The 60,948-nt window shown below is 44.7% G+C and overlaps 1 protein-coding gene across 1 annotated transcript; it reads right to left on the reverse strand.

Moving 5' to 3' along the window:
- Positions 1 to 6,559: 6,559 nt before the first annotated feature.
- Positions 6,560 to 58,469, reverse strand: MOXD1 (monooxygenase DBH like 1). Its single transcript, XM_066622742.1, has 12 exons — positions 58,200 to 58,469; positions 45,122 to 45,268; positions 43,622 to 43,789; positions 43,419 to 43,502; positions 21,348 to 21,527; positions 19,583 to 19,685; positions 14,351 to 14,517; positions 11,602 to 11,793; positions 11,123 to 11,182; positions 9,798 to 9,940; positions 7,831 to 7,999; positions 6,560 to 6,733 (listed from the first exon to the last, which is right to left on the reverse strand). Exons 1-12 carry the CDS (start codon positions 58,467 to 58,469, stop codon positions 6,560 to 6,562), a joined length of 1,857 nt encoding a protein of 618 aa, XP_066478839.1.
- Positions 58,470 to 60,948: the final 2,479 nt, after the last annotated feature.

Below are 60,948 nucleotides of genomic sequence, written 5' to 3' on the forward strand. Positions count from 1 at the left end.
AGGAGACTCATGGGGAAAGGGTGGTTTACCCAGAGGTAAGGGGAAAAGTTTCCCCTTGCCTCTGGCTGAGCCACCTTGGGCCCTTATCCTGCGCTGGATACAGCGCAAGCCTCTTGGCTTCTCCGTTCCAGCGCAGGGTAGGATTATGCCCATAGTGCTATCCCAGACATCAGTCAGGATGGGTGTGACATGACCATTCCATAGATGTATCCAATCCCTGCCTTGTCCTCTGTGGTGTGCATGTGTGATGAGAAGCAATTTCAGTGTAGGATGATGGGAAAGGGGAAAATGGATACCTATTTCCAATAGCAACTACGCACAACCAGATGTTCACCCTGGTCTTTTGCCACAAGCGGTCTTCTTGAACAGTATTTATCCCCTTTCTTATTGATAGCTACTATAAAGACCAGATCAATAATTTCAACATGAAGATACAGCAATAAGCAATGAGTAAACAAACTTTTAAATGAATGTATTACAGTCTCTTGTGTAAATATAGACATACAGAACTATTTTCCATGACTTCCTACCTTCTTGTCATTGTTACGTTCAGGTCTGACCTCTTCCGCTTCCAACTTCGTTTTGATTTTTGGTAATCTGCACCCAAAGTTCCATCTCTTTTTCTCCACAGCAAGCCTAGCTGCATATTTGGCATGTATACACTTGCCTCCATCTTGACTTGTTAGAAATGCCCTTGACTTGTAACTTTTGTATACGTTTGCATTTATGGTTGAATCAGACTGCATTCTGTCTGCTCTCTAAAATATGCAGCTACATAAGCGATCTGCTTCAGAATCTAGTACCTCTGGCTGGGATTCTATCTCACAAATACCTCTTCCTTGCATGGCCTTTTCTTTCTCTCGTAAGCAAAACAGATTGGTTGGTAACAACAAACTTGCACTCGTTCAGATTTCATGAGCTTGACTGCCAATGAAAAAGAAAAAGGACTTGGTGATTTTTATTCCGAACCAAGTCAACAGAGATACCAGAAACACGCACAGTATTCACGATCTGTTAGTTGTTACAAAAGACATAGTGTTTGGACAGACTTGCCCCATCCTTCAGTACACATTTTAAAATACGTATACATCATTCCAGTTGGGTGTCCAGAAAGGGCAGGGATGGGTCTCTGTGGGAAAAGCTCTGCCCATATCCTAACCCCTGTATTATATATTAACAGTATTTATATACTGCTTTTCAACTAAAGTTCACAAAGCGGTTTACAGTGAAAAATCAAATAACGAATGGCTCCCTGTCCCAAAAGGGCTCACAATCTAAAAAGATGCAAAAGAACACCAGCAGACAGCCAGTAGAAAAGACACTGCTGGGGTGAGGTGGGCTAGTTACTCTTCCCCTGCTAAAAAGAGGAGCACCCACTTGAAAAAGTGCCTCTTACCCAGTTAGCAGGGGTTTGTTTTGTCTCTGACATGCCCTTTTAGTTCTGCTCGAACTTGCATCAGCTAAATAGCTGGGTTTAGATTCAAGTAAACCCATTGCAAACCATTCAGGAGCAGAGGAGGGTTCTACATCCCTCTCCACCCTCACATGGCCTCTGGCTGCCCGCAGGATATAGTGGAGACTGTGCCAGTGCTGCTATGCCCTGTAGGATTGGGTTGCCTGTCTCTTTCTGAGGGAGTGCATTCATTCAAGTCAATGGGATTTGAATGTCTTGTAAGTAAATAAAGGACTGCATAAAATTTAGTTTATAATCAAATCTGCTATAAATAATGTGGCATAAACATAAATTGAAGGCATGCTGAGACTTCTTCTTGCATGAAGTCACAAACTATGACATTATACTAGAATTATAGACTAGAACATCAGTAAATCACTAATGTAATGAATAAAGATTTTACAGTGTGAACCAGGTGGCAGGGAGCCCAACCTCCCCGACATCATAGTAAGCACAGAAGAGCAATGCTCCGGCAAAATGTCTTTACATCATGGTCCTTTATAGAAGAAAGTAGCTACTTAGGCCTAGTTATCACCAACAGCTTATAAGATGGTAACTTATGTCTGGTCTGTACTAAACACTACAGATGAGAGTTCACATGATGAAATGTTCCCACATGAAAAAAGGTTCATGCTAGGCTAGATATGAACCACATCCAGCTTTCCAAAAGCTAGAATTTTTTTAAAAAAAATTATTCATATAAGCCTCCCACATTCAATTTTAAGTGGCACAGACTGGATGTGGGCTTAACACATCATTTGCTCTTTGTAAGCAGCCTGGTTGGAGTCTAAGGGTGCAATCCTGGGTTAGGCTGGCACAAGTCACTTGTGCTGACCTGGGGGTGTTGCAAATGTGCCATAAGGCACGTTTGCTCCGACTTAGGAGTCAGGGAGGCCAGGACAAGGAGTTGTGCTGGACCCCACCGTGCTGGATCCAGACCCAGCAGGGTAAGTTTACACTGGTCAAGCTTGGCCAATGCAGGAGTGGGGGGGGGGGTGTGGGGAGGGAAGGGAGGAGAAGTTGGGGGCAAGGGAGGGCAGGCAGTGGGTGTTCCTGGGGGGGTGGGCGGGCAGGGAGTGGGAAGCGAGGACAGGATCTGGTGGTTAGGTTGGATCCTGACCCCGTTCCTGGGCAATACGGAGTGGCCCCTGGCTGCTCTGTTCTGCTTGGATCTGCGCCACCTTGTCAGGCGCCGATCCAAGTAGACCCATTGGGGCCAGAGCAGCGCAACATGGGGCAAGGAGAAAGTTTTCCCCTTGTCTCAGATTGTGCCACTTCTGATCCCAAACTTGCGCTGGATGCAGTGCAGGCCTGCTGGCCTGCCTCCTCCAGCGCAAGTTAGGATTGCAATTTAAGTAAACCAATTTTGGAGAGTATAGTAATTGCTATGGGGGGGAAGGAGGGAGTGGAAAGAACAAAGAAATGTGGCTATCATAAACAAACTGATGAGGGAAAGGCTAGAGTTCCAGCATGTTCTCCCCCAGTTGTAGATGTAATTCCCATTTTCACCTATATATTCTTCTAGCAATAAGTCTTGGATAACACAACAAAAAGAAACAAAGGTAATTAAAATTGGAAACATTGAATAAAAGACACTGAAGATGAAATGCTAAGGGAGACACTGACCTGATTATTAACTGTGATATGTGGTAATAAACCGATCACGTGGTCTATTCAAATGCAGATATTTTCATGGAAGACACAACCACAGCTTCTACAAGCAGGTATTTCTGACATGGGCCCCCATAAACCCTGCTTGCAGACACTGCTCTGATTCAGAGAGACTCTTATCGGAAACTATCTGATTCTTAGCATTATGTGAATTACTTAGCATTACTGCCCATGTGAATAACTAATCCATTATCAGCAGTTATTATGGGGGAAATGCAATCAGAAGTCGTATGGGGAAATGCTATAGAAGATCAGCGATAGAGGCTGCTGTGATGGTGGGACCCTACTTGCATTGGCATACCAACTCTGTATGAATTCACCATCATAATGTGCAGATCTCAAAGGTAAAGCAGGGAACAGACTTCAAGACTGTTTTGATTATGTAGACAAAGTTTTGTTTATTACGATGGTATCCAATTACAAAGCAGCTTTTGGTGTTACAAAGTGATATGCCTGGATGAATCAACTGAAACCATTTGAAACAATTTAGATAATATATGGCAGTGAACTTTACAGTGAACTTTATGTACAGTAGATACTCCGATTTAAAAAAGTATCCTTTATTTCTTTCAAATGAGGTGAACATTATTTTGAAACAAATTTCAGTTTATTAAAATGTAAAAAAATAAATCTACAAGAGCAACAGTGCAAACATATCAGGACTTGAATGGCACAGAGAACATGTGTGAGTACAATCAGAATCCACCGTAGAATATCTGTGGGTTAAATTACCAGGCCTGTGGAGTGATGTAATACTGGGGGCATACTATCATCCTCCAGACCAGAAATCGGAAGGGGACCTTGAAATGAGGAAACAGATCAGGGAGGTGACAAGGAGAGTCAGGGTTGTAATCATGGGGGACTTCAATTATCCTCATATTGACTGGGTCAATTTGTGTTCTGGTCATGAAAAGGAGAATGGATTCCTTGACGTGCTAAATGACTGTACCTTAGAGCAGCTAGTCATGGAGCCCACCAGAGGACAGGTGACTCTGGATTTAATATTGTGCGGTACACAGGACCTGGTTAGAAATGTCAATGTTACGGAACCGTCGGGGAACAGTGATCATGCTGCGATCCGTTTCAACGTGCACTTCAGGGGAAGAATACCGGGCAAATCTCTCACAAAAACCCTTGACTTCCGACGGGCAGACTTCCCTCAAATGAGGAGGCTGGTTAGAAGGAGGTTGAAAGGGAGGTTAAAAAGAGTCCAATCTCTCCAGAGTGCATGGAGGCTGCTTAAAACAGTAATAGAGGTGTATTAGAGCCCAGCAGAGGTGTATACCACAAAGAAATAAGGGTTCCACTAAATCCAGGAGGGTGCCTGCATGGCTAACGAGCCAAGTTAGAGAGGCTGTAGGGCAAGGAAGCTTTCTTCCATAAATGGAAGTCTTGTCCTAATGAGGAGAATAAAAAGGAACATAAACTGTGGCAAAAGAAATGTAAGAAGATGATATGGGAGGCCAAGCAAGACTATGAGGAACACATGGCCAGCAACATTAAGGGGAATAATAAAAGCTTCTTCAAATATGTTAAAAGCAGGAAACCCGCCAGAGAAGCAGTTGGCCCTCTGAATGGTGAGGGAGGGAAAGGGGAGATAAAAGGAGACTTAGAGATGGCAGAGAAATTAAATGAGTTCTTTGCATCTGTCTTCACAGCAGAAGACTTCGGGCAGATACCGCTGCCTGAATGACCCCTCCTGACCGAGGAATTAAGTCAGATAGAGGTGAAAAGAGAAGATGTTTCAGACCTCATTGATAAATTAAAGATCAATAAGTCACCAGGCCCTGATGGCATCCACCCAAGAGTTATTAAGGAATTGAAGAATGAAGTTGCTGATCTCTTGACTAAGATATGCAACTTGTCCCTCAAAACGGCCACGGTGCCAGAGGACTGGAGGATAGCAAATGTCACACCGATCTTTAAAAAGGGGGGAACCCAGGAAACTATAGGCTGGTCAGCCTAACATCTATACCAGGTAAGATGGTGGAATGCCTCATCAAAGATAGAATCTCAAAACACATAGACGAACAGGCCTTGCTGAGGGAGCATCAGCATGGCTTCTGTAAGGGTAAGTCTTGCCTCACAAACCTTATAGAATTCTTTGAAAAGGTCAACAGGCATGTGGATGTGGGAGAACCTATAGACATTATATAACTGGACTTTCAGAAGGCATTCAACACGGTCCCTCACCAAAGCTACTAAAAAAACTCCACCGTCAGGGAATTAGAGGACAGGTCCTCTCATGGATTGAGAACTGGTTGAAGGCCAGGAAACAGAGAGTGGGTGTCAATGGGCAATTTTCACAATGGAGAGAGGTGAAAAGCGGTGTGCCCCAAGGATCTGTCCTGGGACTGGTGCTTTTCAACCTCTTCATAAATGACCTGGAGACAGGGTTGAGCAGTGAGGTGGCAAAGTTTGCAGATGACACTAAATGAGTGTCTTCCGAGTGGTGAAGACCAGAAGTGATTGTGAGGAGCTCCAGAAGGATCTCTCCAGACTGGCAGAATGGGCAGCAAAATGGCAGATGCGCTTCAATGTCAATAAGTGTAAAGTCATGCACATTGGGGCAAAAAATCAAAACTTCACATATAGGCTGATGGGTTCTGAGATTCTGTGACAGATCAGGAGAGAGATCTTGGGGTGGTGGTGGACAGGTCGATGAAAGTGTCGACTTATTGTGCGGCATCAGTAAAGAAGGCCAATTCTATGCTTGGGATCATTAGAAAAGGTATTGAGAACAAAACGGCTAATATTATAATGCCGTTGTACAAATCTATGGTTAGGCCACACCTGGAGTATTGTGTCCAGTTCTCCACATCTCAAAAAAGACAAAGTGGAAATGGAAAAGGTGCAAAAGAGAGCAACTAAGATGATTACGGGGCTGGGGCACCTTCCTTATGAGGAAAGGCTACAGCGTTTGGGTCTCTTCAGCCTAGAAAAGAGGCGCCTGAGGGGGGGACATGACTGAGACATACAAAATTATGCAGGGAATGGACAGAGTGGATAGGGAGATGCTCTTTACACTCTCACATAATACCAGAACCAGGGGACATCCACTAAAATTGAGTGTTGGGAGAGTTAGAACAAACAAAAGAAAATATTTCTTTACTCAGCGTGTGGTTGGTCTGTGGAACTCCTTGCCACAGGATGTGGTGATGGCGTCTGGCCTGGACACCTTTAAAAAGGGATTGGACAAGTTTCTGGAGGAAAAATCCATTATGAGTTACAAGCCATGATGTGCATATACATCCTCCTGATTATAGAAATGGGCTATGTCAGAAGCTCAGATGCAAGGGAGGGCACCAGGATGAGATCTCTTGTTGTCTGGTGTGCTCCTTGGGGCATTTGGTGGGCCGCTGTGAGATACAGGAAGCTGGACTAGATGGGCCTATGGCCTGATCCAGTGGGGCTGTTCTTATGTAATCAGAATTACTATAGAAAGGACGCAACATTCCTTGGAGCAGTGGTTGAGATGAACAGAGCAATCATGAGTGTTAAAAATAGATTACAGTTTAAGCAACAGGAAGATGAGCTACGGGTACATATAACTGGCTCTGCAACATATGGTCTTTCTATTTCAGGTGGCGGAGCCATCATTCCTTGTATCTGAAATGTAAAATGAGATAAAATCATGTGATGCATTTATTCAGTATAAAGCTCAAGGTTTGGGGGATACCTTTGGCATAATCTCTGCACATAAACCTCCCTCAGTAGTGTGCATATGCATTTACTAACATACACACTCCAGACGAGTTCTCTTTCACGCTACTGCTGCAGCACAGAAGAGAATTACACCCATTTGAGAGCCCAATCCTGGGCTCGGTGTCACAGCTTTGTGCTGCTGTGCACTGTCGCAAATGTGCCGTAAGGCTACTGCTGGGCTACCGCCCATGTTAGCCCAGTGCCGGCCAGTGCTGGGCTAGTGCGGGGTGGGTACCTAGCCTCCACCGCTCAGCGGTCTCATGGACCGCCAAGCTGCGGCATGGTAAGCGGGGGTGGGGAGGGGAGAGGCTGGTGGGGGGTGGAGAGAGGGAGAGAGTGAGGAATGACGGAGAGTGGGGAGCGGGGCAGGCGGGAGGCAGGAGGTAGGTCTGTGGAGCTGTGCTCCACTGGATCCAAGGCGTTCGTGTGCGGCTCGGTGCCCTACACGAACGCCTATACTTTACTTTTGACCTTTTGGTTGGTGGTAAAGTGAGTAGCCCCATTGCAGGGCTGTTTCCCTTACCTGGGAGAAAGGGACGAAATCCCCTTCTCCCGAGGTGCTGCCTGTGGTAGCCTGAGGTGCACAGGATCCAGCAGCAGCTGTTCTCGGTGCCACGGAGGCTGGGCGCCCCGGGTGGCTCAGGATTGGGCTGCCAGTTGCTGCTTTCCCCCTCCCATATCTGAAAAACATCCTTATAACTTAGCAGAGGATGGGACAAGGGAAAACAGCAATTCTGGATGCCTTGAAAGCTCTTCTATTTATAGGTAAATACCAACAATAAGCCATAATTATTTGACATTTCCATTGATTTACAAGATGCAATTGCACCTTGATGGCATTCAACAACATTGAGCTTCCGCATGCTTACTGCTGGAAACAGAACACTGGAATAGATGGGTCTTTTTCTGATCTAGAGATCAAGGATACACAAAACCATATGCAAGTTCTCCAGTCTATGTAACTGGTGGTTTAAGCACAGTTAAAACAGGATTACACTTACCATCCACTCTGCATTATCAGTTTTGGTACACCTTACATTCACTTGCAACTTAAGAACAAAGTCATTGTAGGAGAGACCCTGTTCTTTGGTCCATTTAAACTTGTTCATTGCATCCATGAAAGACAGGTTTTTGTATTGTTTTGGACTCTTGATAATGAATGGCCAGGTCCTGGATTTGAAAATACAAGACGTTCCTACAATTAAAGACATTCTTACATGAAATGTTTAGAATGGTTTTCTTACAAACATTTTTATCTTTTGATTAATGAACTGATAATTCACTGTTTAATAAAAACTGAGTAAGATATTAATTTTGTGAATGCTTTGAAAGAACAGATTCTATGAGCATGACCTAGCCTCTATGCATGGGGGCTAGCAAACACTAAGGACCCAATCTTGAGCTCCCACAGGACTGGTGCCAGGCCCTAGTGCACTGGGTGTCATAAACATGCAGTAAAGCACATTTACAGCACCCGGGGAGTAGGGAGTGCTGGCGCTGGCCTGCGCGTCAGGAGGAAGAGACTGCTGGGGGGAGGAGGTGGAAAGAAGGATGTTTTGCTGCCAGAGGTAAGTTAGACTGCCAGGTGGCGGGGGGTGGGAGGAGGAGGGCAGGGTAGGGTAGGGCAGGGAGAGGGGTGGGATCCGCCAGATCCTCAATTCGGTGTCAGGCCCAACACGAAATCTCTCAAGTCTGCATCAGCAAAATAGCCAGCACAGGTTTGAGAAGCCCCATTGTGGGGCTTGGGGCTTCCCCTGAGAAGACCTCCGGCAGCCTCAGCATGCTGCTGGATTCAGAGGTAGCCATTTTGGTGCCACTACACCTGACGTAGCCAACAGCTTTAGGATTGGGCTGTTAGTCCACCTAGTCCACACCTCTTGTCTAGCCTGGACACACTACAGTTAGGATAACACAGGGCTGGAAAAATATTCCTGCTTCCTAATTTAGCAGCACTATAGCCTTAAGGGCCAACCCTATGCCGAATTAAGAAAATATTTACATATTTTAGTGCCAGCATCATATTTTTGAGGACCACTGAATGAATTAAATCTTTTTAATTGCATGTTTTGGTATGAATACTTTTCATTTTAAAAATTCTTCAATCCTAGTAAATGCTTTGTAAAACATATTTTTCAGAGGTATGCATCGTTAACTCATATGCCTGCGGGCAGGTTTTGTCTTGTTTTATTTGTGCACAACACCTACTTCATTTTACGCATTTTGTAAATGAATTGGTAATAAAACAGATGCACAAGTGACTTCTGCTGGGGCAAATACTCTCAAAACCACATTGTCAGCACCTTCTCATGTATATTTGAGAATAGTTCTCAAAACAAGAACTCTAGAAGCTAGGACTATTATTATTCTCCTCAGTTAATGTCCATTTTGTTTGAGAAACACTATTTACATTTTTTTTTTATCTACCTAATTTGCTTTTCTTGGGGTTAAATATGCATTGTTGCTCCTAAAGTCATTATTATGAATTAACACTCAACAAAGCAATTCACTTGTTAACATGTTTTCTTTTAATTGAGCAGAACAATTAATTTGCAAGCACAAACTTGGAACACATTTGTAGGTTTTTTACTAGCTGCCCAGAGAGGTTAAGCCAGTAAAAGAGAGATTGCAAGTATCGTACTCCAAAAAAGTCTATCCCTTAAAAAGTTTTAGCACTATAAGTTTAGAACTTTTCTCCAGTGATCAGCTTTCACAGTGGGAAACGGAAAGAAGCAGGACATTAAAATTGGCATTGGATTCATGGATCAAGTCAACTTAGGCATATTTGTAGTTTGAAATATCACTGATCCAGAAAAACCTAACAAAACAACTTGTTGCAGAAAATGTAAGTACTTTTTAAATACAACCAGACAGTAGTGTTTCCTGCTTTGTGTTTCAAGCTGCTTGTTCCAATGAAATCCAATGCCATATTAGTCCTGCAGCACCACAGCCCACAATACATCTTACTTACCTTACTGGTTTGTATATTTCTTTGACACCAATAAACTGAAGTTGCTCCATTATGTCTGGAATACTTGCACACCGAGTGAGATTTATTCTTGGATAGTACAGAAGGTAGGATAGGCACATTTCATTTCTGGTGCTAAGACCACCCTGGAAATTTAAAAAACATTAATGATGTGGCCTTGGGTTTTCTCAGGTGAACAAGTGTGTTTTTTGAGGAATATCTGATGTCTCCTAAGATTATTTTGCTTTTTACCAGTAGTTACAAAAATTCATACAGTACTTAAGGAGCACATAAATTACAATACAGAAGCAGCAAAATCAGTCATTGCTCGTTTCCTTTTTTTCCTTTTTGCTATAGCTGAAGCTACAGCCATGTTATAAAATCAATGAATTGATTGTTCACAACAGCAGCAAAAGAGTTAATTTAAAATCCAAATGCATGGAAGGGTATTTCATATTTAATTTTTTCTGCTAGCAGTTTTCCTTTGTGTCATTTTCCTAACTTGGCCTATGCATTAACGTTTTTGGCAAGTCTTAATAATACCTGGATAATTCAGTCTTAACTAGGCCTACACAGCCTGTTATGACAGTGGAACACAGTTTTAAGTGGTCATACAGTAGCATGGTGCGTGTGCTGCTAGAAGCCAGTTTTGTGCCACAAACAGAGAAGCAGAAAAAAAGTTCTGATGGTGTAATCCCAGACTAGCATTGGACCCAATGTAGCTTTGGATAGGGCTTAATATGTCATCCACTTCATATTCTGGAATAAACTGGAAAGATGTGGCATAAAATTTAGCACACTCCAAAATAGCCAGTGCAGTCTGGAGGAGACCCATTGTGGCCCCTACGCCCTTACTCAGGGAAAAGGTACAGAAGTTTCCTTTCTCCAAGGAGGCCTTTGGCAGCCCCGGCAGGGCCAGTGGATACAACAGTTGCCTTTTTGGCACCGCTGCACCTGGCGCGACCACCACTGTACCCGGCAACGCTGTAGGATTGGACTGTGAACTGGCAGAATTGACTGAATAACTCTTAGTGCCACACTACATGAGATGTTCAGTCACATGTTGCTTGTCTCCAGCAAATTTCTTCCTCAAGATATATCCATGGGAGCTTCAATCTGGAGCAAAAAGATGTGGGAGGACGGGGAGTATCTGCAAGATTCTTTGGCTGCAAACTCTGGAGAAAAACTATGTGAGACTGAGTGTGGCCTTCATAGATTTTGTGAAAACCCAGTTAGTAGATCACTGGCAGGGATCTCTCCATAACGCCTACATAAACATAATTGTTGCTGTCTTTTTATTCTTCAAGCCATTTCATTGAGTTACTTACCCAAGTCATACGTGATCGGTCTAGGGTGCTATAGCGGCACTCAGTAACTAAATTATCTCCCTGAAACGCAACATTTCAGAAATTCACTGTTACAAGTCTGCTTTTCAACAAAAAAATTCACAAAGCCTAGCAAAACAAGGGATCACAATCTTAATATAAAAACAAGACACAAGAGAGAAGCGAGGAAAATAAACTTCAAAAACTGCTATGGTGGGATGAATAGTTGCTCTCTCCCTGCTAAATATGAAAGTAGAACCAAGTTTCATGTGCATATATTTAAACTAAACACGCCCTAACACACATCTCACTTCCTCAATTCAATGGCAATATTTTCAAATGTTGGAATGAGAGCTTATAGTCCATGCATGCACATACATGCAATATGGATATTCTTACCATCCATTTCTTACTATGAAATGCAATGAGCCAGCAATCTCACTCTAAACATTATCAAAATGGAAAATAATTTATATCCATACAGGCAAGATGGTCCTTTCTTCTTTTAGGTGCTGAAACTCCTGGAAGTTGAAGTCAAAATCATCATCATAGGCCAGCAACTGCTGTTCATGACCCTTGTGGAAATGGCGGATCCGTATAGCTCTTCCAGCAAGATGTGCATGGAGTAGAACAGCAAATACATGAATTCCACTTGGCTTTTCAGCTTCCAAAGCCTGGGAAATAACAGTGAAACAGTGTGCGTAAGATCACGTTTGATATCAGTATATAGACTACACATTTTATTTATACACATAGGCATGTTCATGCACACACACATGCATGCGTGCGCACCTCCCTCCTTCATATACATATACAGAGTGGAGACACTGGGCGCAATCTTAACTAAGTCTTGGGTTGGCCAAGTTCTATGGGCCATCCCGGGAGGGTTGCAAATGTGCCGTAAAGCACGTTTGCGCCTCCTGGCAAGGAAGCCATGTTGGCGCATCTAGATGTGCCGACGCACAGAGGCTGACATAAGCCTCCACGCCAGCTTCTGAGCAGCCGCTTGTGTTGGCACACCCGCGCCGACATAAGTGGCAAAGGTAGGCGTGAGGGGGCGAGGGTGAGAGGCGTTCCTGGGTGCAGGAGGGTGATGGGCGGCCCCAGGGACGGGCGCAAGGGGAGCCAGAGGCGGGGCTCGGATCCTGCAGTTATGCTGGACCCCAACCCCCATCCCCGCAGAGAACGGAGTGCCTTCAAGCCGCTCCACTCTCCTCGGATTTGCGCTACCTCCAGAGGTGGCACAGATCCAAGGAGACCCATTGGGGCCAGCAGCCCTTACCCAGGGGTAAGGGGAAGAGTTTCCCCTTGCCTCTGGCTGAGCCACTGCTGCCCATAAACCTGTGCTGGATGCAGCGTAAGCCTCCTGGCTTGCCTGCTCCAGCGCGGGTTTGGATTGCGACCACAATGTTAAAACAGTTACTTCAGGCACAGAGTTAACTCAACAAGTGATCACAGCTCAGATCATTACACCTCAGTTCTCACAGAACAACAATTTTAAGGCAGCCAATCCAAAAATGAAAAAGAAGCCTCCAAAAGTCACAGTGCTGCAAAGTTGGATAGGATTGGGCTCTGATATTGCAAAATATGCTAATTGCATTTTTAAAAAACTGAAATTAATCTGAATTTGTATGAAGTTTAAGAGAGTGGTTCTTGAACCTTTCCCTATGGACTTACCAATATTTTGCCTTAATAAATATGCAGCCCAATCCTAATTAAATTCTTACACAGTGTTGGAGCGGTGCTAGCAGGACTTCTGCTGCATCCCACAGGGATTTTCGGTTGCTGGAAATCTCCTCGAGTAAGAGGTCATTTGCGCCCTTGGTCCATGATAAACCTCAGCAGCTACAAGTCTGAGTTGATCTATGCAGATGCATCAGGCCCAGGAAGGGGGTTGAGGCTCAGCATGCACCACCTTTGCTGAACTTGACCTCCTTCTGGCCTCCTCCCCACCCCATCTCCACCCTGTTCAAACCCACACCGACCTCGTTCTGCCCACCCCCATTCTGCTCAACCTTCTAACTGCTTCCTGAAAACCCTCCACATCAGTGTCTGGTGGGCATCTATAGCATCCTTCAGCATGCAGAGCTGGCAGCTCATTGCATGTGGTGAACACGTGGGTGGCAGCCTACGTGTTTAGGCTGGTTTAGTTGTATTTTGTGAAGGCCGTAAAGGAAGTTACACTGGTGGAAGATATGTTCTTCCAGTGTACTCTTTGAATAGGATTGGGCCATAGGGAAAATTACACTGAAGAAAATGGAACCCAATTCTGAGTAACCCTGTATAGGATTCCACTGTAAGTCTCATGCATTAGTCACAAGGCATTTCCAGCTAGCTCCATTATCTCAATTTTTAAAAATTTAAATGGCTCGCAGAAACAGACAGAAGTCCAATCCAAGGCAATGTGGATTCCTTACTGATATGAGCTAGTCAGGATCCCCACATTACTAACTTTGTTGTAATGTAACTCATTGTCTTCACCCCAATGGTCTGAAGACTTTCTATCCAGACATTGCACAAGCAGAAGAAAGAATGAGCAAGTTCCAACCCACTTATCTCCCTAGCAGCCTTCAAACAGCCTCTTGAAAAATCATTCAGGAGGGCCAGGAAATTCTCAGGAACAAGATGGCATGTGTCATGGAAGCCGCAGAGGAGAGGAGGTATTGCTAGTAAAAACCAGGCAGAATGCTGTTTGCTGAAGATGCCTATGGACACCAGCCAACCATTTCTGCTGCAGCCCTCTCTCACAGCATTCCCTCATACCATTCAGTAAGTCCCATAATCCTCAGAAGTGGTTTTATAGGGGGCATAGTGGGCTCCAGTGGAAAGCCCTCGCACAAAGCTTTCTTCTGCCCACACAAAGACTGAATGTAACCCTTACATTTTCATTTGATGGAACTTATAATTTGCAATGCAGTTCACCGTTATCCATGGATGGGCTTATGAGAGAATGAGTCCTGGAGCTTTAACTTTTTACTGTCAATGAGACAAACCACTTTTAAAATATGACTATAAGAGGTGCTGCAGAGAAAAGTAAAATGAAGGCTCTAGCTACATGTGCAGTACTGCTCCATGCACTCACTTTTACCTTTTGATCCAGGATGAGGTAGGCTGCAAGTAAAAAGCACTGTACCAATATGAATTATTTCCCTCTGGGGTAAGCAACTGAAATATGCCCTTTTCAGTAAATGCAGGGAATTACTCATTAATTGCACTAGACAGGAGACATACTTCCTGGAGGCATTCCAAAGTGCAGTGACCCTCTGACATGAATTCAGGCATGCCTGGTGGGATGTTGTGGTAGAGGCTGACCCAAAGACCTGCTTCAATAACTCCAGCATCATATCTCCTTAAATCTGAGGTATAAAATAGCCTCAGTCCAGAGTTATCTCTCATTCCTGAGAACAAAAGAGCAATTGTCAAGAACAGCTACAACCCAGCATAAAATATCCTATCAGTTTGAAGTTGCTTTAGGGGGCCCCTTGTCAAGTTTATGCAAGAAATAATACAAGGGAGGAATTGTGCATGCCATGGGTCACACAGGTCACAGAAATGGGGAAAGCTGTAAAAAAAGCATTGTTACAAGAGGATGGTTTAATAGATCAGACTGACCTCTGCACTACTTTAACCCATACAGAAAACATATGTTCATTCTTATGCCCATCTCTAAGAATCCTTCCAGACAAAAATTTTCTAGCACAATAAATGTGCAGTTGTTACTCAGTTGTTGTGCAGTATCATCCAGATGCCTTTTCACAAAGAGACACATGTCTGCAAGGAAATCACAGTTGCCCAACTCACAAATGTAGCCTGTTATCCCTGGGGAAAAGGAGAAGTTTCCTTCTCCCAAGTATGACATCTATTGCTATCTGGACTGCTGTGAGGAAACACGGTTGCAGAAGGTGTCAAGGGCACGACACTACTGGCAATGGGCAAATTATTTCTGACCCATGTGGACCTTTAAAAAATTCCTGTTGTTTTTGAGGCCATGCAATTAAAGCAGGGGAACAATCAGATAGGCCTTAAAGACTTTTTTAAAAGGCATGAATGCCAACAGGGCTACCTGATTCTCCTGCAGCAACGGCCTGCCAGCTTTGGGATGCAACGGTGGAAGAAAATATGTTTTCTCTCCTGCCTATGTATTTTGATTCCCAGAAGGCAGCTAGTGGACCACTGTAGGAAACAGAATGCTGGGTTAGATGGGCATTGGTCTGATCCAGCAGGACCTGTCCTATGTTCTGATTATCTTTATGGCATGGGAAGGAAGGTGGTCTCACTGCAGTTTCTTATTCCATACAGAATACTGTACATGCAAAGGGAAGCCTATGACTAGTTGAAATGAATGAAACTAACAGTGCAATCATATGCACTGTTTATGTGCATGTACAGTATTTATGCAGACTCAATCCCACAGACTCCAAAGGGGCTCACTAAGGTGCAAGCCTATACAAACTTGCCTGGCAACGAGCCCCACTGGAGTCTGTGGGATTGAGTTTGTGGGATAACTGTGCAGTTTAAGGTGCAAGCCTATATAGACTTGCCTGGCAAATTGCACAGTTATGTGCTTTCCAGTCCCATGTTATACATACTAACTCCCACTTTCATCAAGACTTGCATCCAATTTAGGACTGTAATCTAAACAATCTGCAGTGTTTTTTCTACTGTGGTAGTCTGACCAGACGGATAGTAGATAGCCATCAGTATGAACCACCATGCTCTTCCTAATGACTGAGTAGACCTCTTTTGCAATCTCTTTATCTTTGGTGGCACAGGCAACCTTTTCTTTTTAACACAAACATTTCATTTATAAATTCTAGTTCTATAACATAATGCTTGTGAACAGCTAACTATTGTTTTGATTTTCTTTCTTAATGCTGTGAGTTGTCTGGGGTGGGGCAGGAAGAGAACGCTGATTTCTCCATTCAGAGTAAAAGCTAAGCCTTTTCTCTAGAGTCAGGTAGCTGCTTCTAGAGACCACACTCCAGACCACACACTCCAGACCACAGCACAGTATCTGAGAAGCTATCTGCCTTGGACAGATAGGTAGAGCTTCAGGCACAGGATACTTAGTTCTCAGCACATCCAGCAAGGTGAGGGAGTATTCCTTTTGTAAAGAAAAGGACTCATATGCTCAGAGGCACTCGGTCTTACATTACATTACAAACATAACGTTTATAAACCAAAGGTGACAACCTGGTACATCTTTTCAGAATATCATCACAACCATAGTACTTTATAGTACAAACAATACAGTTTCAGAAAGCTCCTTGCATAATCTCTTAATTTTAATCTGCAAACAATAACTATTTTGATCGCATAGAAAATTACTCTGATAACTTGTGGCTATATGGAGAAATATTATCATTCGTCTCCAAATTATCAACTGTAAAGTCTGAGACAATACGACACCTGTGAGGCCTGAGGGGGTGGCACTGCTGTGCCCGCTGTCGCCTCCGCCTGCCCTCAGGAACCCTTCTGTGGGCCGGGGAGGCCCTGTACTATGTCCACAGGTACTCCAAAAGCCTTCTGACACTTCTGGAGGTTCCTTAAACAGTACATCCGGTGTTTGGAAGTACTGTTTAATGGCTCTCTGGAGGCCTCAGAAGGCTTTTGGAGCACCAATGGAAGTTGTGCGAGGTTCTGTCACAGAGGTAAGTCTCCTCTTCGGGGGGGGGTGGAGTATGTTGCAGTCCTGTGTCCCAGGAGAGCACAGGGGCCAGGTCCGCAACTGGTTTAAGGCTAAAGATAGGAATTCATAATCATATTTGGCTAATATTAATGACAACATTTTTAAATCAGGAAAAACCCACAAAGTTAACAGACTTTCTAACTAAAGGCAAGATTGTCAGAAAGATGTTCCCCCAGAAAAATGCACAGTGTGCCATAAACACAAAAGACTATATTAATACCAGCACATGCACTGTGTATATAGAATTAGAATAAAAATATTTCCTCTGTTAGAAACATTTGGCAAAAAGGCTAAGGCTGCAAGTAGTTCTGTTTTCCTATAACCACTAGGGTGTGCTGGGGGGGGAGTCTAACACTTTCATTTAGATCTCTTGCATTAGGATTTCTATGTATATGTCCCTTTGAAAAACTGAAAGGAATACACAGAGCTGCGCTCCTTGTAGTCAAACTGCGAGGGAAACAGAACTTTAGGGTTTAAAGAACAGTCCTGCTAAAGAAGTGATCAACAGAATTACCGTAAATCAACTTTAAAATAGGATTGTACAACTTGTGACACACAAAGGCAAATGCACCCCCCAAGCACATGTGGTGGCTTGCAACCCTGCAGATGCTTGGCAGCCCCACTGTTTTTTGCAAACCAGACAGGCTGAAAAAACAGGAAATTTACTGAGCTTCTGTAGGGTGTCTTAACATGGCTGGTACACTGCACTTGGCTTAGCAGGTCAAAAATTGTGCAGGCATGCTCTCAACAATCTCAGTCTGTGTCCAAACAACACAGATGATCAAATGTCCCCTCAAGAAACTGTAGCATTCAATGGGATCTGTATCTGTGATGAATCTCTAGAAAAAGATGCCACCTAGTGTGTGCATTTAGTGCTTCTTGGACTGTGCTACATGTACTGATCATGCTAATTTATTTGGGCTAGTGTGGAAAACAGCACAGTCCTCGCACTATTTATGGGTGTCAGGTGTGTTGATTTAGTCTGAGTGTGTCTACAGTCATACACAACTACCAAGCAATCATTTTAATGTGAATGTCTTTCAGTGCAATCCTAACTGGTGCTGGAACAGGCAAGCCCGTGGGGCCTGCACTATATCTAGCGCAAGTTTGGGGCTGGCTGAGGCTCGGCCAGAGGCAAGGGGAAACATTTCCCCTTACCAAGGAGAACCGCAGAGGCTCCAATGTGAATACTCAGATCTGCACGACCTGATGAGGTGGTGCAGATCCAAGCAGAACAGAGCAGCCAGGAGCTGCTCTGCGCTGCCTGCGAATGGGGGCTAGAATTTGGCATAATTGCCGTATCCTGGCCCCACCTCCCACTCCCTGCCCACCTACCCACGGGCCCGCCTACCATACATCCTCCCCCTGACTCAAAATGCCTCCTCTGCACCCTCCGCTGGCCCCCCCCGGCCCCCACACTGGTTGAGTCCAGCCGGCACGAACCTACTTTCTCCTGCTACTGCAGAGGGTGGATTTGGCTTCCGTGGGCCAGTGCACCTTCGTGCACCAGCAAGGCTTACTTCCATGGAGGCACAAATGAGCTTACTGCTGCGTTTGCAACCCTTTTGGGCTGGCACAAGGGGCTTGCGCCAGCCCAGGGCTCAGTTAGGATTGCACCTTTAGTCAGCCATTACTTAAGACAACACCAGAGCAAATTTACCAACACTACCCCCTATGCTGAAAAGACACATTCAGATTGCATAGTTGTGTGTTGGCAGGACAAATACTGGAAAGCCACTGTTTTCAGTGATGGTCAAATATGCATTAATGCATACTCATAAGCCAGAATAGTAGCAGCAATTAAATGAATGAATCCAAACAGACATGACAGAGGCAGTAGCATATCTAGAGAGGGCACAAAATGATAAGTACTGCAGGACCTGCAATGCACTCGCCTACTCAACACTGGAGAAATTCCCGGCAGCGACAAGACGCAGGCGCTCACTAAACCAAATGGCATCTCCTGCACATTGCTGTTGCTGCCAGGAATGGCTCTGTTGGCAAGTGGGAGGGGCCGCTTACACAGCATATTGCAGTGCCTGCGGTACTTACCGTTTTGCCCCCCTCTCTAGCTGTGGTACTGGACAGAGGTCATATTTTTATAGATTCATGCCCTTTTGTAACTGCTCTGATTTTGGTTTCGTTCAACATTTTCCTTTAAGAAGCAGACCTATTTTCAAGATTAATTAATAAATCATAGGATTTATGTTCCCACAGGACAACAGCTCATCAGTTAAAAAAGGCAATATTTAAGCAGACATACCACTGAGATATTAATGGCCAGATGCTTTGTATGTTTTCCTTATTTTTTCTTGGATACAGATTTCTTATTATTTTAAAATGAAGACACAGACGTGCAGGTCACATAGTATCAAGGGAGGCTCACACATGCCATACTGCATTTCCTCCATGAACATCCTTACTTATTCACATTTGTATGGATGAAATAGCATACATACACGCACAGCTGGTTATAGATGACTGCAGCGATTCTCTGGACCATATTGTTCCTGCCCAAAAAGGGTGCTGTGTTCCCAGGAATCTCTGCAGTCACTTGTAATCAGGTGCATGTACCATCTCCCAATGAATCTGGGCAAGGTCAAGCAAGTTCTATGACAGTCGCATAGAAAATGTTCAGTTGTATTGCCACCCTCAAAAAGTATGGACTCTCACAGTTAATTCATTTATACTGCCTTGTATGGACAGACTACAGAATATAATCATGCAGGCATATTTTATTGGCATAGAAGTTACAATGGAGTGAAAAAACGTACCTTCCAGATATGATGGATTGTCATAATGGACTTCCATGAGCACATACTGAGGGTCTGCTGCTGTTCCAATAGATAAGCCAACATGAGGAGGATATGTGAAGCCCTGGAATTTGAAAAATGTCATTAACTAGGTAATACTGACAGTTATAATACATTGACCTAGTTTGGAACATATCTTTAACAATAGCATTTGCATAGCACTTTACAAGCATGCAAAGTTCTTCACATGTATTGGTGTAGCCCTTACAACTGACAGGCAAGTCACTTTCCTTCTCCCCCCTCAACTCCAACAGTTGAGCTGCAGCCTCTGGAGCAAAGGTTGCAAGACCAGGCTTGACTAGGCTTGACCAGCATGGAGCCAACTTTGACAGGAAGCTGGGAGGTATCTGCTGGAGTTGTGGGGGGGGGGGGGAGAGAGAGAAAGAGAAGCTGTGGCTTGCCTGCCAGTCAGATGGATGCAGGGCACAACTGGCTTGACATGCAGCCCACGGTTCAGCAGGGACAGGTGAGCACGTGGTGGCAAGCCTAGCGGCCGCTATTGCTCCTGCAAATCAGGGTCTGCAGCTGACATGGCCCTTCTTCACACCCAAACTTGTAGCTGCAAAAGCAAGGGTGACTCAGATGGATGGAAGTGAGATATCCCCCAACCCCCGCCTAACTCTAACAGGCAAGCTCCAGCCTCTGGAGCGAAGGCTGCAAGATGCAGTCTTGACCAGAGTGCAGTCAACTTTGATGGGAAGCTGGGAGGGAAGGGAAGAGAAGGGGGCAGGAGGGTGGGAGGCAGAGACCAGCAGGCAGGGAAAGTGAAGGTAGGGAGATGCAAGGAGGAACAGGGTGCATTTGGCTGCATGCAGAGCTGATCTTGCTGCAGCTAATCCATTGACCCGTGAGAATATACATGTTCGCACAACAACAAATTTGCCTAGCAATGGGGTTCATGGAATGTGTTTCCATCATTAAGTGATTCATATTTGTATAATGATGCATAATCTACACTGGATACAATTCTAATTATCTGAGATTTGAAAGGCCCAGATCTCTGTATCATACAGAGCACAATTCTAACCCCTTATGTCAGTGCTTTCCACCACTGACATAAGGGCAGTGCAGCTCTGAGGTAAGGGAACAAACATTCCCTTATTTTGAGGAGGCCTCTGTGAGTGACACCCAACTGCAGGATGCGGCACACGTCCCATTGGCACCACTGTGGGAGTGTTGGAAAGCACTGACATAAGGGGTTAGGATTGGGCCCACAGAAACTTAAATTGGGCTTTAGAAGTCAATCACTACCTAGAATTCAATTCTTACCTACCTAGAAGGTATTACCTACTTTCCTTTGGCAGGCTGTCAAAATTTAAGAATATTTCCTACCAGGGCTGGCCTAAGATCTCCCAACTCCTGAGGCAGCAATGCCAACTGCTACCCCCCCTCCCCCCGTATGATGATGTGCCAGCTTCTGCTCCACCCACTCTCCAGAGCTCTAGCTCAGCACTCCTCCACATGTCTTCTTCCTCTTTGTTCCACTCTTCCTTTTCCAATCCAGAAAGTGGAAGGCAAAGGAGGAGCACTGGATAAAAGTAGATGGAGAGATGGGCACCCTTCCTCCAGTCTTCTGCCTAAGGCAACCACTTCAGTTGGCCTCATGGACAGGATGGCCTACAGTTCTCCTGTAAAAACAGTATTTTAACACGCCAATGACAAGATCTTGAAACACATTTACATAGGGTCCAGTTGGTAAATAAGTCATAGTAGATTTTTATCCTACCTCCCCTCCAATGGCCCAAGCAAAAATAACTGTTTCGCAGGTGATAAAAGCATCTGGCATGTTTGGATGATAGCATTCATGACCATAATCCAACACACTATCATTTAGACTGCTACTACATTGATATAGCAGAATATGATGCACCAAACTCTCATGGCCCTTCTGTATCAGCGGATCAACCTGTTAGTATAACAAAAAACACATTAATGCAACACTGTTTAATGTTGCCAAATGTTAACACCAGATTAATTTGAAGCCTATCGGCCCATGATTTCAAACGTCAACAGCTCAATCTTACAATTCAAATTTTACAATTTTATTTAGGGCCAAACTAGACATGAGGACGGAGAGGAATGAATGACTCCCCTTTACCTGAAAGTTTCTGTGGGAGGGTGCTGGACTGAAACCACTGAGTGGGCAGTGGGTGATAATCTTTCCCCTCACCATCTTCTTGATGAAAATCAAGCACTGACACCAATATCTGCCAATGTGGGGAATATGTTTCTCTAAGGCTGCAATCCTAACCACACTTTCCTGAGAGTAAGCTCCATTGAACAAAACAAGACTTACTTCTGAGCAGACCTAGTTAGGACTGTGCCCTAAGTATGGCCAATAGCAGCTGAAGTTAGAGATTTCATAAAGAAAAGAGGGCTTAACCCTTCCCTTCCGTGCCACAGGTCATATCTAGATCCCTTTCTCCACTGTCACTATTTGGGCAAAAAAAATTGGAAGAGAAAGACACACACTGACACACTCTGTCACAATGTGTAGTTTGGCCCTTTAAATGTCTTTGTCAACAACATTTAAATGCCTTTGTCAATAAGCCAAGCCTAAAACTGGTGCAGTCCTAAAACTGATGCAATTAATTACCCACTGCATAGAACAGATATCAGTGTAGCAACTACAATATACTATAATACAAACTATAGCATTTCAAAGGCATTGGAGTGCACACTGTAGAGATGCATTAACCCTTGGAACATACACTGATTTATATTTGTGCCCTGCCATGTCATCTGGTAAAACTGTTCTACAAAACCTGCTTTCAGCATGTGACTAGAGATGCTGCAATAGATGCATGCAATAGAGATGCATGCATGCCTGGCCTCATCATTTCTGCTCTCATTGTGTTTTTTGACAGAGTAGTCATGACATGGAAGTGAGAACAGAGAGACGGACAGCATCTTAACATCCAGTGTACAGTACTGGGTGAGGGCTTTTATTTTAGCCTCATTGAACCAAACTACCCCACAGATGCATTGATGTGAAAGCAAAACAGCACTGCAATAAGTTTTCACTGATTATTTCACTCCACAGCAAAACTAGTACTGATGCAGAATTGCATCTCAGCTTGATGCTGTTTTCTCCTCTTCGAAAGGCCTTCATACAGAAAATAGAAATGCTCACAAACTCTGACTAGCACAGAACTATCAGAAATGGACAGAGTAAAGATAAATTAATACTGCAGTCTTTCTGAACTAAAATCAGTGAGAGTTTTGTCATCAAGTCCTACTGAAAATGTAAACAAAACCCACCTACGCTGATGTGAAATAGAATTATAATAGGGTGAGAATCCTACAGAGCTCAGAACATCTAAATAAAATACAAAGAGGATCAGTAAAAAGGTTATGGGAATGTTCTCTCTCTCTCTCTGCATGAAATAATGGGGTACTTGTCCAGACGAGTGATACACCCACCTGCCTCTCTAGGACATCCAACACCTGCTGGGCTTCTACTCACAACTTTTTTTTTTTAAAGTCTCTTCAAAGCAACAGGACATCACCAAAGTTAGCAAGCCACATATTTTCATTGTCAGTTTCCTGAACACTAACAAGAATTCAAACAAGTATTCTTTTGTTCAGCTCTCTTTTTGACGGAAAAAAGATAAAGAACATCTTCTAAAAGCAAACAGTTTGTGCATTATTCTTCTGGCTCCACAGTGCATTTTGTGGGAGGCTATGTCATTTCAGAAGTGAAGTTATAAACACTCATGACTAGAAGTGTCAGCAGAGAAATGCCTTTCTAAGCTTAAGACGACTATGGTGAGAATTTTAGTAAGGAGATAAATTTTCTCCATAGAGACACTCATCCCTCCCCTATTCTGTCCTTCTCCAACATACCCCCTGGACAGCCTTACCTGCTCCGGCTGGTCTTCGGCTATCCCCTGGTGTGTGGGAGACCATCCGGTCCCCCTGCAACTAGCCCAATAGCATGCGCTGACAGAGACTGCTTAGCTGTAAAGCAGCCTCTGACGGTGCATCATATGGTTTGCTGGTGCCCAGCCAGTGTAGGATTGGGCTGGCAAGCACCCATCTGCAGTCAGAAATGGGCAATCACCCATTTGCTCTAGATCAGTTCTTAGGGCCAAATACATGCTTTACACTTTCTAAGACAACAATGGCCAAAAGTTTGTAGCTTCACATCTACACTTCACAAGCACTACAGCCCAATTCTATTCTTATTGAATAGACATAAGTCTCATTGTAGTCAATGGGGCTTACTCTCAGGAAAGTGTGCATAGTGGGCCCTTCTTATCTGTGGACTCAGCATCAGCAAATTTCAATATCCATGGATGCCAAGCCTGCAGCTTGAGGGCCTCAGAAGACCTCCTGGACATGACCGGAAGTCACTTCCAATTCACACTGGCAACTTCCAGTCATGTCAACTATGAGAGATCCAATCTTACCAGTGTCAGTGAGAAAACAGCCAATACTTGAGATTTTTCTGAATAAGAAATTATGTGTAACCTATATAAAAGAAGCATAATATCTTTCCTCAGGAATAAGGAGGCATCTATTAATACACTTATTCATGCAAGGGATAGGGATAGATTGTGTGCTTAGCTGGTCTCCATTTAGAATCACATAATCACAAATATTTATCCACGCTATTATTTTGATGGTATATGGATATGGATGCATACCTCCATACAAGGCTACTGGAGGCAACAAGTTTGCAAAACTGGTTTATATGTGAAAGATATTCACAACATGTCTTGATATTGACATGGGGCAGGAGGCAGGATATTGACATGGGGCATATTGACGGGGCAGGAGGTCTGGTCTAGAGGGTAGAGCCTCAGCCGAAGGTCACAAGTTCGAGGCCACTGGCACCGTGAACGGCGAGACCTTGAAGCAGCTGACAAGCCAAGCCGAGTTTTTCCATCTGCTCTTTGGCCGCTCTTCAAGTGAGATATGAAGGATTGTCAGCTTGCATGATAGGAAACTGGAAGCCAGAATGTGATACCAGATCATAAAAGGATCCATCTGAAATGTTGTGGTTCTTGAAAGACAGAACCTTCTTCAACTGTAAAAATCCCTACAGGGATTTAGTATAGCCTGCCTGTGTAAACCGCCTTGAAATAAAGTCTGAGGAGAAATCTGATGACCATGAAAGGCGGTATATAAATACCTGTATTATTATTATTAATTCCTTGCAATCATTTACAGCCCAAACATATGCTTTCCAGCACCTGGAGGAACCAAAATGGTGACCACTGTATCCTGCGGGTGCTGGAAAAAACCACCAAAGGTCTCTTCAAGGAAAGGGGACTTTTGTCCCCTTCCCCCAAGGAAAGCCTCAGCCTCCGCAATGGGCTTCCTCAAGTCTGCACCAGCTAATTGGCAAGGCACAGACCCAAGGAGCTCCATGATGGGCTTGCAAGCCAGACAGAGCTTTGGATTTGGAGAGGAAGCCTCTGCCAGTCCCCCGCCCTCCTGGGCCAGCCCTCCCCCTGATCCACCCTCTCCCTATCCAGTACTGCCTCACCCTTGCCTTCCCCCAAAAAGATGCTCTGCTGTCTCTGTTGTGGAGTAGTCATCCCAGCACTGAGGCCCAGTGTCCATGCTCCCTCCTCCGCCAGTGTCGTAAATGTGCTTTACAGCACATTTACAATCCTAGTGCTGATGCTGGGCTCCATTGCCGGTGATACAGGGTCATAGGATTGAATCCTTAGTTCTTTTTATCCCTGCCCCTCTACAACTACATTTAAAACCAATAGAAAGTATAACTCTTGTTATACAGCAATACATTCTCAGAGCCAAATATTGGATCTGCCACAACTATCCTGTTTATTCAGCTTCAAAGAGATTGTGGACATGAAACAACACGTATGAAGACTTTCCCAAAGCCACGTGCAATCAACATTTTACCAGAAACTCCTCATTATGGGTTATAGTAAACACTGCTTACAGAAGAAGAAAACTTGTGGGTGGGCAGTTCATCAAAATTACAGTCCTTTACATAAATGCAAAGTGAGAAACATGAAACTAGCCAGATGTCTGGATATTTGTCTTACATGACCTGCTTTTTTAGGAGAGATTAGTTTTGAATTGTTTATTCAGCATTAGACAGATTTCAGACACTTTTTAAATAGTAGGTTTTCACACAAATCCCTATTGTTTGCTATTTTGAAAGTAATTATAGAGTTTTTAGAAGGTGTAGTTGGATGCAATTAAGCTTACTTATGTGATAAATGGTCATGGCTCCTTAAAATGTTAGTTATCCTATGCAGCTGCAGTGAATTCAAACAACTACCAACTATCCACCACCCTAAACCTGGCATGGCAAACCCTCCAAGCAAGGGAACCTCTACACCTAAGCCTGCTGCAAAAATGCACTGGCCTCCAAGATTACAAGTTCGAACAGCCCCTAAAGTCTTACAGCACAAGAGTTTGGATTGGCCCTTCCACGCTGACTATCTGATTCCTGCTGATGTCCATCTTTTACATGGCACTTTTATGTAGCAGACACAGAAGACAAACTCAAGTGCAATACAAAAAGTGGTTTCTGGTTTATCAGTGCTGAACTTGAAATGGAAGTACAATTAGTGTCAAACTCTAGAAGTTGCAGTGCTTGAAATCATTTTGTGAATGCATTGGTTTGTTTCTAAAGAAAGCTAGAATGCAATCCTAACCCAATTTCCAGCACCAACATAAGGGCAATGCAGCTCCTAGGCAAGGAAGCAAACATTCCCTTACTTTGAGGAGGCCTTCATGAGTACCCCCCCCCCAACTGCAGGATGCAGCACATGTCCTACTGGCACCGCTATGAGCTAGAAAGTGGGTTAGGATTTGGGCCTTAATCATACTATACCAGATAACCACACACTAAGAAGAGTGATCATTACAGTCCTTATCTTCCTCTTCCTTTCTAGGAAAGGTTCTGAGCCCCATACAAAGTGACTCCTGAAAGTTGCAGAACAAAGTGGGATGCAGTGTAAGGGGCTGTTTTGGCAGGGGTAAATCACTGAAAACTGTACAGAGGCAGCTTTATCACCATTCCTTCTATCTCCAAAGAAATGCAAGGAAAATATAGAAACAGGAAGTATGCCACAATATTCCATATACAGGTTGAGACTAATTATTCACGTGGGTTCCATTTCAAGCACTCACATGGATAAAAAAAAAACAAAGTTTCTTTGCTCCAGTGATTGAAAAACAGCCTTGCTGACCTTTTGACTCCAAGATAAGAGTCATTAAGAAGACAATCCATCAGCACTTCATTCAGCCCCTCCCTTCACCAATGCAAAATGATCACCTTTCTTTCACTGCTGGGGGAAGGGAGGAGTCCGCAGGAGAGAGAAGGATTGAAGGATTGTTAGCCTGCTGCCCCCCCTCTCTAATTAAAGAGGCTATTGTTAAAGGACTGTTCAGTTTTTTAAACTGATTTTAAAGGGATGCATTTTCCCCTTCTCCAGGGATCAGCACATTCCTTCTCATTTGCAGGGGCCATTCATGTTGAGTCAAATCCGTGTATAAAAAATCCGTGTATAAATAGGCTGAACCTGTAGCAAATACCAATGTAACATACTGAATAGATTAATATATTAGAATAATTTAAAAGATTAGATAGAAAGGTAACTAGATGTAATAAGAGTTAAAGAGTTGGCATCCTTCAGTCTCAGAAGACTATGGTGTCACGCTCTGAATGGTGGTTCTGGAACAGAGTGTCCTCTCCAGTGCGCAAAGCCTGGGTAAAGTAGATATGGAGGACAGATGCAGCAAATCCCCCCTCTCCACGTTGCTGAAATGGTCCAATGGAACGGCAGAGGCCAATACGGTTGATTCCAGCGGCATCGCAGGAGTTGCCAGAACGTGACTGTGTTCAGCCATGAACTGCCTCAGGGACTCCGGCTCCAGATTTTGCCTCCAGGTTGACTCCTGAAGCCTTTTCCATAACTGGATGTAGCCACAAAGCAGTGGAGGTTTGGGATCAGAGTTTTCCTTCTCTCAGATGAGCTGCCTTCCCAGGCTAATGAGTCCCATCTACCCGGTGGCTGTTTAGTCGCCTCTTACAATTAGTACAGCCAAACTGAGGGCCTATTCTTATCCCTAGCCCCCAGGGATATAATATAGATATACAGATATAATAAGGATTACAGCAAACTCCACATACATAAGTATTCCAGGAAGTGACCATTAAACAAAGAGAAAATTCTGATGGCCCTCATACACAGACAAATCAGACCCCCTCCTAAGGTGACATCTCATCAGAAAGTCAAGGAACTTTGCTTATTACTCCTTCCCATCTCTTTTTGTTTGCTTTGCTTCTTTTGAAGTTACAGCTGTAGACTGCTATTTTTCACAGCTGTTTGTCCAAAATTATTCAAGCCAGTAAATGATGCCTAACTCTAAACTCAAAAAAAAAAAAACCTTGCTAGAAAATGTGATCAACTGAAACAACGAAACCTAATAAAATATTGTTTAGAGTAAGGAGATGCAATATCTTCCCCTTTTCCCACCAGCCTCTGTACCACACACCAAGCAATTTTTAAAGCTTCTCTCCAGTTGAAAAAGCTTTAGCGCATACAAAAAAAGCCTGGACTGAGGCCTTTATATGGTTTTTTTCATACAAAAGCTAGTTATTGTGTTTTGGATTTTTCATATTAACTCGTTTGGCATGGTTATGCAAAAGCAATATAGTGAACCCTCAATTTTACAGACCTACATTTAATAGACTTCTGATGTCCACAGCGGTCCTTTAACAACCCAATCCAATGGACCTTTTATACCAGCAGGATTAGTGTTCCATTGGTGTAAAACGCCCTGTGGCAGCATGAAGATTGTGCCACTGCCAGGCCATTTGAGACTGCTGCCACAAGTCAGCTGCAGTAGTGGATCCCTTCAGTTGCTGACCCTGGATGGCACCAGGGCAAGTAGGGCGGCATGAGGGGGCAGCTTGTGAGCAGGAAGGGGAGGGCACGGGGATTGTCAAGTGCAGGACAGTGTGGATCCTGCAGCAGCGACTTTCACTGGATCCCATCCCCCATTTTGCAACTTGACATGCCCCCTGGCTCTCCTTGGACTTGCACTGGCAAAATGGCTGGCACAGGTTCAAGGAGACCCATAGATGATCAGTCAACCTAGCAAGAGATAAATAAAAAACACCTCCTTTAGGTTGTCCAACCGCTCCCCTATCATAGCATGCAGAGCACTGCTGCTTGCTATAACATAGCAGGGGATAGGATTGGGCTGCCAATCTACCTCACAGAGCTTGCTCAGCAATAAGGGAGCTCTGAAAGGTAGTCAAAAGTAGTCAAATCAAAGGTGCTGGGGGAAGGCTCACCTACTTTCCAGAATTCCCGAGGCACTGTGACTGGTATTATCACTCTCCTCTACACTCTCACTGTTCACCTTTCTCCATTCCTGTGACAACTCTAGGAAGTGGAAGCTGCTCCACTTCCTGAAGAACAATTCATTCCTACAGCAGCGTCGGGAATAGAGTATCCTGCTCATAGGAGGAAAGGAGGGAAGTCGTAACAGTGGCAGCACCAGTGCCAAGGGAGGTAGATAGGCTTGCCTCCAAGCCTCCTCCCACCAATGGGTAGCTCAATCCTGAGATGCCTGGGGCACCCAGGCTTGGTGGTACCAAGAACAGTTGCCGCCAGATCCTGCGCACCCCAGGCTACCACGGGAGGCGCCTCGGAAGAAGGGTACTTTTGTCCCCTTACCCCGAGTAAAGTAAGCAGTCCTGAAATGGGCTACTCACTTTACCGCTGACTAAGGTAAAGGTGCTCATGCAGGGCATAGAGCCCTCCACGAGCGCCTTGGATCCTGTGGAGCAGAGCTCCGCAGACTGGCTCCCTCCCTCCCCCTGGCACGCCTCCAGCCCGCCCACTCCCCGTGTCACACATCCACATCACACCTCCCACCCGCCCTCTCTCCGCCTCTGCTGGCCTCCCCCCTCCCCAAAATGCCGCCTCCCCAGCCCCGTCTACCGTGCCATGGCTCAGTGGTCCGGGAGATCGCTGAGCCATGGAAGTTGGGCAACTGCCCTGCACTAACCCAGCACCGGCCAGCGCTGGGCCAGCACAGGCAGGAGCCCGGCGGTGAGGAGCCATGCCGCCAAGCACAGGATTGGGCTCTAAATTAGGAGAATGGGTATCTGAATTTAAATGACTTTCAGCACTAACAGACACTTCTTTTCCCCACCAATTCATTAAATTGAGGGTTCACTGTACTGCAAATTTCCATAGAAAATACTCCTAACATTTGGCATGGGACATCATAGGGCAACCCTAGATCAGTAGCAGCTTGTCACGGACCCGGGAATGGATCACCTGCGCTCAAGGAATGATGCAGATGAATCTGAGAAAGAGGTAACTTCAGGGGAGGTGATTTCCACAACTCTGACCCCCCCCCCAAGCCTCTAGTCTTGAAATCCTATGTAGGGGACACCCTGAGGTTGGACTCAGCACCACTCCACAGAACTCTGCTTTATAGCCTTCTCTTCAGATCTCAAAAACTCTACTAAGGAGCTAGCAGCTGCTACCCATCTTCAGTGCTGTCACCTACTTTTAGCTGTCAAGCATAAAGTGGGTTATAATCCAAATAAATAATCTTGCAAGTTTAACAGGCATAGCCAAACTTGGAATGAAGAGAGAATCTGCCAGATCAAAGGAGCCATAACATGGAAGCCTAATGATATGCAGCCTAACATTTGCCAGAAAAACTGATTCTATGGAGCTGAAAGTGCTTTGTACAGGTAGCAAATGCTCAGAACACAGAAGTTCTGGTTGCCTCCCTCTACAATGAAGCAATTTGCATGAAGCAAAACATAGAGAAGGCCACAGAATAATAAGCAGTTGCTGTCTATCATGCAAGATAAGAAACAGTGCTCCCCTTCAAGTATCAAATGCTGTAGCTGCCTCTTTGGCTTCTGATCAATCATGCTCTCAAACTGGAGCCTCTTTGTGTTTTTCACACTGTGGGCTTTGGCATTACTAATACGTTCCTGTGTCAAAAAGCCTAGTTACCCATGGCAACAAGATTTTTAAGGGACTCTATTTTTTAATGGCAGGCTACTATGGCTCTGAAAAGTTATGTTTAAATAGCATCTGCTAGCCTGTTCCAGTGCAGATAAAGTATTTTGGCAACTGGTCCTTGGCCCCAAATCAGATGTAAAATATCTTGCACCTTATAACATAAATAATGCTGAAAGATGCCAATACTCATGATTTTTAAACAAGTCACATCAAAATATTTTGGGTAAAAAACACATCCAGGAAAATAGGTTTCTGGCATACACATTGGGCCCAGTTTTCCAGTGCTGGTGCAGTTGTGCCAGTGGAGCGTGTGCTGCATCCTGTGGTGGAGGGGCAGTCACTGGAGCCTTGTCAAAGAATGGGAACATGTGTTCCCTTATCATGGGACTGCATTGTGGCTACATTGGAGCTGGAAAGTTGGGTAAGATTGGGCCCACTGTGACACACATTTTCTCAGCCCTTGATAAAGGAATAGTCTTCAGGTATGTATTGTACATTGAGATCCACATTGCCTATTGATACCGAAATATCTATTATTGTTTTTCATATAAATAGTTTACTATTATGTTTAGTTTGTCCATATTAGCATTCCTAGGCAAAGATCACAAACTAATGCTCATTTGCTGCTCAATAATATGCAATTTATCCAGAAATACATTCCACTGAGTTTAATGGAGTTGCTAATAAGTAAGTGAAAATTCTGCTACAGTAAAAGGAAAGTCTTACATTTACAGGATGAATCACCTAAGCTTGTCACTAATCCTGACTATAATACAATTTGGTCAGGGTCCTATCATAAGAAATCAAGCCAAAAACACATTGCTGCAGTAGAAATAAGAGGCAATATAGAAGCCATTTGCACAGTAGCTCTGGCAATTCTGTCACCAGTCACCAATCACAACAATATTCACCAATGATATTCACCAACGATGCCCTCACATGAAAGCCAACAATCAACATGCAGAAACTCCAAGATGATGCTGTGGAACACAGTTCACAGCCCACCCTCCCACAAGACACACACAGGCTGTTATGTATAACCAGTAACACTTACCCTAACACAGGCCTTGCATAGGAGACTTGCATGTAAAAACTATATGGTACAGGCACCTCAGAAGATGGATTTGAGTCCCTTAGGGCACAATCCTAACCCACTTTCCAGCACTGACATAAGGGCAATGCAGCTCCAAGGAAAGGGAACAAACATTCCTTTATTTGAGGTGGCCTCAGTGAGTGCCACCCAATGGCAAAATGCAGCACACGTCCCATTGGCACAGCTATGCCAATGCTGGAAAATGGGTTAGGATTTGGGCCATAGTGGTGTGTGTGTGTGAGTGAGAGGAGTGTCCCTTGGACAGTGTTCCTAAAACTATATGCAACATGTGTTTTCATGTACAGTACGTAACATGTGAGGGAAACAACCATTTTGCAAGTAAGGGGGATGAGGGTTACACAGTGAAGAAAAAGTGAAACTACAGCAGTAAGGTCATGGGAGGTCTGGCTGGTACCTCAATACCAGGTGTGGTATTGGGTGTGGGTGCTGAGACACTGAGGTGACCTTTTAAAGGCAAAATCAACTTTTGGGGTATCAGAAATAGTAGTATCAAAAATAGCTGCCAGAAATAGTAAGTTTAGATGGGAAAGCGATTTATTTCTATGTACTACATTTATAACTCACCTTCTTTTATCATGGAAGTGGTTTACATTGGGTTCACTCATGGTTACTCATCCAGGCACTGCTCACATTGAAACCTGCTTAGGTTCAATAAGATGGCTGTACTGACCTTATCCACTGCCTAAGAGAAGTGGGCATAAAACCCATTCCAGAGCTCAAAGAGCAAAACCGTTGCTACAGGTACTGACAAAAGATAGACCCATTATGGAGATTTCAGAGTCCCTCTGGACAATACCCATTCCCATGCATGGGTCCCAGGACCTGTCACTATAAATATTTGCTGCCGTATGAGCAATGCCATAATTCAGTGGTTCTCGAACTTTTCCGGCTCGCGCCTTCCCTGATCTTTGTATCCATTGGCCACGGCTCCCCATTACAACACCTCATCTCAGTTACCCCCAAAATGGGGATGAAGGTGTTATAATTATACACTAGAAACAAGGCTGCCAGCAATCCTAACCACACTTAGCTGACAGTGCCCCCATTGAACAAAATAGAACTTACTTCTGAGTAGACCTGGTTAGGATTGTGCCCTGAGTTTGTTAGCAGCACACCTGGAGGGTTTTGGAAAGGGAGGGGGGAAGTGATGAATTTGCAGGAGGGGAAGACTTTGTTTTGTTTGTATCTGCTAATTGCAGACTGATGCAGACTGAGACCTAGAGACTGTTTGGCTGGAATCCTAACCCCACTTTCCTGGGAGTAAGTCCCATTGAACACAATAAGACTTACTCCTGAGTAAACCTAGGTAGGATTGTGCCTTTTCTCTTACAATAGCAGCCAACAGAGTACCCCCCTCCCCAAAAGGAGGCAGGAGGAAAAAGGGGAATGGCTAAAAAGAAATGGGGATTTTTATTTTTAATCAATTTCTGCAGAAAAAGCCATCAAGAGTGGTTTTTCTTTTTTGAAGGGGGAGGAAAAAAGAGAAAGGTGAGGATCCTTGGTTAAACTGACACAGAGCCCAAGTCTTTGTAGGTCTACTCAGAAGTAAGCCCCATTTGAGTCAATGGGGCTTACTCCCAGGAAAGTGTGGAAAGGATTGCAGCCACATACAGCAAGATTACAACTCACCCCAAAGTAGATGGGGGCGGCTCACACACACACAGCCAACATGCAGATGTCACCCCTATTCCACCCAGGCAAGACAGAGGGATGCAGGCTGGGGCATTTGAACGCCGCCGCGCCCCTCCCCCCCACTAGGAGCAGGCTGGCTCCTTCCTTCCCAAGCAGCTGTGCCCAATCCCAGGATGCCCAGAGTGAGGGGCACACTGGGAAATGTAGTCCTTGGGGCTAGGTTGCACATGGAGAGAGCTCCATGAGACCAGGCACCTCTGCCTGCCCAGCCAGCCTTCTCTCCCACTTCCCCCCCGCCATGTTTCACACTGCCCCACCCACCTCATTCTCAGCCTCAGAAAAGCAGCACATCAGGAGGCGGCATATGCAGCAGAGTAGAGCAGAGCAGCTTCTCTCCCCAAGATGCCTGGTGATGTCCCTGGAGGCTAGCCACACCTCACTAGTGAGGCGTGACACACAGATTGAATACCTCAGCCATAATTGTTAAGCTTGTTGGTCATATGCTCTTACGTCATCTGAAAAACCTGTGGTAGGTAGGATAGCACAAACTATCTTGGAATTATTACAAGATGGTGCAGAATATCCATAATCTAAAATATGCATGTGGTCTCTTTACCATCTGTTTGTAACGTTGTTTTAAAACATACTATGAATGTTACATGTGTTTAACTGTATTTTACTATTGTTTAGACAAATTTCTTATCTTACTGCCTAACATCCATGACTTTGAAAGCAGAGATCCAGCCACCAGATCCAAACCACCAGATCCAGCTGCCAATGCCACCAGTGTACCAACTACCTGTATTGCATGGAAGGCTTGTGTGCAAACACCTCTGCCACTATTAGAGCCTGTGTAGACACTGCCATGTGTACATCCATGCATGCACATACACACACACACACAGATAGAGAGAGCGATTAACATTTAATCTATAATGAAGGAAATAATCTGTGCAAACAAAAAATCTCAGAGTCAGCTCAATGTCACCAAAGGACTAGGGCCATACACTTCAGGTTTGATCTGATGAGTTCAAGGCCCTCTGATAACTTTGTAGGTGTGCAGCAGTTTATATAGCACTGTGTGAGCTGCAAAATCCTCAAGGAAGCTTCTTAGCATATTGACTAACTGCCATGGTCAATCTACCATCCCAACCTACTTACTTAAGGAAAGCTCAGAGACAGGCTGCAGGAAGCCCTTTATGTCAGTTCCAAGTGGAATAACCCCACAACCTCTTCTTTGAAGCTTCCTGCTAATCCCTGGTACTGCATTACCCCCTGCTTTGGATTTCAAACAGACTGCTACCTTTTTAAGCTAATCATCAAAAACAGAGCACAGGGGGTCACCAAGTTCTGCACAGCTATAAGACTCTGCATGTATCTGTCAAACAATAAGTAGTTACCCCAGTTTAACAGTTGCTGGGTTGCTGCTGTTGTTGTTTTTCAAAATCCTTTGCATACCAATTTTCACATAAAGTGTACCTAACACATTAAATGTGCACATGATAACTACACAGGAGATCAAACAGCTATGATCTCAATAGAGATCTTGGAAATACTTCATATAAAATTATTAACAGCAAGAAAAGTTGGACACCTTAAGGAAGGTAAGCACAACTCCTTCCTTATCCTACAAAGACACACTTGGGAAAGGAAAAAAAAAGCTGCATCAATCAAGTACCACTAGGAACAGGGCATTTTCACTAGTGGTGCCTACAGAAGAATTTCTCCCTAGGAGGTCTGATGGCCTCCTCTTTTATCTTCTTACATGGCTGCCCCTCCCACCCTCCAGGTGCTGCTGAAACAACTACTGGACCTACTACTATCACCTAAAGCTCTGAAACAAGAAAATTAAAATAACATTAACACTGGGAAATTAAGGGATTTTTTTTTAATCTGGCAGGCCTGAACAGCATTGAGGTCAGTGGAGCTACACTCAATTGCGTTGTGTAAGTAAAACCTTTTTGTGGCTTTGACAGGGTTCAGCCAATGAGATCACAAAAGCCTAGTAAAAAGTAGTGTATACATAGATCTCTCAAACTAATATTATTGCACTGATAATGATGATTTCTGACTCCTAAAATAATTCATATTCACATATATGTGTTACAGCTGGGCAGCCCAATCCTATGGTGTCTTGGTGCCCAGAGGAACAGCGGCACTGAAATGGCTGCTGCTGTAGCCAGAATCTCTTCGGGGTAAAGGAACGTTTGTTCCCTTACCCCAGGTAACACCACTGCAGCTCCAATGGATCTCCTTGGAGCTATACCTGCTCTTGAGCAGGCACAGAACCAAGGAAGCCCATGTAGGGCCTCCTGGCCAGGGAGGGAGCCTAGGGTTAGGCGGCAGTTTCTGCCGTTGTTTCCACCCCACTTCCAGGCTGATCCTCCCCTTTTTCTGTCCTCCCTCAGCCCAGTTCTGCCCCTCCATACCTCCCACCCACCAAAAAAAGCCTCAAAAAGGCAGCAACACTTATACCTGGCCACTCCAGTACCAGGTCCTCCTGGCTCTGAAGTCAAGCACTGACTGACACTGCCTCAGTGCCAGCAGTACATATATACCACAAGCAGGAAAGTGCTTTATGAATGTACTGCCAGCACTGGGCACCCCAGAATTGGGCTCTATGTCTTACAAAACACAATGGACTTACTTCTTAGTAAAAAAAAAATAAGACTATTTTTAAACACCTCTACCTACCGTAGATACTCGCCTATAAAGTGAAAAATTTCTTCCCAGAAAAGCAGTCTAAATCATTGCCCCGCCTAATCTCCGGGGCAGGCAAGCAGTGAGGGTGGGGGGAGGCAAGTGAGCCAGCCAATCACTATTCTGGGAGGGAGGGAGCAAGTGATCTGCTGAGAGGAGGCTATGCAGGCTGGGGCTGCTGCTGAGTATTCTCAGCTGCCTGTGGGTGTGGTGCTGGTGTGCTCCACATGCTCCTTCAGGCTGTTCCTCAGCTGCAGAAGCTCCAAGCGCAGGGCAGGGCAGGGCAGGGCAATTGCCACCACAGCCCCCCTCGCTCAGTACCAACACCCATGGAGGCATCTCTGCAGGCACCCAAGATAGAGCAGGAGACAATGAGCTGTGTGTGGGAGGGGGTGTCTGATCGAGCGAGAAGCAGTCATTTGAAACAGCTGAGTCCATCTCCTCTTTCCTTCTTGTCCCCCTTCCTACTGTATTTAAACTTCAAGCACTCCATTGGAAAGCCCAACTTGCTAACCCCCTTCCCATCTCCCCACAGATGAAGTTGGACAGGGGGGGAAGGGGGGAGAGTGATCTTTTTAAAAAGAGAGAGAGACAGCAGCAGCAGCAGCAGCAGCCTGCAGAAGGCTGTACCTTTGTTTCTCAAGCCATTGAAAGGGTTAAGTCCATCTCCTCTATCCTTGTTTTTGCCCCCTCCCCCTTATTGAATCCAAACTTTAAACTCTCTGTTGCGAAGCTGATGCTTGCTAGCCCCTCTCCTCATAATCATTCACCACTGATGAAGTTGTACTGGAGGGGAGAGGAAGAGTTAACTTTTATAAAAGGAAAAGTGTGCGTGCGTGCATGTGTGTGTGTGTGTGAGAGAGAGAGAGAGAGAGAGAGAGAGAGAGAGCACTTAAAACAGTTAAGGCTACAGTCCTAGCCTCATTTTCATGGGAGTAAGCCCCACTGACTATTAAGGGACTTGCTTCTGAGTAAGCATACCTAGGATTGGGCTCTCCTATTCCCTCCATACCTCTCCATCTTTCCTCTCTACCTCTCCCCTTACTGTATACAGTCACACTTCAGTCTCTCCTTTGCAAAACGTTTTGCAAACCTCCTTGCTAACCTCATTTCCCCCTATCCTCACCAATGAAGTTGGACTGGAGGGGAAAAGTCCCTGCATTTGTGTATGTGGGGGGAGCATCTGTGTGAGAAAGAGAAGCAATCTCCCTGTGTGTGTGTTCTTTTCACTGGAAGAGTCTTGGAGACCTTGCAAAGATGCAAAACACAGGAAAAGCAGAGAGCAGAATTTAAAGTAGAATTATTCTGCAGCAACAGGTATTTTAGCCAGAGATTTTAGCTGCATGCTGGCAGGAGCTAGGAAGCACTTGCAACAGCTGCTTATGTAGTAAGCTTTTAGGAGAGCATGCTTGCTTCTGCAGTATTCCCAGGCAATCAGGCATTCCTCCTCCTCCGCCCCTGCTAGTCTTCGAAAGGACAGAAAAGGGGAGCAGGAGCCTGGAGCATGTCCCATGCGTGTTGTCAATGGGGCTTACTCCCTTTGAGCCCAAGCCTGTGCATGCCTACTCAGAAGTAAATTCAATTGTCAATGGGGCTTACTCCCAGAAAAGTGTGCATAGGATGGCAGCCTTTGAGCCCAAGCCAGTGCATTGGATCAGTAATTGGAACTCAGAAGAAAGTTCCATTATTTTCAATGGGGCTTACTCCCAGGAAAAGATGGCAGTGAAGCTAAGCCAGCAGTGGGGGGTGGGGGTGAGAGGAAAAGGGCAGAATCACCCCACTTCTTTGAAACTCCCCTGGCAGCCTTGATCCTGCTGTAAATCAAGAGGAAACAGCCCTCAGACCAGCTGAGGGTGGGCTTGTTGCAGCTGCAGGATGCACCTTCCCTGAAAGTGGAAACACTCCCATCAAATGTCTCACAAACTACAATTCAGAGTACCATTACTTAGGAATAACACCCAAGGAAAGCAATGGGTTTGCTTCTGAGTAAATAGGGTTTCAGCTATGTGCAGCTGCACTTGGTCACAGCCGTTTGCTGTTGCTTGTCTCTGCTGTGAGTTGAATTGCACACTCCCAGTTGTGTTCCAAGTTGTATGTTATATGTAGAGCTTCTGGGTTAAGAGCAGAAGACTGCCTTTGCACTGTTTTGCACCAGATATAGCCTGAGAAATTCTGAGTGATAGATCACTTTTTTATGTTTTAGTTTTTTTCCTGTGCTGGTCTTCAATCACTGGTTCAAACATGAATTGATCACCAAAAATTAGCTATTAGTGGGGCGTTCACAGTCAACTAGCTACCTCTCTTCCTGCCTTGCTGGCCCTGCAAGGCATTCTGGAGCACTGCCATTATTCCATTCTCTTTCAAGTACCCCTAAAGGTCCTGCTGAGTGCCCCTGGGGGTACATGAACCCCAGGTTGGGAACCACTGTTCTATTAGTATGTTGTTTACAGTGCACTTAATACTCTGACAGTGTTTACAAAAAGGTTGTGGAGACCAGAATTAAAAAATCTACTGAATGCAAATATATTTTATGATCTTTTACTTTATTTTTAATAAATTAGATGGTACAGTTCTTAGATAACAATTACTGGACATTTTTCAGGATCTGGCGTCGGGTAAAATCAGACAAAATTATAGTCAGACACCTCCCTAAGTTAAACCCCCGACTTATCCAAGGGTCATAGCAAATTCCATGATTCTGGGCTCAAAACCTGCCCTCGTCTTATCTGTGAGATCAACTTATGGGCGGGTGTCTGCGGTATATACCTATCTAGTGAAGTTATCACTTTATTTTTGTGGTTCTGGTCCAAAAACAATTATGCCACCATCAGTCTTTTAGGTGCCATAAGACACTGTTTTTGTATTTACGTGAACACCCAAAACTTCAAGTGGTCATACATATATAATTTGAAGAGCAACAGAGTAAAGCCCGCGTCTTTTGCAATGGATGTAAGTCAACAAGGGATGACCAGGATTCTTGAAAAAGCAGGACTTCCAAGTATGCTTTCCACTTTATGTTCCCATTTTATATTTATTGCTATGTGCATGTCTAACATGGAGGCCCTTTTAGTGTTATGTAAGCCACAGAAGAGCTGCTTTTCCAGGAGCAGCTCATGTATAGCTGAGATATGATTAAATGGTTGAAACATACAGAAACTGATTGTGTGAATCCCAGCTATGGAACTGGCACTATGGAGCATGATGATTCTATAAGGGGGAAAAAAAACCTGTGCAATCAGCCCCCACCCTTGTGTTTAAATGTGAGTTCATTTAAACACTGCTCCAGCTGTGCAGGAACCACTTGGAGAGAAATTGTTCTCACAAAGCTAGAATAACATTTCAAGGGCCCCAGCTGCATACACATCAGAGGAAATTCACCCAATATCAAATATACCATATATACTTTAGCATATAGCCCATGATTAACATAGGTTCCCATTTCAACCTATCTAAGGAATTCCTAATACATACCCATAGTTTGTTGCCCTTTCTCATATCTTTATGGAAACTTAAGACTTGCTCAAGATATATAGTAGAATAACCAAAAAGGTTTTAACCACATCTACCCAAGTTCATCAACAGTGCAGATGAGGAAAGGAAGATGCTTGCAATCCTACATTTCTCCTCCTCTCTCTGGATTCAGCAGTTGCAGACCTCCATTGTATTAGATGGGGCAAATGTCCCAAGCATGAGCCTCTAGCACCCCACGGAAGCCTCTCTTGGGCTCCAGACGGGATTGGAAACAGTGCTCCCGGTTTCCCAGAAGCATAGTTTATAGCATCAGGGTACCTCAGAGAGGGTATCTCAAAGAGAGAAGCAGCCCTGAGTTCTGTGAGGCTCCCTGAGTCTTGGGTGAGTTGGGGGGGTCACTTTTTTGCACAGGGGGGCAGCAACAGCCCACGGGCGGGGGGTGCCATCATGGACCTTTGCCCTGGGGCATGGGGCTGGGGTGGTCTGCCACTGGGTTTCAGAAGTGTGGTGAAGCTTAGGGACTGCTCAATGTTGCCATCCCCCAAAAACCCCAGAAAGAGGAAAAAGCAGCCAGTTATCTTACTCCTTCCCACACAATCCTTTCCAATAAAACAGGAAATGTGGATCCTGATGAGAACACCAGAATGTCCACACGTTCTGTTTCTTTCTTTTTTTAAGAGACTGCAAGGAAAGGGTGAGTTAAGTGGCTGTTTCCCTACTCCTGCTCCTTCTTCCTACAGTCCCTTTAAATTTAAAGGGATGGGTGCAAGGAAGGTGAGTAGAACTGATTACCACTGCCCACATCTGAAAAAACCGCTTCCCTATCCACCTATTTTCTCACAATCTCTTTAAGATTAAAGAAACCACATGAGGAAGGTGTGAAGTGAGTGGGTAGGGAAGTAGATAATCCATTTCCAACTCATGGTCCCACTTTTAGTAAGCAGAAGCAGATTGATGCAGCTCCATCTTCCACTGTGGCAGACTCAGAGTGAAGGACACCCTGAGATTGCTGCTCTCTGCACTTCCATTACTCGACATAGGCTGCATAGTTTATGCTATGAATAGGCCAACCTTACTGAAGCCGATACTAGTTTTTTAAGCCAACTACATCCAGCCAGCCATGTTGCTTAGCTCATCTGTGGCACACAGTGTTCCATTCTACCCAATGATGCATACACCATGGATACTGGTGCAACACTGGAAAAAAGCTGCATCGATGTAGCTTGGATGTCACACAGAGGCCAGTATAACTCTGGTGGCAGAGAGGCCAAAACAGGGAGGAGGTTAGTGTATAACACATGGAAGGCATGGGAGGGATAAGAAGGCATTGATGTACACCATACCTAAATCCCACTTCAAACAAGGGGTGTGCTCATGCCAGAAAAAGGGTATACCAACAACAGAACTTGCATAGGTTGGCGTAATTCCATAAAGAACAAAGGGAAAGGGAAAAGCAGCATAAAACTGCACCTCCTGCCATCCACCTGCCCCACCCACTTCCCTCCAATGAGCATTTGATACAGGCTACAGATTTGGCAGCCAATCACAGCATACCAACACCAGTACTAAAGCCCCTACCAGGGAGACTACAGCTCAGATGAGAAGATGCACAGCTTATAACTATATCTCTCTGGTCTCTCAGGGGAATGTTAATTACAGGAACCAGGTTAAATGGGCACAATGCACAAAAGCAGCATTTTGCATAAATAATCTCTTGTACCTCCTAATACATATGAGAAAATTTTTTGTTAACCCTTGTCTTCTCAGAAATCTTATGCCAGATATTCTGCCCTTGGAGAATATTACACACAAACACCCAACCTGAATCTTAACCTTAGAAACCCAACAGGAGAAGTAAGGACAATGCACTGCACACACAGGTAAGGGGGAGGAATCCTATGCTGCAAGGTATCGATGCTGCATTCTGCCTCTCATGTCTTTACCCTCCCCATTCTGACCCTTTGGGATTATCACATATGTTTCTGCTGTCAATGGTGTTACCTAATTATCCCTTCCATTTGCAACACGTAAGAGCAGGGAATGTCTGCTTCCTTTTGCTGAATGCCACTCCAACCATTGCTAAACATTAATGAGAATGCATTTTGTTCTTTAGGTCTGCACTGTAACCTCAGGAGGTTGAATAGCGGTCCTTTGCAGAGTTCTACTGCAGCCCCTCAAGAGATGGTAAGGAAATGTACTGATGTCACAACAATGACACATGGTTTTCATATCAATGACATGCTGGTGTCATGGTGATGTCGCACCAATGATGTGCCGAATTTAATGCTGACAAGACACCAATATCAGGACATCAAGTTGCCATTCTAACAAAGCTTTGTTGGTGTTTCCATAGATGCTGGAGATGTTACTGCAACTGCATTTGGCATATGAACCTGGTTGCACTGGTGTTGATGCTCCATCAGCATGGCATTGCCAGGATGGGCTGGGGATATAATGCATATCAGTGTGGCATTCAAATAGGATGAGCTGCTAATTATATAATATTTTTAACCTATCTGAAACTAGGTCAAAATCAGAGATGTCCCAAGGGTGGGTTTCACTTGGTGCAAAGCTTCAGCAGCTCAGCATTCTGGAAGTTCGGGGGTAACAGAATGACATAGGGCGCAATCCTAACCCACGCTGGAGCAGGCAAGCCAGGAGGCTTGTGCTGCATCCAACGCGGGATTGCAGTGAGCAGCGGCTCAGCCATGGGCAAGGGGAAGCTCTTCCCCTTACCCGTAGGTAAGGGCTGCACGCCCCTATAGGTCTCCTCGGACCTGCACCACCTCTGGGGATGGCGCAAGTCCAAGAAGAGCGGAGCGGCTTGAAGCCGCTCTGCCCACCCAGGGGACGGGGGTTGGGATCCGGCATAACCGCCTGGTCCCGCCCCCGCCCCCAGCTCCCCACATTCCCGCCTCTGGGCCCGCCCTCCCCCGCCTTCTCCCTGCACAGTAACAGCCCCTCCCCATGCCCCCCCATGCCTACCTTTGCTGCTTATGTCGGCACGCTCGCGCCGACACAAGCAGCAGCATGGGAGCCACAGTGGAGGCTTCTGCCTCCATCCACGTCGGCGCATCTGAATGTACCGACACAGCTCCTGCCTAAGGAGGCGCAAATGTGCTGTAAAGCATGTTTGCGATCGTCCAGGGCCACCTATACCGGCATAACTGCCAGTTAGGATTGCACCCATAATCACATTGCCCCTGACCTTCTGGCCTATTGCATTACATTAAACATGAAAAGCCCACCTCTAGACCACTTCCATTCGGTGTTCTTCAGCTTGCTCTGGTTCTAGTTGCTTTGTGGTCTTGCCAGCATGTGGTGAAAACATTGTAGGCAAAAGTTCAAGGTGACTGGGACCAGAGTGGACCAAAGATCACTAAACAGGGGGTCAGGCAGTGTAGCGTCACTCCTTCTTAAGGTGTCACCCACTTGGCCCACATCGGCTGCACCGTTATGATGCCATTGGTAACAATATATTTAAACATGTGCAAAATGCTTAAGTGTTACTTTGAGACTGCAAAGTAGAAAGTGCCAACTCACAAGTGTGCATGCTACTGTTTTAATCAGAGGAGCAGTACAGAGTCTGGGGGATGTTTAAACCTATATTTTCCTTCAAGGCAGCAAATGCAATTCCTTACTCTTCCCTGGTTGACTTATCTAGGATTAAAAGTTATTAACAGATTTTTGGAAGGGTATAAAGCAGAACTAATGACAATGCAACAGTGCTGATTTTTTATGTCCCTTTAGTAAAGGATCTTCACTAGTTCAAAATACTCATCTTCCAGTAAAGAAAGTTACACCAAAAAAAGTCTTAAAAGACTGAAAATATAGCACACTCTCAATGATAAGCATATAAAACTGGTTTTCTCTAGTGTAGATGACATACCTTTATCACATGATGCTTTCCATGCAGTGCAGGTATCCTGAACATTTGGCACCAATACGTTGTGTCTTTGTCTGGTATAGGCACCTGTCTTAATTAAAGGAAAAGGCAAATATAAAAGTACAATTTTGATCCATATACATTTGCTAAAAATTTTGCTCACCTTACCTTAATATCCAACAAAAGCAAAACCCAGAGTAACTTACGTCGTGGTTTATCAAGTCAAAGTATGGCAAAGAGGGAGAGATAATAGCAGTCTTCTCGGTGTTCAACAAGCGCAGGCTCTTTGTCCCTCTATTCAAACCATGGTAATTCGGGCCTCCTTCTCTAAAGTCTTTGTCACCGTACGCCCATATCACCCTCACTGTGCTCTCCTTGGGGAAAAAAAAACAAAACATTGTGGGTTCAATATAAGACTGGAGGGGGAGACTCCACGAAGAGAGAAGGAGGAAAAGGCTAAAGTGGTGGAGGAAAGACCAAGAGCCCCACAGCCCTCACCCACTGGTCAGAAGGCAACCTACTTTGTCTCCAGGGCCAGCCCCCATCTGGACTAGGGCAGGCAGGCAATGCCCAGGGCAGACACTCTTGGAAGCTGGACCAGGAGCCTGCAAAGAGCCTCAGTTTGAACAGAACCACACATCCCTTGGTCCACTGAGTGAAGAGGAATGATAGCAAAGAGTGGCAACTATCCCTGGGACAGTGATCCTTCCAGTGTACAAGCAAGACAACCTTCTTCACCCCTTCTAACTAAATAAACTCCTTTATCGGCAACAACTGTGAGCCTTTGCATTTCTTTGCACCTCATTCTCCTTTAGGGTGTCATTCCCCATACCCTACAATGTACATCTCCCATCATGGGAAAAGCAGAAGAGGAGAAAAGCGCCCGCAGCATCGCCTTCTGAATTGGAAAGGTGGGATATAAATATTATGAAAATACCAACATATTATATTTTTCTCCCCATCCTGCTACAAAGAGGATGGCCACTATATCACTGGTGTATGTGAAGAAAACAGACACTGTAATCTAATGGAGAGAAAGTTTAAGGGAGATCAGCAGAGGAACCAGAACAGATATCCTCCACAAAAAGATACTTTCATGGCTCAATCTTATTGAGGGCCTGTGTTGGTAGAACATTTGTTCTGCCAGCAGCACTGTCACAAAAGCATTGTAAAGCACTTTGTGACAGCATGAGGCCCAGGTAAATTAGCAAAAAGGCCACAGCTGGAGCAGATAATTCCAGTGCAGGGATGAAAAGAGGAAGGGGAGAGAGCAGGGAGCGGGTGCAAAGGAGCAACAACGGCGGATTGGGCCTGGGAAGGAGATGGGGTTGGTGGTGCCAACTAGAACCATATCCAAACCCCCTTTCCAAGGCCAGACCCAACTGCACGGATCAATGCAGACTTGTACTGCGGACTTGAGATCTCCAGCGAGCAAAAATCGCCTGCAGGATTCAGCAAAAGCTGAACTGGAACTGGCACCACTGCATTGCTGCACGGGGATTTAGGTAGGATTGGGCTGTCAGTTAAGGACAGAACAACAGATGTATCAGTGTAGCAAGGACAATACCCCATATAACGTAACTGTTAATCCAGCCCTGAGAATTAGAGATTTACAAAAGTTTTATTTTTGGAACTGCTTTATTTACTCAGTCTTGATTTAACTCTCTTTTCTCCTGCTAAGTGAGATTTATCATCAACCTCTTTACCGTAATTCTCTTGTCGTTGGAATCACAAGTGTAAAGCTGCCGACTGAAAGCGAGAATCGTATGGGTGCCATTTTCCATGGCATGCTCCAGATGGTAGTCCTGCTGAGAGTCTTTTTTTAATGTTCTGTCTGCCATTGTAAAATAATCCTATTGAAAACAGAAACCAAAAACACCATCCTGCTGTTATTTTTATTTTTAATGAGTAGAAATTCACAACCTTTTCAGGTTTTTTTTCCCCTGGGGAAGGCAGGAAGAGCAAAAGCATATGCTGCAATTTTCTGAGCAAGGCTTTTAAATTAGCAAATATGAAAATCACTGAAACAGAGGCATAATCTCATTTCAAAGTACCTGTATAGAGATTTTTTTTAAAAAAATCTGCCCACCTCACAAAAAAGGAAAAAGATACAATAAAAGGCAACAGACCAAATATACCTGTACTGTAACAACAAAAGCATCAGTGGATTTGCTCATAGCAGAAACATTTCAAGAAAATATGAGGGCTATTCAGAAAGTTATCTCCATTTGGCTTTAAAAAAAAAAAAAAGAATAAAGGAAACAATGTAATACTGCTCAAAAGTTACATACATGCCAGCACTTCACTTCCAGGTAATCTCCACTTCAGGTGAGGCAATTGATTTATCCTGGGAAAAACTATTGTCTCCCCTTGTCAAGAAAGTTGCTGCTGGGGAGCTCAGCCGGCTTGCATTCTGTGTAAACAGAAGGTGTGAGTCTTCTCTATGACAATGCTCAGGCATGGGCAGCTACTTTCTTGGGGAGGGGAGACAATCGCCATCAATTCAGATGGAGATTATGTGAAAGTGAAGTGCTGACATGGTATGTAACTTTTGAGCAGTATTACATTGTTTTCCTTCATTCTTGCTTTTTAAAAGGCAAAGGGAGGTTACTATTCGAATAGCCCTCATACAGGCAGTTCTCATTATCTGCTACAGTTAGGTCCCTGGAAAACCTAGTGGATACTCAATTAGCAGATACCAAATCATTGAGCCTATAGAAAAAATGGGGTCAGGTTCCAGGGGATCCTCTTCATCATACACTCTATGAACTTGAATCTCAACTTGAAGTATATGGGGCTGGGTGATAATGAGGGCTCATCAGCATCTCCAAAAGCTAATGCTTCTTCCCCCTTGCTAGATATCTCTCAATGCATTGATGGTTGCTGGCCCAACAACCATAGAGATCAGCAGTGGGGAGGAGATTGCTTCACCTGTCCTCCTCCTCCACCTGTCTCTTGACTCATTCCTGGGCTTGCCTCAGCCCCAGAGCAGCCCGCCAGCCTTCCAGAGACCTTTCATCATCACCAGGGTAGTGAAGGTTCAGTTGGAGTTCCTGAGATGGTGCCCAAGGTAGTGGGGCAAGTTTGGAAACAGACACAAATGTGTCTGATGAGTCTCCATGGGACAATACCAATGCAAATCTGATGTGGCACCAGCACAGTATACTCAGAGAACAGAGTCACAGATAATGAGAGGCAGGTGACAAAACTGCCCCTCACAGATAAGCAAATTCACAGATAGCGAATTCACATATAGATAGAACTGACTGTAGTTATATATTTTTTTAAAATCCATATGAATACTAATATAGATTGAATTTCTCTGCATTACACTCACAGGTTAGAGGTGAGTCTCCATTTTGTTTTCAATTTTGAAGACCACAGAATATATGAACTATTTTTTCCAAGTACATATATCTCAATGTGCTCTCCTATTCCAATTTTTTTTAAAAAGAAAGAATAAAACATCAAATGTTTTTATTAACAAATTAACACCTCAATCCTAACTTCATTTTATGAAAAATTAGCTTGATTGATTTCCAGTAGAATTTATTTCCCACTAAATGTGCCTGCACAGTAGGCTCTATGGAGTGCACAGATAAGTTATTCTACAGCTAATTCATTTATTTTCTGTGGAAAAAATTAAATAGAAATATGATATTGTTGTGTGCTCATCACATGACAAACCACAGGAATGTTTTAGTGTTTTTTGTGAGGAAAGATTATCCTAGCCCGCCCTCAATGTAGCAGAAGTATGATATAATGTGTAAGCTGCCTCGGTAATGTAGTGTCATTAACCTCTTCACCCCTGAATTCTTTGTCGAAATGTGCAGCTGGCTTTCTGACTCTGCCCTTCCTCTCCAGGTCACTGCAGGCCCAATTGACATGTAATGCAAAAGACCTTCCATAGGGTAGAGCAGCAATATGGTCTGTGCTGTTCTTAGGTTACTTGGCCTTTTGGGCAATTGTTTGCTATTTTCTTCAGTGCCAGGCCTTCACCTCTAAATGCTACAAGACCTTCCGTTATCCTATACTGCAGTGGTATTCAAACTGGGGCGTCGTGACACCCCAGCCTGTGGGTCCTGGCCTCTGCCCCCTTAAGGGAAGGCAGCTCAGGGGGGCTGCAGGGGCTTGGGTGCACTTGCCCAAGCCTCCTGCAGTCTCCCAGGGGTGCGGGGAGCCCTGCACAACCTTCAGCAGGGCTCCCCAGGTCAGGAAAAGCGAAAGCGGAGCTATCGCACCCTGCTCTGCAAAACCGGAAGCGGAGCACGATCGCTCCGCTTTCCCTTCCGACGGGGTTGCAGGGACTGGGGTGCACCCTAGTCCCTGCAGCAGCTGTCCCTGTGTGCGGGGAGCCCTGCGCAAGTGCCTGCAGGGCGCCCCAGGTCAGGGAAAGGGAGAGTGGAGCAATCTGCTCTGCCTCCGCAAAAGCGGAAGTGGAGCGTGATCCCCCCACTCTCCCTTTCCCTGACCTGGGGTGCCCTGCAGGCGCTCGCACAGGGCTCCCCGCACACAGGGACGTCTGCTGCAGGGACTGGAGGGTGCACCCCAGTCCTTGCAGCCCCCTGAGCGATGCAATCCTGGGGATCGCGTCGCTGCCTTCCCCCTGCCCTTGCTGCCTCCCCCCCCCGCCCCCGCAAAGACTTACTGTGGGTTTCAAACTCCTGGAGAGTTTGAAAACCGCAGCTATAGCTGGGTCCCTTTTTGGGAGAAGGGCGGGATAAAAATAAAGTTTTTTATTATTATTACTGCAATGCTTCCTCTCCATTCCTCCAGCACTTGTTTCACCCACTGCACACACAGGGCCCAATTCTGTCAGAAGCTGGACAGAGAAAGATTTCCTTCTCTTTGGGCATCCTCACCCTGATGCTGAGCAGATACCATCTGGTTCCTGCTCAACACCACCATCCTATTAGGTTTCAGGGGGCCTCCTTATGGTATCACATTGCCACTCAGCCTTTGAGGTTGTGGTGCTTCCAGTGCCTAAAGAAGATCCATCTCACTTCCTTTGCAGCACTTCCCCTTGAAGGATTGGCACCATCCTTACACACAATGAATATCTCCATCAATTTCATTCTTTCTTTCCTTGTTACCTGCACTGTACCTACCAACTGCGACAAACATTGCCAGACAAAATTCTATCCCCCACCGTAAAAGAGTGTAAGTACGTTATCCTGCCCTTCATGACAGTCAACAACAAACTGGCAAGGAACCAAAAAATTCCTAATCACCACCAAAACTGGTGACCAGATAAACCAATGCAGTTCAACAAAGGTGGGGGTGGGTTTGCCATCCCATGCCATGAGGAGATGCTGAGAAAGAGCACAAACCTACAGCCACCTGTAGCCACCCTAGCATCTTCCAAACTCTCTTACCTCCCTCTCCCGCCATCAAGCCTCATGCCTTCTCAACAGAAAGGGACAAATCCCTCACTTACCCCTGTGTCTAGCTGGAGGATAGAACACAATTCCCAAGTATCCATTACCAATAGTGATAGCAACCATGTCCATGTAATGTATAAACTTGGTCTTAAGAGTCCTGTTGACCACCAGGAGAAAGGGTAGGTACCACTTGTTAGGGATACAGGAGACAAATTGCTGGGAAGCATGTCCCATATCCTCCAGTCCAGATTTACTGGTGGACACAGGTAGTTGGCATTCATTTACTTCCTATCTTGAGTATAGGCTATATTATGAAAACATTGTGTATGTTTTGTATGCCTAAATCAGCATTTAAACCAAAATCCAAGCACAAGCAATTATAGACTTGTGGGTGGAGTCAAATAATTAGCTACTTTTCACTCACTGGAAGTCATTTAGAAATTGAAGCAACAAATGGTAAGTTGATTTTACATATCATAAAAGATGGGGTGTGTAATTTTCTGCAGATGAAGGCATTGATGATGAATTGCTCCTCACATGCTGTTGACCCTCCTCTTACTCTCTCAAAAGGGATTTGCAGTTGATATGGTTTCTGATTAGAGCTATACAAAATGGCAGGGAGAGTAATTTCTTATGGATGTAGTAAAAAGCCCTGTAGTAAATAAGCCCTGTTTTATCCTTGAAGAATGTCAGCACAGCTGCACAAGGAACCTTGAGGAGAAAATCACAGCTGTCATCACATGCTTGAACATGTGTATATATGGGAAAGAAACCCTCCAAGCACTTCACAACTTGCAAGTCATTTTGCCTTGTCCCATTAGTGAACAAAACTACTTGACAATACTGAGGCTCTCCAACAGGATTATTTATAGGCTGGTTATTCTATTGTATCAGTACATGCAGACCATTATGTTTGTGAGAGACTAATGTTCTGAGTGAGTATAAGTTGTCTTTGGCTGCTGTCATTGAACCAGAGTCAGTGGCTACTGTGTTGATGCTGGATGTAAGAAGCCTACATCTCATTACCTCTCAGTCTAGCCTACTTATCCTCAACATGATTGTTGAGAGGGTAAAAAAAAAATGCAACTCTGAAATCTTTGGAAGCGGGGTGAGATACAAATGTAGTAAATGAATAATCATTTTAATTAGAGTTGACTGAAGATGTACAAAATTGACACAGGAATTGAAAACAGTGAAGGAAAAGAGGAAGTATTGCTTCAGGCATCCCCAGCTGTGTAATAATTTTGAACTGACTTTGGATACACTAAGTGGAAAACAAGAAGGGGCTATAATTGGTACAACAGAGAGCACAGACTTGTATTTATTTTACAGGACTAAGATTATAAAGCCTACTAATATATTATTATTATTATTATTATTATTATTATTATTATTATTATTATTATTATTATTATTATTATTAACAGTATTTATATACCACTTTTCAACTAAAAGTTCACAAAGCGGTTTACAGAGAAAAATCAAATAACTAAATGGCTCCCTGTCCCAAAAGGGCTCACAATCTAAAAAGATGCAAAAGAATACCAGCAGACAGCCGCTAGAACAGACACTGCTGGGGTGAGGTAGGCCAGTTACTCTCCCCCTGCTAAAAAAAGAGGAGCACCCACTTATATATACTGCTCAAGGTTATACTGCATATACTGCTCAAGGTTTCCATTTCTCCACTATATTAGATGCCCTCATCCAGGCCCATGAGCGTGCATGTATAAATATAAAAGTGGAATATCTGGGAATGAAACTTGTTTGTTGAACCTCACAGTTACAGAATAAAAAGGAATAATTTTTTTCCTAATCTTTGACTGCAGCCTAGTACACTGCAGAGCTCCCTGAATATCATGGCAATTACTTCCTGTCTTTGTGTCCCACTGCTTCCATGCGTAAGATGTGTGCAAATGTTCACCACATACAGCAACATTTGCATTCCTTCCTGCAATACTTATAATAATTCAGGTTTCCTCCTGAAATACAACCTACAAGCAGGAGCCTTTATTGAACTGGGTGGGATTCAATCAAGATTTTTGTAAAGGAGGGTAAATAGGTCAGTAGTAGACCACATGTTTCATATATGTGTCAATACCAAGTGTTCCGTTAAAAGGCTCTCCAGTAGCAGGTTTTGGAAAGACCTCTGTCTGAAACCTTTAGTGAGTTGCTGCCAACCATAGGAAATAGTATTGTCTGGTCTAGACGTACAGCACAATATTTCAATGTAATGGATAATTGCCAATGCACCAGAGTAAATTTGCACCTAGCTCAATTTATTAGGATACATGAACTAACTAAAATGCTGTGCCCAAATGGCTTGCTGTAATGCGTGGGTTCTCAAAGTGTGAGTTGCAACCCTCAGGCAGTGCGTAAGCAGCTTAGAGGGGGATTGCAAAGTTCTGAAGAGTCTTGTTCAGAACCAGGAATCTCTAGGCAGGGATGGGGAACACACCAGGGAGCTCAGCAACCTGGAAGTTTGGTGATGACACATGATGTCATTGCCAAATGTCCCAGGATGGCATCACGAGAAAATCACAATGCCGTGCAGCAGAAGAAGGGTTTATGCACCAACACAGACCACTTACAGGGAACAGTGGGAGGAGGATCAGTAGAGAAAAGCGGATGAATGGAAGTCAGTGTCCCCTGCCAGTTTGCTGCCTGGGGCATCCATTTCAGTTGACCTCAAGGATGGGACGGCCCTGCCTTATACATCTGGAATACTATGTACAGTTGTAGTCACCACATCTCAACAAAGGTATTGGAGCACTGGAAAAAGTGCAGAAATGTGCGACCTAAATTTTTGTACACTTTGTCTTCAAAGGAAGACTAGCAGCCCAATCATATCCACACTTTCTTGGAAATAAGCCCCATTGACTCTAATGGAACTTACTTCTGAATAGACATGCATATGATTGGGCTCTAAAGCATTTTGGATTCTTCTGTTTAGAACAGAGGTGTCCAAACATTTTGGCAAGAGGGCCACATCATCTCTCTGACGCTGTGTCGGGGGCCAGGAAAAAAATTTAATTTAATTAATTGAATAAATGTAGATAAATGAATTTATTAGAGATGGAACATATATGAATGAATGAAGGTCTTGCAGTAGCTCAAGGCCTATAAAAGGCCTTGTACAAAGCAAGCTTTCACAGATACGAAACAGCAAGCAGTGGAGGGAGGCCTCGTCCCACAGCTCACGTAAGCAGTCGAACAGTCACCCTCACACTAAGAGCGGCTGTGTCGGGCCAGCATGGGCTCCGGCAAGTCTCTGAAGGGTCAGAGGCTCATTGGAGACTGGGGGCTCCCCATGGGCCGGATTGGGAGCCCCAAGGGCTGCAAGTGGTCGGGGTTTCTGCACCCCTAGTTTAGAACAGAGGCAGGGAGGGGCCTGACAGAGGATAATAAAATTATGCATAATATGGAAAAGATGAAACAGAGAATTTCGTCTCCCTCTCCTGTAATACCAGAATGGGGTTGCCCAATGAAACTATTTGGCAGAAGATTCAGGACAAGCTCTTTGGCTAGTTAGTTTTAAGACATGTGAAAATAACCAAAGAGATGGCAAACTTACAACTTTTAGGTTCCCATAAATATGGGAACAACTTTGAATTGAGATGAAGCCATATAAAACTCACCAATAATTTGCAAACTTTGTAAAGGAACTATCTAGCCTAGTGCTTTTCAACCAGTGATACTAGTGTCATGAGTAGTACTTCACAGTATGGCAGGTGACCCATGAGGACCTTAGGGCACTATGTGGCACTGTCCTATCTGGCACAACCCTAACTGGGAGTTAGGATTTGGCCCTTAGCCAATTTTGTACTAATTTCTACACTTCTTGAAAACGCAGTTTCCAGTATTAACAGTATTTATATACCGCTTTTCAACAGAAAGTTCACAAAGTGGTTTCACAAACAACTAATGGCTCCCTGTCCCAAAAGGGCTCAAAATCTAAAAGGATGCAAAAGAACAGCAGCAGACAGCCACTAGAAAAGACAGTCCTGGGGTGAGGAGGGCCAGTTACTCTCCTCCTGCTAAATAAAAGAAGAGCACCCACTTAAAAAGTGCCTCTTACCCAGTTAGCAGGGGTTAATATGCAACCCTGGAAAGCTCTACAAAATATTCCCCCCATATTTTCCTGTTTAGTAGAACTACGTTTTGGGGAGAATGTGATCTTTTCAAGTTCATTCATGCAATGCCTTGTCCTGCTAATACAGAATATCGCACAGATATGAAAAGAGAGACATATTAATAAATTTTACATCATTCCTTTTTTTCAAAATGCATATTAAATGAAAGTATTACAAATGATGGCTGGATTAATTTCTGTGGTTCTTCACTGTTAGCCTTGGGCATCTTTTTGTATCCCAGTGCCAGTGCTAACAGAAGTACATCTGTATACAACTAGTGGCAAACTATACAGCCATGTCTCCCTGTACCTCACAACTAAAATGCCAGGGGGCTTCTTAAAGAAATGCAGATTTTCCCAAGTTACCCAAGGGCACAGCATGTCTCCAACTAAGCAGCAGCTGAGATATGTCAGGGTGGTTCATGCTTTCTATTTCCACCCCCTTCCTGTCATTCAGTTTGTTTTCTAAACATTTTTTGTAGCTGTTGGCATCAGTGCATTTAAAATGACATACAGTTCTTTTCAGTGTTTGCTGGCCTTTTAAAATCTATTCTGAGTACCTCTCTATAAGCAATCCTAAATTAATTATATGGGATACATTGATAAACAGATATCCTTTAATTTGAGTGTCAGCTAACAAGCAAGGGTTATAATGAATTATACACCACTCTCAAGTACTAATGAAGCGCTATTCACAAAAGGGTTTATGCCTCGAGTAATGACTATTTTTGTGTAAAGCGTTCAACAGAAGGCTTGTACAATGCAACCCTCTTGTGTAACTTGCACAAAATAGGCATTCATAAAAGAGGATTATTCTCTGCAAAATGGATCTCCGCTACTACGTGCTGCGGGTGGGGATGCACAATTCCAGATGGGTGGAGACCAAGGAGGAGGCCTAGAACTGAGCAAGAAAATGCAAGCTGTGTCAATTCATGAGCACAAAAGAGATGGGTTTTTTTTAAAAAAAAAAAACTGGATGCAAGAGTTAGAGCTGCCTTGAGCACTCTCATGGCAAGTAATCCACTGAAAAACTTACTTTGGCAATATTGCAAGAGTAATATAAGCATGAGCAGAGTGAGCAATTTCTCTGAGGCTGCACCCATCTTTATCCCATCAAGTATCTTTGCTTCACTGCACTGAGGTGTGTGTGTTTTCCTTGCTTAAACATATTCATAATTGCCTCACCAGTATGCAGTTACACTATGCAAAAATGCCCTGAAAATGTGCCTGAGAATAGCTATATAGCACTTCCCAGTCCTATAAACATTCCCCCCTCTTTTAGTCAACTCTCACTCTTTTCCCTTCCTCACAGAAGAGCTATTAAGCATGCTTGAGAGGCCACTCTTATTTAGACATGCATCTTGCACTTTCCAAATGGTTAGTGAGGAGTTCCCACTCTAATCTCTGAACTCCTGGAACGTTTGGTCACTAATGCATCATACCCTGTCTTCTCTTCACTCATACACACTTTGAGAATGTGTGGACCCTCTGTAAAGTTCTTTTTTGTCTTTCTGTCTCCCTAACATAATTACACCCTTCAATCTGATTGATCTATTTACAAGGAGTTAATAGAATCCTCTTTCAAGTCTTATTACATCATACCAGATACTGAAGCAAAAGCCTCAGGTAAAACAAAATAGGAACATAAAGAAGACATGAGAGGGGGGTTAATTTATGCTTTTATTAAGTATTATGTGGTGTGGAGAAATATAGGAAATCAGTTCTGTTGAGAGCTCTGATTTTTTTGGTTTGTTTTGTATTTCTTATAAATGTTACATATTCTTCCATGCAAATTCCACCATTCAGATCTTCAACTGTGATTTTTTCACAGATCTGTTTGCAACATCTGACTATATTCAAATTGATGGAAGTTTTATAAAACTTTTATTTAAAAGGTCACATGAATTGTAAGCTTCTGGGACACATGGACTGATGTTTCTTTTCCTTTAAAAACCATGTAAAGCTGTCTTGGGCATTTGCTTTGGCATAGGAAAGGCAGGATACAAATCTATTGAATGAATGAATGAATGAATGAATGAATGAATGGGCACTATCCACCACTGCAAATGGTGAATGGCCAGGTCTGCATGCCAGTGGCCAGACAACGCCCACCAGGGTGGATAAGTCAGTGCAGGGGGTGGAAGGGAGGCAGAAAGGGGTGCAACAGGGCAGGGAGGGGGCGGATTGGGGCTGGGAAGGGGCAGTACAGGCAGCAACAGCGCATGCCAATATCTTATCTCCTTCCATGTCCCCTAACCAGGGTCCACACAGACTTGCACCTGCTATATAGCTGGCCAGTACAGGCTTACCCCAGGGCAAGGGAACAAATGTTATCTTATCTTGAGGAGGCTTCTGGAGCCCAAAAGTCCCCTGGGTTATATAGCTCATGCCACACTGGTGCAGCTACTTCATAGCACAAGAAGTTGCATTGCATTGGGTTGATTTGAGAAAATAAGGCAACTTTTAAGGGAGACCATGGGGTACTATTTTCTCATCCAACTAGGGGCCCAACTATACACTACAAAGTCAAACATTTTTGGATCAAATAAAATACTTCACAATTTACTTCTCTCTGCACTTGTTTGACGGATGTCTCTCCCTTTTTTCTTTTCTATAGGATGAGGCCATTTTCCTCCTTTCCCCAGTTTTTATGGAGTAAGTTTCTTATTTTGTGAAATCATCTGGTCAATTTCTCATGTCAATAATGGGGAATGGATGGCTTACATTCCCTCCATTGGGAAAACTGACAGTTTATTCCTACTTTCTGCTGCTTCCTGTTCTTTAACAAGTATTTAATCCATGAAATGAATTCAGGAGCCTTTTAAGAAGAATGTTATCAAATGCTTTTTGGGAGCCTAAGTACATAATGGGTACCAGATTTCCCCTATCTACATGCCTTGTTGGTACTCAAAGAATTCTAAGACGTTGATGAGTCAGGAAGACTTCTGATTCCCACGTTGATTTTTATACTACTACTACTAATAATAACTCAGTATTTATATACCCCCTTTCTGGTCATCGGATTACTCCTCTGACTTTATTCAAGGCGGTTTACATAGGCAGCCGTTTCTAAATCCCTCAAGGGGATTTTTACAATCATAGAGGTTCTCTCTTTCAAGAACCAACAACATTTCAGAATGGATCTTCCTGGTTTGGTCTCACTTCTGGCCTCCAGTTCTCCCACGCAGGCTGACAAGCAGCTCCATCTCTCACAAGGAGGGCAGCCAAGATGCTTCTTGCTCACACCAAGAGCAGGTGGAATCACTCAGCTGGGCTTGTCAGCTGCTTCAAGGTCTTGCCATTCTCAGCCATTCAGGGAGCTGCAGGTGTCCTCGAACTGGCAACCTTCTGATGTTATCTTTGGGCTAATGGAGGCTGTAGCCTCTAGACCAGACCTCCTGCCCTTATGCTGATTCCTCCCCAGTAAGGTTTGCTGTTTGATATATTTTACAGTTCTTCTAACCTTAAAAATGTTTTCTACCAATTGTCTTATTAGACTAAAAAGTTCATAATTTCCTGGCTCTCTTTTTAAATCACCATGCACTGCAACTAATTTCCTGTCCTTTGAAAAAGTGGGTTTTAGTTATGTTACTTCTTAAAAAAAAAAAAAATCACACAGTTCTTTCAGAATTCTTGGGTGAATGCCATCAAGGTCTGATGATTTGTTAGTTTCCAGTTGGTCAGTTAAAGTAAAGAAGCAATGTTATATGCTGTTGCTGAATGGAGCGGAGCATGTAAACCTGGGTAAATGTAGCTAAGGCTATGACAAGTACAGGTAATGTACAATACACTTTCAAATAGGATCAGGTTTCTTTATTCAGCCTATCTTGGGAACGCATGGCCAGATGGCTATTGCTGTCTTCATAAATTGAATGGACAAGAGATAACCATATATAAGCAAAAGTAATCATGTAGAGTGCAGACACTCTGAACAGTTCCCTACTACACAGCTTACTAAATAAACATTACTTTTGGGTCTAGGATCCAGATGGATTTAAAGAAAGTATTTAAGTACTACTCAGAAATTTCAGAAAATATGAATTAAAGAGATACATAATGATGAGTCAAGTGTAGCTTAACTCAGAAAACAGCTACTGCTTTAATCAAATCACTTGTTTCAATCACTTACGTGCTTATCAATCAATTCTTAAGCTAGAAATGACAGGTCATTGTTTGATTAAATCTAGCATGTCAGGTCTTCAGAGGGGAAGACTTTCCATAGGAACTGAAAGATGCAAAAGTATGCTGGAGAAAGGATTGGTTTCAGGGGCAGTAAAGGACTTTTAGTTATGAGGGTGCCTGCTGGGCACAGGGGAGAAAATATCTGACACTGCTGACAATCATAACTTATCAAGTATGTATAATTTTTGAGCATTTGTGTTCTAAGTGTGGTTTTGCCAATGCCCCCAACTGGGCCACTACCCACCAGGCCACTTACAGTTAAATCCTCACTTTAGGCAACGTTTAAAGGGATCCCCTGGGGCTCAGTCCCACCACGTGTGAACTCAAAACTTGATCTAGTATTGGCTCTGAGACAGAAGGCAGTTTCCCCAAATCCTTCAGACTTGCAAGAAGATTTTTAACCCTTTTACTGCCTGTCATATTAGTGCAGGACTTAGACACACACGCCCCCAATAAAATGATGCAGGTCACTGGAATGCTTCTAAGCCTAAGGCATACCTTCATTTATTGTGGCATTACTGTACTGCATTTCTTGATATGAAAAGTCAGAATGTTTGTTGAAGATATGTGATAAGAAATACACTTTCCAGTGCTGCCCAGAAGGATGTACGCACGAAATGACTGTGTTAGGCTGTGTCCTGTACAAACTTACCTGAGAGTAGGTCTTGTTGAACTTAGTAGGACTCAGAGCTCAAACCTATGCACGTCTACTCAGAAGTAAGTTCCAGTATAGCTAATGGGGCTTACTCCCAGGTAAGTGTGGATAGGATTGCTGCCTTGATTCTGAGTAGACATGAATAGGCATGTGCTGTTACAATGCAATCCCATGCATGTCTACTCAGAAGTAAGCCCCACGGAACTTAAGTGAGCATGGGATTGCACTGCAGCCTTCGAGAAGTACAGCCGAGTATGTGACTGAGCACCCCAGAACTCCCTTCCTTGTTACACGTTCAATGAGGAGGACGGTGCCTCTGAGCATGCAGAGAGTGCTCTCCGCCAGAGCCGGGTGGGCAGGCGCGGCTGGCTGGCTGGGCTCCCACTCCGGCCCCCCTCCACGTGGCCGACCCACCTCGCAGCGCTGCCCCCCCTCACCTGCAGGTAGGGCTTGCCCCCGTCCACTCCGCCCAGCACGAGGTCCGCCGAAGCCATGGCCCCCGTCGGGGAGAAGCCGAAGCCCACGTAGCCCCGGGTGCGCACCTCCAGGCGGAAGGCGATGCTGCCGCCTTGGTGCGCCCACCACAGCCGGTAGCGGGACGCGCCGTCCAGCACGGCGCTGTGCGGGTAGTGGCGCCCGCGCGCCGGCGGCAGCAGCAGCAGCAACCCCCAGGCCAGCAACAGCAGAGGCCGAGGCCAGGCGCGCATCCTCCCTCCCGGCCGGTGCCACGCGCGCTCCAGGTCGCGGCAGAGGCAGCACTGGCGCTGGCAGCGCGCCTTCCGCCCCGGCTGCTGCTGGTGTCTCTGGGCGCCTCCGCCAGTCGTGAGCCGGCTAAGGGGAGGGGGCGGGCACCGGTCACCCCGCCCCTCCAGGAGCTGGCCTCCGGGCTGAGTGGGGCAGAAGGGCAGGGGGGTGGCCGGAGGGAGGCTGGCCCCGCGCTCCCTGCAGGCTGAGGAGAAGGTGCCTCGCCTGCCTGGCAGTGGAGAAGTGGCGCCTGCCGCCTCGTGCTGCGCCCTCAGGTGCTCGAGGGCACCTCCAACATGAGCCTCACGCGGGCGTCAGCGGAGAGCCTCGGCGCGCAAAGCTGCTTCCCTCAGGTCCGGGCTGTGCGCGCCTGCAGTGGCTGCCTGGACCCGGGAGGGGGGCAGGAGGAAGGGACGCCAGGCAGGCTAGGAGCACCACTGCCAACCCTGCCCTGCTCACAGCTGGGCTGCGCGGGCAGGGGAGCTTGGCAGCCGCCCCGACGGCGGGAAAAAGTGACACCCCCCCAAGCCTCGCCCAGCTGGAGACGCCAAAGGCAAGCGGGTGGTCCTGCCGCAACAGGCTCTGCGCTGCTTCCAGGCAGAGAGGCGCTGAGGGTCGGGACTGGGTCGGGTCTTTGGTCGCTCAAGCGGCTGAGGAGCAGAAGCTGGCACTGGTAGCATCCCTGCGAGGGACCATCACGCACACACAAGCCCTGTGCTCAGTGAGCCTCTCGCATTGGGACTCCCCCCCCGCCCCCCCCCCCCACACACACTCTGCAGCCCTAAACCAGCCAGGGGCGAGATGCCATCTAGACAAGCCACAGCATATCAAGGCAATCAGGAAGGTGGAGACGGCGTTTCAGCATCATTTGGACATTTGATGCTGTTCTGTCTGGAGGGTTTGCAGGGCACGTCACAACATAGTGGAAACTGTCGCGGGAGACTATCAAAAACAGTCATAAAAAACATTGGCTGTACGTTCTCAAGATAAGGTATTGCTAATTAAATATGCCTTAATAACTTGTCAACACCTTTTCATACTTCTTGAGGAGGGGAAAGGTGGATTGATTAGATTATTCTTTTCAAATTGAATTTAGATCCTGGTTGCTAGCAATTCTGAGAGTTCAAATTCCAGGTAAACTTAGCAAAGGAGTAGAAGATCTTAATATTCTTGTCTATACAGATGTGTGCCACTTAAGGGGATACTTTCTCCTATCCCCATTGTTATGCGATTAGGTCATTAAGTGAACATTCAGTACGATCTATTGCCTTTGTTGGGTAAACGGACACTCCCTGCCAGACACTAGTTGGCTGCACAGGCTACTGGAGAGAGATTGCCTCTTTGCATTAAGAACCTCTCCATTGTGTAAACATACACTCTGCTGCAGGCTATGGGAGAGGTGATTGCCTCATTAAGAGCATCTTTATTGTGCTTTGGCCACCCTCCCTCCCTCATATATGCAGTCCATCATTAAGCAAACCGTTGTTAAACAGCAGACACCCATAGTGGCATCACCTTGAGCAAACTAGTTTCCAATCTCATGTGAGGCAGCCATCAGAGTTTAAATCTGAGGACTTTTAGACCTATGGCTGCTTCCCATCATCACTTTTTTTTTTTTTTTTGTTGCCTAAATGATGCTGTGATGTGTTTGTCTTTTGAAGGTTCAAGCAAATGTTGAAATTGTGGCTTTCTACATCTTGGAAAATTTGTGGAATGCATGCTGAGCCAGGAAGAATCTCAGCTTTTGTTGGAATGTACACCCCAATTTATCAACACGTTGTAGTCATGTGGATTTCCCCAAGTAGCTATATGAGTTTGGCAATCACTAGAGACTGGAAAGATAATCTCTCTTTTAAATCTGTCTTTGCCTTCCTGTTAGAATCCAAGATGCAATGTTATATTGTATAGACTGTGATTAAAAGACTTGCAGTGTATGCGCACATCATGGAAGTAAATTGCTGATGCAAGGTTTTGGGGTGCAAGATGTCAAATATCAATGTGTGGGAACCTTGCTAGAGATATGTAGGGATGATGACAATCACTATTTTGTTTGCCGTTCATTCAAGCATACAAGATTTCTGTTCACAAGCAGCCTGGGTGTTAGTGACATAGAGCCCAGTCTTAACCAACTTTCCAGCACTGATACAGCTGAAATGCAGCCTTGAGGTAATAAACATTTCCTTGAAGAGTCTCCATGACTACTCCCCCATCTCAGAATGCAGTGTGCACCCTGTTGAAGTGGTTACATTGGCCTGGAAAGTTGGTTAGGATTGGACTAATAGCCAGCACAGTCCAAGTGAATGGCTGCAATTCATCTGAAGAACCACCTCACCGCAAATGGAACTTCCCAAATGAAACTTCTGAGATAAACTTCATTGCTCCCCAAATGAAATAATGCCTCAAATGAAACTTCTGAGAACATCAGTGGCAGGAGGGAGGGGA

The sequence above is a fragment of the Tiliqua scincoides genome, chromosome 1, assembly GCF_035046505.1.
Source record: "Tiliqua scincoides isolate rTilSci1 chromosome 1, rTilSci1.hap2, whole genome shotgun sequence".
Classification (NCBI taxonomy): Eukaryota; Metazoa; Chordata; class Lepidosauria; order Squamata; family Scincidae; genus Tiliqua; species Tiliqua scincoides.

Bases quoted from the DNA above. Each gene is read 5' to 3' on its own strand.
- MOXD1 (XM_066622742.1), bottom strand. From the start codon at position 58,469: ATGCGCGCCTGGCCTCGGCCTCTGCTGTTGCTGGCCTGGGGGTTGCTG. The intron at 45,269-58,199 runs GTGAGGGGGGGC...TGTTTTCAATAG, and splicing joins GGGGCAAGCCCTACCTGCAG to GATTATTTTACAATGGCAGA. The intron at 43,790-45,121 runs GTAAAGAGGTTG...TTTTTCCCCAAG, and splicing joins CCAACGACAAGAGAATTACG to GAGAGCACAGTGAGGGTGAT.